Below are 72,089 nucleotides of genomic sequence, written 5' to 3'. Positions count from 1 at the left end.
TTTTCTACAATTATTACTGCACACACTAGGATATAATATTAATTGAGAATCTCAAACGAGACCAAGATGACATGCTCAAAGGTAATTAGAGCGAAATGCATGGGTTAAGGTTATGCAAGTTTTCGATCATACTTTGTGTGCTACCGAATTTATTTTTGTGCTACTGAATTTTTTTGCTTGCTAGCACCAGTGCTACCACCTAAAAAAATAAGCGTACAGCGTAGCAGCAAAATGAATTTAGAAGTCTACAGAAACATTCGGTCTGCCAATTTAAAGAAAGATGCAACCAAACTGATTGGAAGATCCTCCATCATGTAGCAAGATAATGATCCAAAAAAACTACAAAAACAACAAAGGAGTTCATCAGGGGCAAGAAATGGAAGTTTTAGACTGGCCAAGTCAATCTCCAGACTTAAACCCTATAGAGCATGCATGTTACCTGCTAAAGAGGAGAATGAAGAGATTAACCCCCCAAAACAAACAGCAACTGAATGAGGCTGCGGTGAAAGCCTGGAAAAGCATCACAAAAGAAGAATGCAAAAGTTTTGTGATGTCAATGGGTCACGGGCTTGATGCAGTTATTGCAAGCGAAGGATTTGTGACAAAATATTAAGTCTTATTAATTTTAATTTATTTAAAGTCTATCTGTTCCAATACTTTCGCTCACCTAAAAATGTGCTGTTCCTTTACAAATAATGCTATCTTATGTGTTGTGTATCAGATCCAGATATAAATACCTGGAAATGAAAGCTGAAATGTTGATCTATTGTCTCATATTCATATGTTGGTGTCAAACCCAAATGTTTCCAGTCTACAGCAAAAATAAAGGAATTGGCCTCACTGTTCCAATATTTTTGTAGGGGACTGTATCTACTGATGGCTTGTTGAGTGTCAACAGTGGACTATCAAATTAAAGTGTTACCCATTTTTCTTCTAACATTTCACTGCTACATAAGAACATGACATTTTTGTTTTATATACACTAGGTTGCAGATAGCTTGCAGATAGGTTGTGCATCGTATTGAATGCCAAGAACAATAGTTATTTTGGGGATGAGTGGATTGGATGAGATATATGTTTTAATTGTTTTGAAGTGGAATGGAATGTAACTTAATAAACCTTAAAATATTTCAAATTTTATTTACATAGCTTTTTCTTTGCACAGCTGATCCATGCAAAAGTGAAACTAGCGCAGTAATGATTTGCTGCACAGAAATGAGGCAAAGTTGACACTTAAATCACCATCATGCTCCATAATTTAACTCTGGAAGGCAAATGTCTTTGAGGTATTGTAGCATCTCAAGGACAGATTGACATTGCTGATAGTAGGTGGTTACAAAATAAAATCTCCAGTGGAGAATGCATAACCTTTCTATGGAGTGTGGGGCGAGAAAAAGTGATCTTCAGTCTTGATGAGCCATAAAAACAGGCTCACATTAAGTCTTAATGATTTGGAAAAGGTCACAACCTTTTGATACAGACACATAACAGGCTGTGAGAGGCTGAGTAAAAGGACAGAGTGGGTGGCAGCACAGTAGGGAAGGCAAGGCAAGGCAAGGCAAGTTTATTTATATAGCACAATTCAAACACAAGGCCATTCAAAGTGCTTTACAGGGGCAAGATTAAAATACATAAAACACATTAGAAGACATTTAAAAGCGAATGAAAAGAAGTAAAACATTTAAATAAAATAAGAAGTACAGGTTAAAATGGAAACAGAAAAGTCTTCAGACTCTTTAAAAGAACAAAGGCGCCTAGGGAAGGCGAAATTGTTGGCAAGACCACATGAATATAGATGATGCATTTGTGGGCTGGTGTGGCATTGACAGAAGCTGAATAGAAACGCAAGCAGTTCAGAAAAAGTATACAGCATGTTGGATTTAGGATGAATACTCACTCTTACAGAGAAGTCACGTCGGATAAGATTAAGAAGGAATAGACGAGAGAGAGAGAGGAGATGAGACATGGAGCACATATTGCTCTAATATGCAGTATATTTTCCGGCCTTTACTCAGAAAAACGGCGTTGGTAGTGGGTTGATGAAAGAAGATGCAGTTTGAGGCAGATGAGGAGGTCTTCAGGAACAATTCTTTTATTTTAACAACAAAACTCATCCTGCAGTCAAAACGAAGCCAATAAAAAGTTAAAGTATTTTAGCCAAATCAAGTAGAGGTACATGCACAAAACAAAAAGCTATGAAGAATTCCTGTATACTAAAAGACCTATGAAGAGTTCCTGTATACTAAAAGACCTGTCTCTTCCTGTATTGTGGTGGCTTTTAATCTGCAAATCTAAGTGAGCTGATTGGTTCTTAGGTCAGTAAGCTCCACTTTGCCTAACTCTTGATTGGTGGACCCTAACTAACTCTTTTTTTTATAACTTTCTTTTTATTTGTTTTTCAGGTTTAGTGACAACAGACAGACAGACAGACAGACAGACAGACAGACAGACAGACAGACAGACAGACAGACAGACAGACAGACAGACAAAGAACACATAGGGCAAGCATGGGCCATTATAAGTACAAATGCAACAGAGTGCAAGAATATTAATAAAAAAAAAAAAAATACAGTAAAATGTACAATTAGAGTGGGTTACATTCCTCACAATGGTCAGACCATTTTTTCCAGGCCTTGATATAGCGGTCAAACTGTAGCCTTAGGGAAAAGGTCAGTCTCTCCATACAGTTTATTTCGTTGACAATAGCGACCCATTCTTCTTTAGAGGGTGGCTCTTCCCTTAACCACTTCCGGGTGATGGCTTTCTTACATGCAACAAGTAGGATTTTGTAGAGGTATTTATCATGGGTCATAAGGTTGTCAGGCAGTTTACCCAGGTATAGTATAACAAAGGAGTTAACAACTTTTATTCCAAAAATTGAACTTATTTCTTTGGAAATCTCATCCCAAAATGGCTGGATAAAAGAGCAGTCCCAAAATATATGAAAATGATCAGCCATGGGTTTACCACACTGCCTCCAACATCCACTCGGGCCCTGAGATCCCTGCTGCATGTATTTAATTTTTGGAGTCACAAAAAAGCGTATTGTATTCTTCCAGCAAAATTCACGCCAAGATCTTGAATTGGTAGTTTTAACCTGGTTTTCCCAAATATCACTCCATTCTTCTTCAGTTATCTCCAGGCCCGATTCCTTCTCCCATTTTTGTCTGACCTGGTCGGTGGACTGGTCTTTAGAATTCTGCAGTTCCTTATATATCCGAGAGATTAAATGTTTGCTGCCTTTGGCCTTGTATGCCTCGGAAAATATATTTATCAATTTAGATTCACTATCCGCTAGTTGTTTAATTTCTCTATTGAAATAGTCCCTGACCTGGAGATACCTGAAGAAGTCACATTTTCCAAGCTCAAATACATTTGAAAGACGACTAAATGACTCCAGAATACAACCATTGGTTATAGAACAATAAGCAGTTATACCTTTGTGTACCCACTGTTTAAATTGCTTATCAAGGCTAGATGGTAAGAAGCCAGAGTCATAAGCCACCCATTTCAATATTCTTGAATGCCTCACCAGGTGGAGCTTTTTGCAAGTCTTGAACCACACCATAAGAGATTGTGTGGTCCACTGATTAAGTTTACACAGGTAGGTGCCTCGGTTTTGATAGTCACCCAATATAGACTGTGCCGGCGATTCAAAAAGCTTCAATTCTAAATCCTTCCATTTAGCTGAATACTCTGGATTGCACCAGCAGACAAGTGGTCTTAGTTGAGCGGCAGTGTAATAATCCTCAATGCATGGTAGGGCAAAACCACCCTTGTCTTTGGGAAGTTGTAGGGTTTTAAATTTAATCCGGGGTCTTTTGCTATTCCACACAAACCTTGAAATCATTCTATTCCAGTCATTAAAGGCAGTAGGGGGAATAGCAACAGGAAGAGACTGGAATAGGTACAAAAGCCTGGGGAGCACAACCATTTTAACTGTTTCAATTCTATTTGACATATCCAGAGGTAGTACAGTCCATCTATTAAGGTCTGCTTTAATTGACTTAGTAACAGGGCTATAGTTACTTTCATAGACTTTAGAGATGTCCCTTGGGATCCACACACCCAAATATTTAATAGCCGTAGCATTCCATTTAAAGTCGTATTTACTTTGCATCTCATCATTTGGATTGAAGTTGTAACAAAGTATTTGGGATTTATTCGTATTCAATTTATATCCTGAGTAAGTGCCAAACAATTCCAAAAGAGACATTAATTTGGGAATACTTTTCTCCGGGGCACTCATAGTCATCAGAACATCATCCGCGAATAAGCTTGTTTTGTATTCAGTACCCCCTATACAAATCCCCTTTATCTCTGGATCTTCCCTCATAGCTTGAGCCAAGGGCTCTATAAAGAACGCAAAAAGGGCAGGGCTAAGTGGGCAACCCTGGCGGCACCCTCTCTCTAATTTGATGGGGTGGGACAGGTGCCCATTGATTCTTATTCTGGCTGTAGGGGACAAGTATAAAGATTTAATACATTGAACTGACATTTTGTTGAAGCCAAATCGCTCTAATACCTGGTAAAGATAACCCCACCCAACTGAATCGAACGCCTTCTCTGCATCCAGGCTGATCAATGATGCGCTGATGTTTTCCTTAATCACATAGTCAACCACATGCAGGGTGCGCCGAATATTGTCCTGTGTTTGTCTTTCACTGACAAACCCTGTTTGATCTGGGTCTATCATTTCAGAAACAATATGTTCGACCCTTTTAGCCATAACTGATGCAAATAGCTTATAATCAGTATTTAGAATAGATATTGGCCTATATGAACTACATTCCCCTTTGTCTTTGCCCTCTTTATGAATTATTGTTATTACTGCCTCGCTCCACGATGTGGGTGTCTGTCCCTCTTTAAGAGTGTAGTTGAAACATTTAAGGATCAGTGGTGCCAACTCAGGTTTAAAGGCTTTATACCACTCACTGATGAAGCCATCAGACCCAGGCGCTTTATTAGCTTTCAGTCGAGAAATCGCTTTGTCTAGCTCAGCAATGGTTATATCTGAGGTCAAAATATTATTTTGCTGGTCACCTATAGAGGGAAGATCCAGAGATTTCAAAAATGTGTCTATCTTCAAAGCATCTGCCGTTTCAGGCTGGCTATATAAGTCCTTATAATAGTCCTCAAAGGATTGTTGTATATCCTCTAGCTTGTAACACATTGTGTTATTTCTCGTATTCCTTATTTTGTAAATAGTCCTCTCGGTTTGTTGTTTACGTAGTCTCCAAGAGAGAAGCTTCATAGCCTTGGGACCAATTTCATAGTATTTTTGTCTGCTAAATCTCATTTTTATCTCATTTTGTTCATTGTAGATCTTGTTTATTTCCTGCTTGATACATTTTAGTTGCGTCAATACTTGTGGGTTTTTGTGGGTGGAATGTTGAATTTCTAAATCTTTCATTTTAGTCTGTAATTCTAGTAGATGTTTTTGTTTACTCTTTTTCCTATAAGCAGAGAAGGCTATAAGTTTTCCTCTTATTACCGCTTTCCAAGCATCCCACAAAACATTTGGCGAAACTGTTCCATTGTCATTGATTAGCAAATACTCTTTCAATTCTTTCCTAATAAATTCCTTACATACTTTGTCGTTCATTAAACTTGGGTTGAGGCGCCATAGTGAATCCTTCTTTTTATTATCCAGATGAAGTGTGAGATACACCCCTGAGTGGTCTGAAACATCTCGAATACCTATTTTACAGGCACTTATCCTGTGTCTATCCACAGTGTACATAAAGAAATAATCTAACCTAGAATATTCTTTGTGGCAAGATGAGTAATAGGTAAATTGTTTTTCTGAGGGGTGTAAGTCTCTCCATACATCTATCATACCAGATTCCTTTAGAAGTTTTCGCATTATTAATGAATTCCCTTTTTTGCTTTTGTGTAAATTGGTAGAGTCGAGTTTAGACTGTAACTGAACATTCCAATCACCCCCACAGATTACTATTCCTGATGCCTCTTGAACTAGTAGATTGAATATTTTTTGATGGAGTGATCTATCTTGTCCTGGAGGCATGTACACATTTAGTAAGGTCACTTCTTTGTGGTCTATCTTACCTCTAACAAGTATAAAGCGACCTTCCTTATCTTTGATTTCAGCTGTTAATTGGAAATGTATCTTATTAGGAAGTAAAATGGCCACACCCCTCCTACGCCCTGATTTATGCGAGGAGTAAAATGTATTCATAAACCCCATCTTTTTTAGTTTTTCATGCTCTGTATCAGAGAGGTGTGTCTCTTGCCAAAAAATGACCTGTAAACTTTCCCTTTTCATTTTAGCAATAACTTTGCTTCTTTTCACAGGATTATGTAACCCATTCACATTAAGTGATATTACCTTGTAATCCTGGTACATTGACATGGTTTAGATCTCTTTCTGATGGCCCAATGTAAACTAGAACATATTGCCCTTGAACAAGAACATGTATAGTAACAAAAACAAATATATGAACTGAACAGAGTACAGTAAGTACAAAACAAGCGGACTTCCAAGGTAGGAGAACATGTTGTGTGCTCCTTAAAATTGAGGGGAAAACCTAGCTCAAGGTAAGGGCCCCTCTTTGGAGTAATCAATAAGATTGCTCCCAAAAGTGAAAAAAATAACATAGAATCTAAATAGCAGCTTCCAACAACTACTCTCCCGGTCTCAGTAAAACATATTCTCTTAGGCCAAGGGCAGTCATTGCAAGAGTAAGAAATAAAAAAATAAAAAAATAATTAAAATATTCAAGAGAGGTGAGGGTAAGAGTCAGCTGAAAAAATAGGGGTAAAGGAGAAGGTTACCAGTCCACTTATGGTCGTAGATGCTCAAACTCTCTCATTCCACACTGTTGGGTTCAGGTTGCATTAGGGCTGCGGCGGAAGGCACGCAGCTTGTGTCTTATCAGCTCCGAGTGGGATGCTTGCAGGGGGCGCTTTCCTCTTGTTCTCTCCCACTGCGCCTGGTGTGGTTTCACAGCTGGGCTGGGGTCTGTGTCCTGTGCGATGGGGAATCCCTCTCTCCGTAGGTCATCGGCGGCCTCTTTTGCGTCATTGTAGATCCTCGGCCCGCTGGCCAAAAACACCTTGAGCTTGGCAGGGGGGGGCGTCTGAAACCGCACTCCTTTCTCCTTCAATACTCTTCTTATTCCAGCATATTCCCTTCTCTTCCTCATTACTTCAGTCGGGTAGTCATTGTCAAAATAGACTCGTGTGTCCTTATAGAAGACTTCTTTCTTTTTCCACGCAGTAGAGATAACCTGGTCTTTGGTTTTATTCTCTAGAAAGTTTAACACAAACGATCTCGGCGGTGCGTCCCGGGGAGGTCGCGGACCCAAAGCTCTGTGGCAGCGCTGAATTTTCAGATCGATCTCCCCCAGGGCCAGCTCGGATCTCAATAAGTTAGCCACAAATTCCATTGGTTTATTTTCTTCCTCACCTTCAGCGATGCCGTAAATACGGATGTTGTTCCGCCGAGACCGTAGCTCCAAGTCGGCCACCTTTATTTGCATGGATTCCTGCGCTTGTTTCATTTGGAGGAGCTCGACTTCGAGCTCCGTGCTGAACTCCTCTATTTCAGCTACGCGCTGCTCCGCCTCATCCACCCGTGTTGTTGTAGTTTTCAAATCTTCCCTGATGTTTCCCAGTGTCTGGTTGATCTCCTCTCTGAACTCAGCCAAATCGTTCTTAACGTCCTCTCTTAGCTTATGACAATGTGCACTAAGCTTCTTTTTTACATCCGCACGCATCGCCCTGATCTCGGTGTGAATATTAGCCAGCAAGCTAGCTTCGGTAGTATCAAGCCTGCGCGGGCTAGGCGAGTTAGCAATGACACCGTCGTCACTCTCCATGGCTGATTTCTCATTTCTCTCCGTCCTTGTGGCCGTTCTGCCCCTGGCTCGCCTGTTCTTATCCCCTTCCATATGTTGGGGGTATTTTATTTCGTTGACGTACTTGATTCCGGGGAAATATATTTAGAAGGTGGGAGAGCGATTTGCTAGCCTGCCATTCTCTACCGCGTGCCAACCGGAAGTCAGTTCGACCCTAACTAACTCTGACCTACGGTTTCAGAGGACATCTGTGTTAATCAATCCCTGGAGGCGATATCTCGTGGGGCACTAAGAAGTCTGATTCAGTAACTTTAGGACAATCCCTTTAGCCAATACATTAGCTATTAGACCTTCACCCTTTCCCCGAGACATGTAAACCCAAGCCAGACTGTCCTAAATTGCCCCCACCAAGGACCTTCTCGGAGCCCTCTATTGTGTACAATTTGAATGATCTACAGATCAGCCTGCTGGCTTCCTCAACTTAAGCAATCCACGTTCCTATCCTGCACACACATATACCCACGAGAGCTGCTCCTGGCTCCCCATATAGTTAATTCTGTATGTAATTAAACAATCTCCTGATTATCAGTAATCTTAGAATGTGTCATAACGAAATACACTACAAACACCCTACAACTGACTGCAGCTGAACCATCCTGATGTGATGAATTGCTTCGGTAGCTACACACATTTTCTCTGAGAAGTTGTAAAGTTAAGTATTGATTTCCCCAGAGTTAAGATATTCACGAGATTCTTCACAAGTCTGTTCCAGGTTATGTGTGACGCATTGAGCTGCACTGGGTTCAATTAAAGAAGTGCATCTGGAGCAGCTCTCTGGGGCTGTCCTTGTTCTCTCCTCAGTGTTCCATGAGGTGCAAACGGCAAGGCTCATATTACGGTTCTTTAGTGTGTCTTAGACTCACTAAACCAGGCCAAATGGTGATCCCCTTTAGAAACGGACAATCTGGAAGGGGCAACATGAGAAAGAACACTTAATGTCACAAGCTACATTTACCAGTAGCTTTATTGTGAGCTTTATAAGGTGTTTAGAACCTGCCATAACAGAAAGTAACAACATATTCAACACATAACTACCATCATACAATTGCAAGGATAACTGCAACCGTGAGTCCATGCAATCAATGCATGGATGAGCAACTCGTTAATGTATGAAGATCAACATTAAACAGTATCTTGGCTAAATGATAGTGAACTTCACTTATGCAAAATTCACCAGCTGAGAGATTGTTGGGATGCCAATGGGAAATATATATGAAGTAATTCAATAGTGTGTCTTCCTCTCTCAGAAGCACTGGTGGCTAGTCCCAAGTCTCAGTCTCTCTCTTCTTTCTCTCTCTGTCTCTCTCGCTCTCTCAAATTCAAATTAAAAAAGCTTTATTCGCATGACTATTGTGCTAAACAAACAGTGTTGCCAAAGTGTTACAATAATACAAATAATACCAAAAGAGAACATTCAGAACAGTATGTACCAACATAACACTACATAAAGATGTCTCTATTAATATATACTGTATAATGACGTGGACAAGAATAATTACTTATTTACAGGTTATCGATTATCATGAAAATAAAACAAAATGAAACAGTGAGGCTTGGTGCAGAATATATCTCTTTCTTTCTTTCTTTCTCTCTCTCTCTCTCTCTCTCTCTCTCTCTCTCTCTCTCTCTCTCTCTCTCTCTCTCTCTCTCTCTCTCTCTCTCTCTCTCTCTCTCTCTCTCAACAGGCATAATTATAATATCTTGACACACTCCCACTTGGCGGGATGTTCTTTTTTAAAGTTTGGTTTTTGAACTTTTGTCATATTATACATTTCTCTCAGAGGATTCTTGCTTTCAAAGTGGTCAGGATGTCGGCCTTCAGCACATTCTGTGTGGAGGGATCCAGCTGACTCTTGGGTAGGCCAGGCTGAGTCTTGGGCTTTAAACATTCCCTATTGGTTCAGTTCCTGTGTCAAACTGAGCATCTTCAACCCAACCTCCTTTTCTTTTCATTGTTAACTAAGCATCTTCATTCCAATGAAAAAATATTCAAAACTGCATTGCAAAGTCCTTGATCAAATTGTTGATGAAGCCAGAGGGTTATACTGAACTAGATGAGTTTTTGCCATTATCTGTTTGTTGCAAGGCCTTTGCCCAAGACATAGGGGAGAACGGGGTAATGTGAGAAACTTTTTACAGTTGCTTCCCTTTAAGGGAGCTAACATGATTTATTAGTCAAATTTACACATTTCCCATTAATTCAGGATGTTTCCTAGAAAAGGGCATTAGAGGGGGCGCCTTTAGCTCAGTTGGTAAGGCGTCCCCCTCCCGGGCCGGGCCCAGCAGCAGACCTGGGTTCGATTCCCACCCGCTGTCGTTCTCTGCATGTCACTCCCCTCTCTGCCCCATTTCACCTCTGTCTCTCTGCACTATCAATAAAGCATAAAAATACCCAAAAAATATCTTAAAAAAAAAGGGCATTAGCAGAATTTATTCATGACAAAGGGCAGTGAAAATATGATTGTTTTAAAAAAAGTTGTCTTGTGAGACAGACCAGAGAAATCAAGGGGGTAAACTGATCCACTTACTTTTTTCACTCTGAAAGTACCATAACAACAAATGTTGTAACAGTTACAATCCTGACAGCTAGCTTGAAAACCAAATATACCAAAACTAATGTCGGACGAGTAACAGAATCATGGGGTTTGGTAAAATAAGAAAAACATTTTCTAAACACTTGAAAGTAACTCTGATCAAATACACAATATAATTCATATTCAATAATTAACATTCAAATGACAGATAGAACCAGTTAGATTAAAACTAGGGCTGTCAAATTAACGCGTTAATTTCGATTAATTAATCACAGAAAAATTAACGCGATTAAAAAAATTAACGCAGATTAATCACACTTCTATAATGCCCTTTGACCCGGTGCAAAAGTGGTGCGTAGCTGCACCGAGCTGCACCTGAAGCAGACACAGCCCGCGCGGGTGAAAGGGAGAAAAGTAAAGAGAGAAGCAGGGGGCCGAGGGCTCTATAGACGGTTTAATAAGCATGAAGGTAGGAAGACATCTTACTTTATTCTCCGCAGCCAGTGTCTGTGCATTATTGATTTAGTGGGTGCAACAATGTAGGCTAGGTTCAAAACAGTATCTCTCAATCTTTCTCCCCGTGTCTCAATTTTGTTTGCTAGCTGTCTCGTCGTCCGCGTAAACGTGTGTGTGTGTGTGTGTGTGTCTCTGAATATTTTTGCCTATGAGTACGACGATGGTGAATGAATCGGCATAAGCATCTGTGGCAGTGCAGCGCTGTTGTGGAGACAGAAGTTACGAGAGACGGAGAGAGAGAGAGTGTGAGAGAGAGCGAGAGAGAGAGTGAGAGAGAGAGAGACTAGCAGGCTATACAGCTGTTTATAAACAGGTATAAAAGTGTCATAAAAGTATGCGATTAATTTAGATTAATTAATCACAGAGCCTGTAATTAATTAGATTAATTTTTTTAATCGCTTGACAGCCCTAATTAAAACACAGTCTGGGGGTCAGAATACAGAGCCAGCTAGTGTCTTGGGGTCAGAGCAAAGAACAATCAGAACCAACTAGAACAGCCTGGGACTCAGAACACAGGACTAGACCCAGCTGTCATTTTCCATCTTTTGAGTCTTTGATTAATATTTTTCTGCATGTTTTATTGGGATCATTCATTGAATAAAGACCTATTACGTAGAGTCTATTGATGTTAAAGGTCACTCTCCTGTCCCCCACATACATACGTGCCAAACCATGCCCTTGCTGACCCCCCTTCAGCCATCAACCCTCACCTCCAGCCCACATTGTCTTTTGTCTCATTCAAACTAGTCTCCTTGCTACCTCAAATATAATGGCTTCATTAAAAGAGGGCACAGACACTGTCTCACTTCACCCCACAGCATTTGTCTCACTTTACCCCACTGCCACAATTTGAGAAAAAACTACCTCTCAGCTAATCAGGCTAATCTTCAGTTATCATCATCACATGGTTTCTTATGTTGGTAGTTCATCAACATGTATGATAGAAGTGTTTCTACTGGGGGCGCCCTTAGCTCAGTTGGTAGGGCGTCCCCCCCATGGGCCTCGGCCAGCAGCGGACCCGGGTTCAATTCCAGCCCGCGGTCGTTCTCTGCATGTCACTCCCCTCTCTGCCCCATTTCAACTCTGTCTCTACACTATCAATAAAGCATAAAAATGCAAAAAGAAAAAAAAGTGTTTCTTTCTACCTGAATCAATTTGCTTTGGCACAACAATCGATTAAGTTGACAGCAAGAAAATTTACTTTTACATGCAAAAAAGAAATTTTTGTGAAAAAAAACATGCTTACAACATCACCATGAGGTCCTCTCTTTCATGGCCAAGGGGAAATTGAATTTAATTGAAAATATTTTTATTTCGAACAAATAAATAATAATAATAAAAAAAGCAATAATAAACAATAAAATAAATGAAACAAGCGGACAGTTACAATAAAGTAATATTTACACACAATGAAAACCACAAATGAAAATAAACTGTCTTACACTTGCTTTACCTGTTCGAAAAGGGGTGAGAAGAAAACTTATTTAATCTCACCCCTTCTCCCTGATTTATTTATCTATAATGACTATTGGCTTCCTTATTAATGATATAATAATAACAGAGGTGGGTCGTAACCTTTATTATTATGTATTATTTGCATTCAGAGTAACTGACGGTCCATTGCGACTACAAGGGCAAGTGGGCAAGTGGGTTCCATTTAAATCCTCCGCTCCTCCCCCGCCCAGTCTCCCTCCGCTCTCCAAGTTCCCTCCGTGCAACGTATGCTGTTACGTCATGCCAAGGGCTGAGGGTAAATGAACAAGGGGAAGTGCAACTACTATTGGAATGCAGGGACAGACTCCCACACACTTGCAATTACAGAGACACTGTTCTTCTTTGACACATGTCCTGTTCTCCCTGTAGCCTACTCACTTTGCATGCCCCAGTCTGGCTGTGTGAGAGTCTGAGAGTGGTCTCTTTTTTCAGCCTCTTTGTAGTTTCATACATTAAGTGAGTGTCCCAGCAGGTTTTGATGTGTAACAAAGTTTAATTTTGTGTGTTTTATATTTTTTGGGCTAAACACAACCTAGATAATTTTCTCAGGGCCAGTGACATATTGTAGGAATTAGTTTTAAAATGTGTATGTGCAAAACAATTGCAACAGTGTTATAAGTGTATTGGTTTTAATTAATATAATTTTGGACAATTTATTATCATTTTATTTGAAGGGTGATGTATTTAATTTGGCAGATAATTAATTTATTATTGTTTGAGTTCAAGGGTTATTCATTTGATTTTTAAATACCTTATTTATTGTTTTATTTAAAATTATGTTATTTAACAAATCTTTATTTGAACATTGCTGTTGTATATTATGTTTGTGTCTATTCTGTACCGTTTGTGTTGCTCTGTATATTTAAAAAATAAATCCGGAGTAATTCAGTAAGCCTACTTGTACTCTTGAGTACTTGAGTAGTCTTTTCACTGCATACTTTTTTACTCTTACTCGAGTAATAATTTTTATGAGTACTTCTACTTCTACTTGAGTAATTATAATCTTAAAGTAACTTACTTTTACTTGAGTACATTTTTTGGCTACTCTGCCCACGTCTGAATAATAATTAAAAAAAAAATATATTAATATATATTAGTTTTCAATATGATACAATTTGTTACCAATTGCATATGTATCTAATAATATCGTCATATTTATCTAATAATATTGTCAAGTAATCTTATAATAATAATAATATCTAATAAAACATTGAATATTATATAAATACTGCCAAATATATACAAATATACAAAAATATACATACATGTAAACATATACACTATGTTAAACTTCATCCCTGTACCACGTGAAAATCAATTCTTTGTATTTTATTTTAAACTGGAAATGAGAGGGGCTTGAAAACATATGTTTTACATGACCAAAAATGTGTTCCATTGCCTAGATACAGGGGGTGTCTCACATTCCCCCGTTATCCCCTACGAAGCATTTTTTTGTCAAAATCAGCTAATGCCTAAAACTATGCCTTTAACGTTCCATTGTGTGATCCTTGAGTCCTGGTACTGTCTGTTTTACAACCAAGAGGTTTTGTGAACAACAAAGTCAGGAAAGATGTAGAATTGTTCATCATCATTATCATGCGATATTGCTTCAGTTGGAGTGTGTATGCCCAGGATAATAGTTTGCGTGAGTCCATTATTTGATTAGTGGATCATAAACAAAGGGCTCAAATTTCTTATTTAGTCGAGGTTCCAAAGGTTTGCAACATAATACCATGGATGGAGCTCTGTTTATTTGAGCTGCCATCCCTGATTGTGAGGTGGGTGGGTGACAGGGACGTGCGGTGAGGTTTGAGGCTGGTGAGGCACTGACCATAGTTCCTAATTTTATTTCATGTAGAAACCTGGCTGAGGGGAGGAGACAGAAGTTACATGAGAGAGAGAAACAACAATGGTAGGCTGTACTGCTGTTAATAAACAGGAATAAAAGTTTTATATAGGTATGCGATTAATTTAGATTAATTAATCACAGAGCCTGTAATTAATTAGATAAAAAAAATGTAATCGCTTGACAGCCCTAGTAATAATACTGTCTTCTCAGAGAAATCTACAGAGAGTTAAAGGGGTGAAATGAAAAACTTATAATTCCATAGATCGGTCAGAAATCAAGTCCAACATCCTGACTATGAAAATGTGAGATTCAAATAATAACTAAAGATCGCAAACAGTGACAGTAAGCAACATAATAAAACCATTTTACAGTAAAGTTAAAAATTGAAAAATGTCAAACAATCCTTTAACAGAGAGCATCAGCACTCATGTAAGAAAGTATATCAACCAGCCAAATCCAACCCACTCGGGAAAGGTTAACTTTTGTTTATTCAACTGCATCTACCGCTGTATTAAGGGCTTAAAGACATTGGCCCTCATTTATCAATCTTGCGTAGACCAGAAAAATGGGTGTACGTACATTTCCACGCAAATCTCGGCATTTATCAATATGGACGTGAGCGTAGGGTACGCTCAAATCCCACGCCAGCTCTCAGCTCGTGTACGCAAATTTGAAAACAGCTTGGACTCGCAGTGCAGGCTGTCCCGGGTAGCCGATGACTTTGTTGGACAATTATTAGAAGGTAATACAAATGCAGTGCAAATAAGACCGAAATAAAGATATTAATCACTTAAAAATGAGCAGCTTATGGTGTGCAACTGAGTAGGAGAGCTGATTCAATAGTGCGCACACGTAAGGGCAGTTGTCTCCGTTTTGGAGCAGCTGGGGGGACACTGAGGCACGGGGGCTGCATTCATTCAAAATGTTAGCCTAAGTATTAAATATGTAGTAGGCCTACACTGCTCTTTATGATACAAAAAAATACACGGCACAACATTCAGCTTAACATTTTATTTATTTGACGCACTTTGTAGATGTTAGTTCCTCTTTTAATGTGTCATTGATGCTAAAGCGAGCGATTTATTTCCACCTTAACCGGCACGTTGTTCCTATCTGCTGGTGGAGCAGGACGGTGGGCGCTCTCACAGCTGATCGCTGCCGGTTCGGCTTGTGCAGCTGACGGCCGGGCTGACCACTCGTGCCAAGCGCATGCTGTCATACAGTAAAACGCTAAATGTGTTATTTTTAGTTTTTAAAACCCTTTTGAGTAGTGCTATCTAAAAGGGCCAATACATTCTAATCATTCAAATCTCTGCAGACCTCTATTTATTTTATGGGGACCATTATCGGACAGTTGGTGCGTCTTTTTCTCCTCCACCACTTATATTATGCCCGCAGCCCCGCATTTCAGAACAGCAACACGCTTTTTTTAGTGGCGATTTTGAGTCAACACCAACGCTGTTGACCGCAGCAGTTATTTCCTTCCTAACTGCTGCCTTCTGTCGTTCTCTGATGCTGCTTGTAGGCTAATGCTCCGAAATGAAACTCTTTTTTTCTACTTTCGCTGCTATTCTGTCAATTTCTACTTCAGGGAAGTGCCGTATTGCGCATATCCATGTCGCAAAACCTCTGGGCGAGGCCTCTAAACTGAGAAAATATAGGGGCGTGGTACGATTGTTTTCAGCCGCTGCATTTATCAATAATGGCGTGGCGTACGCCGAGATTGGCGAGATACGACTGTTTGATAAATCCCACGCGATACCTGGCGTAGGGAGGTATTTGCGCCAGAATCTGCACCAGTTTCCACGCAAGTTTGATAAATGAGGGCCACTGAGTGCTTGTTGCTGTGTTGCTCTAATTATTTTCAGTGTAAACATGACAGCAGCCATGGCACAAAGGTCGACAGGAGCAGCCTCAGACAAAAAAAGGAATATTAGTTTGCTGAAAATGTTGGCCAAAGCACTCTGTACTGGTGTTTTTTTTTTGCAGATATTTACGTGTGATAAGAACTGGGCTTCTCGCAGCTCATCAGTCATGCACTCTTGTAAACCCTGTTAAGAACAATACAGAATCTGTCCACAAACAAACACTTCACCCTTACATGCATTTTCCATGGTTAGGAAAGCTATTATGTCCCCCTCACAGTCTACCAATTGGTTTTAAAGGTCACACAACAATTGCAGACAGGCCAATACTTGTCTCAATATTAATTTAATAGATGAGGCAGGATCGGTGTATCGGTTTAACTATGAGCCGGGCTGCCCGTCAGACTTAAAATATAAATCTTTATGTTTTAAATAAATGAGCTTCCTTTTCACCCCCTTGCTCTCATTAGGCTTGTTTGAGATGAGTTATGGCTTGTTTTCATTGCTAAAATGAATATGATATATAAGTTCAATTGTGTGTAATAAAGAAATAAGTGATTTCAAATGTCGGAATGTAACGTTGCCGATGAAGTGAATGCAATAAAAATCCCTTTATTATAATGAAATGAACAGCTCACTATAGACTAATGTGACTCTAGTGAAAACTCTACACAGTGGTGTTAAATCTAGAAGGCAGACCCAATTATTCGTTTTCCAAACAATGTTGAGGATGGGGGACAAATAAAATACATACAATAATATTTTTTTATCTCAGAAATGTTCTCAATGAGTACATGTGCTAACATTGTGGAATAATGATGGTAATGTTAGTATCGTCATTTATTTGTGAGTGGTGATGTCAGACCTTTGAGGAGCCAATTGGAGATTTTTTATCACCAGGAACACAACTCACCACTAACCATCATGACAGGGACCTCAGGAAGACAGGGATCAAACATGGCTTATATAGTTTCTGTGGTGATAGAAACATTGTGCAGCAGGATAGCTGCTATCACTGACACAAGATGAATCTAAGCTAAATAAATTTAGCCAATCAGCGTCCTCAAATCTGATGTCTAAAGGTCCATTTTTATGAACCAGTGTGAACTAGAAACTTTAAGAAACGATTTAGTTTGACATTTAAAAAAATAAACCTTAACACCTACCCCTTTGGTGAAGTTAATAGTCAGATACATGTTCATGTCATCAAATGCTTAAATTGCCCATGGAAACACAAGGGACTGAAACATGTCTCAAAATGGGCTCCATGATAATGGCATGTGTGATACAACTGTGAGGTGTTGTTTAACAGTAGAAGAAGAGCATCAGGGGTTTCATTCATTTTTGAATTGTCATTCCAGTTAGTTCTTGCTCTACAGCTTCTTGCTTTTTTTTACTAGTTTAGACATGTGTAGAGTGGTAGCCGCCAGGTGTTGTTGCAGTGACAGAGGTACGGTTTCCCCTCTGTTCGCTGCCTAACTTTCTGTAATTATGTCTTGAGGGTATAACGTTTTTGCAGCAGATTTGCAGGGTTGTCTAACCTTCCCTGCTGCTCGTCGACACAGCATCACAAAGTCACACCGACTCTGCACCGTTGACAGTCAACAAAACAAAAACAAAACTGCAAAAGAGCTGAAAACACACTTTCAGAACAATGTGGCTTTGGGATAGTTTGCTTTGACAGTTCTGTCAATCAAACTGAAATGAATAATTGATGAGCGAAAACAGCTTTTGTGTGTAGTTCTCGTATGAACCCATCTCTTGTTCAGGCATTATGACTTCAGATTATCATATTTTTTAACAGTTTTCTGCGGAATTGTCTTTCAAAATTCTCTAAAAGTGGGTTTATCCTATTGTTGACAAACACGTATAGAAATAAGTCCCCTCAACAGTATGGACTGGTTATTAGTGTGTTACAGTAGGTTGAAGTAGAACATGAGCAGGGTTAGGGGACAACTACTTGGCAGCATTTTTCACTCCACCACTTCTCCAAACCAGTGCTATTGACTCTAATGGGAAATCCATCAGGGTCTGATGAAGAAGAATTACTTATATTATCCCCATGGCGAAATCCAATTTGTTCACTCCATTGTTATATTTCTCTCACTCACACACACACACACACACGCACACACACACACACACACACACACGGATATATTTGTTGGAAATATTCATAAAACCTTGTCTTCCAACAGTGGTGTATAAATATTCTCGGGGTATCCCAGATGAAACACAATATGGTAACATAAAATCACTGATCCATTACCAGTCAGGGGCCGGTTTCCCGATAACGTCATCTCTTAGCGCGCTACGAAGACTCCTACGTTATGACTTACCAAAGTTGTTTACCTCTGTAGTCGTGGTTCCCGAACGGTCTCTTAGGAGTCTTCTTAAGAAACAGTCCCTACGTGGCTCGTACACGGCGCTGTCCAGTGCTGAAATCGATGGCTCAGAGTTCGATTTTCCATTTCCTGCTTATTTCATGCGAAGCTGCATGACAAGTCTTTGCGAATAAAAGATTACTAGAAATCCTTCTAAGCCGAAACATTTATTTAACACCTCTTGCTTTATAATCTAAGTATCTTTAAGAACAATAATCACGTTTCGTGGTGGGTCAGTAAGGAAACTGAAAGTAGAATATCGCCAATGGCCTATATCAATAAAAACAGACGGCCCAAACAGCGTCCAAATGAGCTAAAATCCTAAATACAATAAACAGTAACATGGCACACTTATTTTAAGGTAAGCTTTAATTGATTATTCATTAATTTTTTCACACGTTTACATGTTTTGAGGCGGAGAATCCGACGCACACTGCGGAGTGTGTGGAACACAATGCGATGGTTCTAGTGTTAACCTTGGTCGAACGTATTACCACAGCCTATAGGCTTACTGATTTAAAAAAGGTAGCCTAGGCTATAGAAAAATATAGAAACAGCGGAGGAGATTAAGATTGTTTCCAGCAATTATTTTCTTCATGAATGACTTATGGCAGTTCCATGCGCAACAGGGATGTCACTCGTGTCCGTTTTACGCATGGTGCTTACGGAAGGAAATGTGGGGGTCTGTAGTAGCCAAGCCTATCTCTGGCGATGCCACAGCGATCGCAGGGACTTCACTTGTCATTAAACTTATAAATCTGACTGTATTTCATATCAAAGGGACACAGCGATGACTGTATTAAATATCAAACTGATAAAAACGATCCGACTGTAGGCTGTAGAGTATCACGTATAAAGTAGCCTATTTTCATATTGACGGACATCGCATCCAATCAGTTAATGCTGATTGTCAAGTCAGTTAGATGACTATGTAGGCTACTTATAGTTTGAACACTTTGTGAATCAGAGTGAATGGTATTCTGCTAACATATATAGCTTACTTTAAATGTGATATGTACGCTATATACAGTTATCGTTTTTAACAGTTTGTTATTTAATACAGTCATCGCTGTGTCCGTTTGATATGAAATACAGTCAGATTTATTAGTTAAATGACACAAATGAGAGCTGAAACATCCCTACGGTAGAGCTAAGAAGGCTCTGCGGGCGCTCCAGACCAACCTTACCAACGTAGGACGTACGAAAGAGATTCGTAGCAAAGAACGTTTCGGGAAACAGGCGAAATGTTAAGTAGGAACTCTACGTAGGGGTTACGAATGACGTAGCGTTAAGAAGGCTCTACGAAGGCTTTGGGAAACCGGCCCCAGAGCACTAACTTTTTTATTAAAGTAAGATTCCATTTAACACCACACTGTGCCTTGAGCCTAAAACATTATACAGACTCCTACAGTGTGCTGCTGCTAACATTCCCTGTAGTGAAGGCAGATCCAATGCAGTGGTGGATGATTAAATTAAAGACAAAAAGTGTCTCTGTCTCTCACAGCTGGGATCAGCATCTATTTTTATTACAGACAGTGGATTTACAATCTGAACCAGAATCAGTACATTGATTAAGGATGGGGAAAAATCATCGATTGCCTGAACAATGCGATTCTAGTTATTGACTAAAAATGTAACCATTTTTTGTCTGTTCTGTGTTGTTTTTATGTGTTTGCAGTGTGCTTTACTAGCCTAAATAATTTTGCTGGTATTGATTTAGTCAAACTGATACCTTATACCGTCTACATAGCCTATTGTGTGTGTGTTTGTTTGTGTGTGTGTTCGTTTGTGTGTGTGTGGGGGCTTGCGCGTGCTGACCTCTGCTCTCTGTCCATGGTGCTGAAACGCCGTTTCTCTACAATATGCATTGTGAACGTGAGTTGAAGGCCAATAGGTTGTATTTTGGTGCTCAGTGTGAGAGAGGAGAGAAAGAGAGTGAGAGAAGAGAGAGAGAGAGAGTTAGAAACTCCAGGGATTGTGTATATAGTCGGAATATAGGACCGTCAGTCTAATGCTCCTCCTTTTTGAATAATCGGACAAACGGCACTTCGGACCAATGCGTTCCGTTTTCGTAACATTGAACCGTCGGCATAGTGGCATGTCGATCTAATGGGAAATATTTCGGACCATTGAGACGTCAGAACAATGAGGCGTCGGAATTACGGTATGGCACCGTAATCATGATTAACCACAGACATTGGTATTTAAAGAAAGATTCTATGTGGAAAAGTGTCACTGGATGGTTCCACCACAAGGTAAATGTCAGAAGATCAGAAAATAACACATATTTACTATTAAACGATTGGCACCAAATATATTTCACAATGTATTAGCTTACCTATAGTTGTGAATATACTGTAGTCTATATGGTTGGCATGCAGTTAAGTTAAGTTACTTTATTTGTCAATGGTTGGTTACATTGTAATTTGTCTTTTCGCATATCCCGTCTCGTTACCACACTCCAGAGGGGGTCAGAGCGCAGGGTCAGCCGTAGTACAGTGCCCCTGGAGCAGTTTGGGGTTAAGTGTCTTGCTCAAGGACACAATGAAAGAGATGGTGGGCACCATAGACATAATACCAGCCTCTGCTAGTTTTACAACTAACACCCTCCTATCCGGTGCTGGGGATGGAACCAGCAACCTCATGGATACTGGTTGGCCACCTTGCCATCCTACCATCCATGCAGTTAAGATGTAGGTTGAGAATTACCCATTAAGTAGCCTTATAGCTTCCATGTTTTGGCTAAATTGCAAAGTTGGGAGGTTTGTCCTTGTGTGTGGCCAGCGGAAAAGGGAATATATATTAGACGATCGGAAAAAGTTGTTTTGTACAAAGTTACAAAGAAATATGAATTGAAACTGTATATTTCCTTGGATAAAATCATGTTATATATTTCTTTGCATGAGCACATTCTGAGTTTTGTGCTTATGCATGTTTGGGGTGGATTGTATGCAGTTTTATAAATGAGGCCCCAGGAAATTGTATTATATGTCCTCTGTAGGTTTGTGCAGTGACGTCTGCATCTGAGCAGGTGCTATGGGCTACTGAAGGACAGAAGCAGTGCACAAGGGAATCTGTTATAAACATTGCTGCTCCTCTTATCACTATTGTGTTTTAAATGTTTGATTTGTGACCTTTCTTCTTCAAGCCTAAAGCTCAACCTTATTGCTAGAAATAAAAATTAAAACGGCTGTATTCTATTGTTTTTACAGTTACGAAGGATTGTTGCCATCTACACCAATTGTTTGAATTTGTTAATAATTGTGAGGTGATAATCTGTATTAACCCGCATGGAATCCAGTCATTGGACTTGGTTTGGCATTATTAGGGCATTATGATTTTTTAAAATATATCTGGCATAGTGGAAAGCTAGCCACCTCAGCAGTCAGTATTAATGTGTTTACATGCTAGCAGTGTTTGTATAACATGTCATCTGCCCATCAGTATAGCTGTGACATCAACTACAGGACCTCTCTCTATCTATCTATCTCTCTCCATCCATCCATCCATCCATATGGCACTGATTTGGTGTACAGGCCGAGACCTCTAAACCTTTCTAAATCTCAATGGGCAAACAAAAACAACTCTGTAACTCGTAATGGCCACAAGAGATGCATTTTTAGCATCATGTCACTCACTGATCATTCTGGAGACTCAAGGGAACGCAGCCACACTCTACACAACTTCCAACGTCTTAGGATTGCTGTACAGTTCAAACTACAACATTTCCTGACTTGTAACTGCACATCTTGCATCGCTGTAGTTTGCACACTACATGACTGATCGGAGTCAGCGGGTCCCACATTACAAGATCTTTGATCAGGACACGTCTCTGACAAGTCTGACTGTTCTCTAGACTGTGTTATGTTATAAAAACACTCAACAGATGACACAGGAATAGAGAAATACCATGCAAATGTTTTTTTACCATTTTTTTTAAAATAATGAACGCAATGAATAAGTAATTTTGCGCTGATTTCCAGCGAAAAAAACAAAAATAAAGAAAAAGATTTGTAAACGCAGACAGCAAGGATTGTCTGTTCTGCAGGGTTTAATGTTAATTTATATTGAACAAGTTTGTGCTTTGTATTCGTTATAAATCCTGAACAGTTTTCTTTGTATGCCAGTTTTTTTTTATAGAAACTATTATAGTGTATTAGCATGTCCCCTCATCCCCTGCCCTGCACTCTCATTGGCTGAAGCTAGTCGCTGCTCTTATGGCCAGTCACAAGCCTTTTCATACAACATGTTTTGGACTTGCAGACAGATCCAGATATTTAGCTGTCTAGATATCTGTCAGGCGTATGCAACGCATCATGATCATATCGTGTCTTTGAACAGTTCACTCATAGCCATGCAAAATTGCATGAAATTCCAAATTAAAATAGTTAATTTAGGGACAACTCTTTTTCTAAAATGATAACGCTTCAATGTTCATAATTGATTTAACTGAAAAATGTTGGAAAACATAAAAATGTGAAATGAAAATCATTTAAATTGCTATACAATAGTAAGGATGTGTCCTATTGGCATGTGCTTAATGTCAATCAAAATCAAAATATTTACCAAAATAACATCCACATTCTTGAGCCCACATACATTAAATATCTCGATTAGTTTGTGCCTCCAACAATCAATAACCACAATACCAGACCGATTTAAATAACTTAAAAATCTGAAACATAGAGTAATTCAAGGTCTGTAATTAGACATGATATTCTCTTGATATTCATTGATTCATGACACTATGACCGTGCACATTTCTGTTTTCATCAGCATGAAAAAGAATCTGCATTATATGCAAATAGTCATTATAAATGTTGTCAATCCTATTTACATACACACGGGGAACTAAATATTAGAACAATGAGACATAGGAGTCAGCACTTAACTACAAAATGTTAACAGAGTTGAATAAATACCTCACTGATGAACATTATAAAATGTATAAATGTACAGTAGGATTATTTCAGTGCTGTTCTGTTGAGTTGCAGTACATGTGTAGTATAGTAATGTTTACTGGGCTATATGGAGGACAAATCAATGTTTCCAGTTCCATGGGGTTCCGTAAAGGATAAGGCTGGTGACATGCTGTATCTTGCTTTTTGTCGACAAATCCCATGTACGGTTGGACAATAATTTGATCCGATGAAGTATTGTGTGTGAGCCTGATATATCTTATTTATCTGTATCATAGAGCTCTATTGTCGTCCAAAAACTAATCTGTGAGCCACACCATGAAGACATACCCTTTTTTATTTTATTTTTTTTCCTAATCCCACTGCTGCTGTCAATATTCAATAGAGAATCAAATGTATCACTATGCCACGGAAAACAGTCCCCAAAAGATGCACAATGTGAATTTGCCTAAACTACAGTGGCCAGCTGTTTCAGGAGAACCTTTTTTCAAAAGTAAAACCTATAAAAAATATATATACACTCACCGGACACTTCATTAGGTAATGCCTTGATGCATTGAGTTGCTGCCATTGGATTGGCTGATGAGTTAAATTGAACCGTTGTACCTAATAAAGTGGCCGATGAGTGTATATCTGTAATATCAGTGAATAAAGATTACCAACTTTTAAAACAGAACGTGTAAAGAGAATCACCAATGCATTGATTACATTTGTTGACAAAAATAAATAAAACACAAAATATAGATATATAAAATATATAATTATACCAGCCTTATGTTACTCAGGGTTACTTTTTTATATTGAGCTAAACCAAGGGTTGTCAGGCTGTGAAATGGGCATGGTAATGGGTGGGCTAGTTGGGCTACAGAGGTGTACTTTAAGGCATTTAAGGGGACTGCAGCAGTGACAGTGATGGACAAAGCTGTTGAGAAGGATGATATTATGCTTAGTTTGTGATTGTGTGCAAAAGTGCTGAGCCCATGCGATCGTTCCCAGGTGAGCCTCACTAGTCTACTCTGATGCCCAATGCCAAAGTATTCACTGAGCAAACACTAGAAGAGAAAGGTTTAATGAAGAAGGGCTGTGGTTATGTGCTGGCTGGGTTACAGAAAGAGGGGAGGGCATATACATTCAAATCACTTCTCAAGTCATTACTTTACTAGCAGGTAGGCTGATATTATCAATACATTCAGTTTAGTTGTTTAATCATACTGTGTCTTCAGTCTAAGTACAAGTATACATCTATTTCAACTTTAGAAACTTCGATATACTTCTAGTTAGAAAAATGTGTGGCACAAATGTATTCACTTAAAATGCTCGCTGTAATTGAATAAAGATAATAAAATAAAGATAGATTCTTACATTCACCGGAATAATTCATCAAAAAATAACTATCAAATTACACTGTACAGTAATTATAAGAAAAATAAAAAATAGCATACGCTGGCTATAATAACAAATCCAATTTATCATCTGCAGCAGTTTTCAAGACAGGCAATTAAATGAACGAGCTTCCAACTGTCCTGCACAGTTTATAACAATACAATCAAGTACGACTGTTAAAACCAATAGATATACTTTATGTTATGCACTTGCTGAATTATTTTCTATAGTACAATAGCTGACCTGCCAAGAAAAGACCAACGAGAAGTAATACCGCATTGCTAAACAGAAAAAACCTTCAAGATACAGTAGCCACATCCCCAACACATTCATTTATGTCTATAAATCTATGTTGCACCCTTATATTACCCAGTCCACAAATAGTAAATCTTCCACTAGGCAGGGGGCTACTTCATCAGGGCTCGTACTCTCATGTTTTCATGGTGCAAATTGGAACAACGATGACCAGGATGACGGTGCAGGTAGCGGCTGCGATCAGCGCTCCGATCTTACACACCTTAGCCCTCCTGAACTCTGCCTCTTTCCTCTTGAGCAGCGAGTCGTAGCCCGGCGTGTACACGTCCTCCATCCAGTACTCCAGGTTGTTGGGGTTTAGGGACTCCTGGGTCTGATCAAAACAAAACAAAGAAGCAATAAGTAAGGCAAGGCAATGTAAGGCAAGTTTATATATATAGCACAATTCAGACACAAGGCCATTCAAAGTGCTTTACAGGGGCAAGATTAAAAAACAAAATACACATTAGAAAAGCGAATGAATAGAAATAAAACATTTAAAAAGCTAATGAATAGAAATAGAACATTTAAATTAAATAAAAATTGCAGGTTAAAATGGAAACAGAAAAGTCTTCAGACTTCATAAAAAAAAAAAAAAAAAAAAAAAAAGGATAAGTAAGTAAGTAAGAGGATGCACAGGTCTGAGAAAGATGTAACCTGGAAATCCAGACTCGCCGCTAGCACTGCAGCTTACTCTGGGTCACGAACCGTTAATTCCGAGTCACCCAATCAAATCTTACTATCTGATATCGGCTGGGCGTAACTGGATGACGACGGTGCTGCGCAGTCGAAGTCGTGATAGTAAATAACAAAGATGGCGGCGGATACGTTGTTTGAAACGGCTTTGGCCTCGACACTTAACCATTTGGACTTGTAACTTTTTCTTTAAAACTTAATAGAAGACGTCAAGATTAGCAAGAAAGATGTGTTTGCTGTTTTGCCGACCGTAAACGTCAAAAGTTTAATTAACCAGTTAGCCCCGCTGGTCGCTAAATATACGTGAAATACGTCTCTTGTTTCTTTGCTCTGATTGGTCGTAGTCGGTCGCAGTGGCGGAGCCAGGGGGGGGGGGGGGGGGGGCACGGCCACCCCCCGCAGAATCTCGGCCACCCCATTGGCCACCCCAAGCGCCATATCACAGCCGTCAATAGTTTTGACGGCTGTGGAAAAATGCGGAACCTTTCTTACACCGCTAGTACACTGTCGGACCTTTTAGCCGCACGCACACATCATGTAACAGCCTATGGTAACAGCTCAAGCCTGAATGCCTGTTACTACCATGGTAACTACAGACCTGACGCTTCGACTGGCAAGTAAGCGAACCCTTCCATCTCTACTAGTGCGCTCTGCCCCGCCCCCGCCTGACCTATTTCGCTTTCAGCGATTGCAGTGCAATGGTTATTCAGCATAAAGTTAAAACACTTGCTCGCCCAAGACTGATGTTAAACCGAAACACAAAAGCCTTGCGCGAGCAAAGCAGTGATTCACCCAGTGAAACATGGGGTGAGACTGTGACTGTGGGTAACGGTGTCATCACCTTGCCGGTGAGAAAAGCTCTGTGGCTTAACGGCTAAAATGATAACCGGCCGCCGGGGATCTCATGTCCGCTAACGTTGTTCAGGGGAGGCTTCCGCGATCGGATTGCATTTCACGAGCATGAAAACACAGCCATGTAGGCATTGCAAACTGACAGCGCAACAAGAGGATATACAGTCAGTGAGTCGCTTCCCTCCGTTAGTTTCAGTACAGCCGAAAAAAATACAATCACCACCTTAACATGGACATAGTTTAAATAAAGCATCTTGTTTTTATGATCATTAGGGCTTTGTTGCAAATTCTGAAGTCTGAACATTTCGGTGGCAGCTGTGGTGCAGTTTTTTTCAGCAACTCAGACACATGCTTGCCCATAGGCGTAGATTTGGGGAGGTGGGGCGGGGGGAGGGGGCACAGGGGATGTCCCCCCCCCCACCCCAATAATCAGAAGAGATACATTTTTACCCCTCAAAAAGTAAGAAAGACAACCCTATTCCCCCAAAAGAGGTAAAAATAACAGTTTAGGATGTTAAAACATTGATATATCTCCTAATTGTTAATACATATTCCCCTATGATTTCAAAATTTAAAGTGTCATAATAGTTCACACTGCTGCTGTGTCATGAGTAGTGTCCTAAAAATTTGTTTTTGAACAATACAGTAGAGTAAATATTTGAAAGCAATACAGATGCCTGAGAGCCTTGCTGCTTTTTATAACATTATATTTACGTCACTGGGATCCTGTTGTCTTTTCCTTAACAGAAATGTAGACATGTCCACCATAATAATTAAATAGGCTACAGAAGGCATAAATAAGTACATTAAAATTCACCAGAATGCACAAAATGGTATGTTTGAAGTAAATTTTTTTCTGGGGGAGTACCCCAGACCCACACTTATGTTGAAGCAAAACCGAAGCCCTTGTGCTTGCCACCCAAAAATTATCACTGGCCCCATCCTGGCCACCCCAATGAAAATTTCCTGGCTCCGCCACTGGTCGGTCGTAGTGCTATCTAATTGCGTGCAGTAGTATTTTGAGATGCATGCGTTGGTTCCGCCCCCTTGAATTGGGAAGGTCTATAGCTCATGGCCAGACCCTACATCATTCTTGATGTGGGTCTGGATTTCCAGGTTTAGGAAGATTGACATTTTATAACAAATGTCAGTCAGTGGACTATGAAGAAATTAAAAATGTATGATGCTGTCCAGGAACACAGCAATGTGTTCTTGTGTTGTGTACCGAAAGCAGAACAATTTCACGACTTTAGAAATTGAAAACACTAGTGTTTGAGGGGGATGCCAGGAAAGGCATTAAGTGTTTCCTCAAGAGTCATAATGGATTCAAAAAAAGGAAGGCTTGGGCTGCAATAACTGAGACGGTGAATGTTGGGTCACACTGTGGCTCAGGTTAATAAGAAATGTAGTTTGACATTATTAAAATTGTTGCGAAAAAAGAGCAAAAGAAAAGTTTGTGATCAGGTAAAAATATTACCTGATCTGTCATCTCAAGAAAGTCACAACATATAGCAAGGACCTTCATCCAGAGGTAATTTAATATTATGAGAATAATTCCATGCACACACCCCCGCCCCCACACACACACCTGTGCCTTTGATATTGGGGTCAAGCAATGGTTACGAAAACAAAACACATAAACAGATCGTTTCGTGCAGACTTTGCACCATTTAAAATTTTAGTCTGAGAAAGACAGGCGGCATGATCAGTAGGCAGCAGGCTTTACCTTAGAGGCTTGTGAGCTCATTTTGAACCACGTTCAGCCAAAATGCAATGCGTGCATCTGCTAAGATCACTCCATAACTACCTGTCTTGCATGCAACTGAGGGACACATCCAAAGTGACTTAATTCTAAAAAGTTCATTTTGAAAAGTTAAAACTGTTCTGTTCTGATGTTGTGTTATAATTAGGGCTGTCAAATTAACGCGTTAATTTCGATTAATTAATCACAGAAAAATTTACGCAGATTAATCGCCCTTGCAAAAGTGGTGCGCAGCTGCACCTGTAGCTTGCAGACACGGCCCGCACGGGTAAAAAGGGAGAAAAGTAAAGAGAGAAGCAGGGGAAAGGGGCTGAGGGCTCTATGGACGGTTTATGGGATGCTTCGGGCAAATAAGCATGAAGGTAGGAAGACATCTTACTTTATTCTCCGCAGTGTCTGTGCATTATTGATTTAGTGGGTGCAACAATGTAGGTTCAAAACAGTATCTCTCAATCTTCCTCCGTGTGTCTCAATTTTGTTTGCTAGCTGGATCGTCTCCCGCATGAACGGACACCCGCCCCGTGTGTGTGTGTGCCAATATTTTTGCCTATGAGTACGACGATGGTGAATTAATCGGCATAGGCTATGCGCATCTGTGGCAGTGCAGCGCTGCCTGTTGTGGGGGATGGAAACTCGTCATTTAGTCTGCTTGTTGTAGTAATTTCTCACATGGGGACAACCTTTATTTCTGGTTACAAGTCATTCAGATTAATTTTGCTATTAGAAATGATCTGAAGATTAATAATACTTTAATAATTTATTAAAGTTCAAATTCGGGGCACCAGCTCTCCACTTAAAATAGCAAAAATGTCTCGTTTTATCAATGGTTTAAAATTAATGTTGATTAAGTCTAGTGATCAGTTAAAATAAATCAATATTAATAAAACCTAGTTTAATTATCACTCTATAAAATCTAATAATAAATCAATTATTATTGAGTTTACAAATCTGATAATACGTGTATCCACAGTACTGAAGGTTAAATTAATTCTTGACGTATTAGAGGCTGACATCTCACAAAATATTCACACAAATGACTGACAGACACTTCTAATTACAATAAAAGGGCAGGTTTATTTGAACAACAATGAACTTAAGGTAACATCATCCAAATATACCAGCAGAGAAACAAGTATCACAAGTAATAAAAAGAAGAAATGTCTAGAAAATTGTATCTCTGTATACGAATGTCTGTAATGGTCAGTGTGTGTGTGTATGCGTGTGTGTGTGCGTGCGGGAGTGCGTGTAACAATGAGAACCAAATGGTGGACTACAAGACGGGAGTTTTAGAAAACTACCAAAATGGCGGACAATCTTGTGAGACAATAGCTGCATTCTAATAGTAGTTGCACTTCCCCTCGTTCATTTACCCTCAGCCCTTGGTATGACGTAACAGCATACGTTGCACGGAGGGAACTTGGAGAGCGGAGGGAGACTGGGCGGGGGAGGAGCGGAGGATTTAAATGGAACCCACTTTCCCACTTGCCCTTGTAGTCGCAATGGACCGTCAGTTACATAGGTAAATCTGAATGCAAATAATACAGAATTATAACATTCTGCTAAGGTAGCCTATGTTGCAGAAAGCCATTTCTGAGACTGAATAACGCTGTAAATGGCTTATTTATACGTCTCAAAAAAAGTTAAGCCACAGGGTAGGAGGCGGGGTCCAGTGACCTCTCTGGCCAGTCAGGTGGCACCTGGGGTTTTTGTCACCAGATTCAAAACGGCAAGGGAGGGGTGACTTACATCCAGTTTAGGCCTGAGCTGTGCTCCTTGCTGTTCACCATGCGGTCAAGCATGCTAAGCTACTGTTATGGCCCTTTGAGCTAAACAGCTAAGTTGCTCCTGCTACATTGGTTTTTTGAGAAAATTTGGCGCTAGTTCCTAATTTTATTTCATGTAGAAACCTTGCTGAGGGGAGGAGACAGAAGTTACGAGAGACGGAGAGAGAGAGAGAAACAAACTCTAGTAGGCTATACAGCTGTTTATAAACAGGCATAAAAGTGTCATAAAAGTATGCGATTAATTTAGATTAATTAATCACAGAGCCTGTAATTAACTTTTTTAATCGCTTGACAACCCTAGTTGTAATGTTTATTATGTCAGTTAATGAGTTAGAATGAAGTTGACAAAAAGCTGAGACACAGAGGTTAATGATCATTTATACTTTATGCTTTAGAAACAGTCAAAACAGGCGGGAATTGACCCCGCCTGGTATACTTTTTTATAAACAAGGTCTGTTGGCCTAAATTCCAAAACTAAGGGACAAAGGGTGTATGGCAGTGGGGAGGACATGACGAGGGTTGAAATGATTGATGAATTTTGAGTTTTTCGACACCAAACAAAGAGCAGATTGTGAGCTCTCACTGTGTCCCACTGAGAGCAGCAGGCACAGGGACGAGATGAGTCATTTTTTTCTAATCTACTCACACTCTCTGTGCACTCTACATGCACACTTGACCTCACTTTGCACTTTACATCTTGACTACAAACTGCAGTGACTGTCCACATTACGACCATATTTTGTTGTAAAGGCGTTTTTGCCTTAACGAGACAGGGACAGTAGAGAGCTGACATGAAATGATGAGAAAGTAGTGGGCCGACCACAAAGGTCCCCTAAAGGAACTGACTCTGCACATTGCCATAACATCGTCAGCACTTACAGTCCCTAGGTCCACACTAAAAGTTAGGCTGTCTGAGGTATAGAGTGCCAGTCAGGTATACTATCTTCAAACTAATGAAGTGTAGCTCCAATTTTCCCTTTAGATTGGAGAATCATTCTCTGGAGCTAGGATGTGATGAGAACACAGTTACCGCAAATGTCTAGACCCACAAAACCCCTGGCTCTGCAACAGAGGGATTGCTTTGATATTTATCCAATCTGCTTTGTAACTGCTTTGCTGAATATACTGCTGCAGAGACATTCTTCACTGTATAGATTCCAATTTACAGAATATTGATATTTTGACTGATCCTTGTATTTGCTGTTAAAGAGAGAGCGGTAGGCAGAGGGACAAACCAAAAGCATCATGATACCAGTGGTAACAGTTTGTAGGTTGTGTTTATGGCAAGACACTTCGGGCATTATTCTGAAGGTTGTTGTTGATTGTCTGATTTATGACATGTGTGTTCTTTAAAAAAAATGCATTTTTAAGACAAAAATATGTTTAGCAAATACTTTGGACTCCAATATGTATAAAAAAAAGTAAATATTTGAACATCAAGATATTTGGGTTTTAGAGAGATGCAAATGAACACATAATTAGTTAGATATTGCCAAATTTGTTCAAACAAAGTTGACAAACGAAGCCCCGTTTGTGTTTAGTCACGTGACTGCCTCGTGACGTGATCCGATTTGTTTAAAAAGCTGCGGGAAATAGAGGAAATGTTCTGCGGATCTGAGGTAAATTTGGTGTTGGTGATCGTTATCTGTAGAATTGACAAGTGAGATTATGGAACCACCAAGTAAGAGAAGGACATCTTCAGTTTGGCAGCATTTTGACCTGATTTCTCCCAATAAGGTAAAGTATGAGATTAATGATAGAAGGTAGATAAAATAGATGAGGTAACATAAATAAGATCCATAATATATATGTCTTACATGGATACAGCGATAATATTCACAAGACATACGTATGCTGGAACATACAATATGAAATGTTCTTTAAAAATTCTCCTAACAATGTTATTTTAAGGTGAAGTGTCGGCTGTGCCAGAGAGAACTCTCATACAGCAACAACACCACCTGTATGTGGAGGCATTACTGTGCATTACATGACAATGAACAGTCACAAACCAGGCCAGGTATATATTATACCTCATCTCTTACATGCAATACCCCTTAATACTCCTGTACTATGCTGACATATTTTTGCTTCTGTGTAGGTACCAGGAAGCATGATGTGGATGAAGCCCTGGTTAATATGGTCACCAAAGATTCCCAACCATTCTCAGTGGTAGAGGATGAGGGATTTAGGAATCTTATCCGTGTCCTTGATCCAAATTACACTCTTCCATCAATACAGGTATGTATGAGTTACAAATCGATGATGCTAGTGGAATTACTATTACAAAGATTTCAGCAGTAATATTATATCTATCACGCACCTTTGTTTTCTTTTACAGGCTTTAAAGGCTATGGTGGAAGAGAAATTTACATTGGCAAAGGAGAAAGCAAAGGAAGAGGTCCAGAAGGCTGCAGCTGTAAGTCTGACAGCAGATATGTGGTCGTCCATGAACATGGAGGCATATCTGGGTGTCACGTGCCATTACATCACAAAGGAACACACTCTTAATACGGCAATGCTAGGAGTGGAATATTTTCCTTTGCGTCACACAGCTGACAACTTAGCCCTGGCACAGGCTAAGATTCTGGATGACTGGGGGATCAGGGGTAAGGTGAGCTGCTTGGTCACAGATGCTGCAGCAAACATGAAGGCCTCTGCAAGGATACTGCAAGTCAGGCACAGCATCTGTGTCGCTCATGCCCTCAATTTAATTGTGCACAAGTCCTTTGACCAGGTTCCCATGCTTGCAGACTTACGTGAAAAGTCCAGGAAAATTGTGACCTACTTCCGGACCAGCACTACAGCTAAAGAGCAAAAACTTCAGACAACACCCCCTCTATTGTCTCTCATGCTTAATCTTTATACAGCTAATATAGTCTGATCTAACTTTCTCACTACAGGTGTTAGGCCCATTTCAGCGAGCCACAGTGGAACTTTCTGAGGAGAAACGTGCCTCTGGTTCCAAGGTTATACCTCTGATGAAGATGCTCCACCACACAATTCAGTGTGAGACAGCAAATTTAAAAACTGACCCTGCAAAACACCTAGCTGACAACCTCATCCATCGCCTGATAGATCACATGGCAAATTTGGAGTCTGTCAGTGTCATGACACTGGCAACATTGCTGGACTCCAGGTTTAAAGACCTGGGGTTTCACAGCCCACTGAAAGCAAATGAGGGGGTCAAACGACTGAAAATAGAATGTGCACGTGAAATGCAAGTCATTGCTCCACAGACGCCTCCAACTGCCACCTGTGATGCTGCTGCACCAGTGGCTTCAACATCATCCACATCCAGCTCAGGTACAGGAAGTGTTCCTGTGATGACATCTATATTATAAATGTTTAATGACATACTGGTGTGTATTCTTTTTGTAGGTGGTAGTAACCTGTGGCAGCTGCTGGACACGACAGTGACTCAGAAGCGTGGAGTGTCCAATGCAGAGGCCGAGGCTATGGTGGAGGTTCAGCGGTACCTGGGAGAACATAACGTCCCACGACATGAGGATCCACTGCTGTACTGGCACACTCACAAGCACCTTTATCCTCACTTGTACAAGCTGGCACTTCAGTTTTTGTGTATCCCTGCCTCTTCAGTCCCCTGTGAACGGGTATTTTCAAAGGCTGGGGAAGTTGTATCAAAAAGAAGGAATCGCCTGAGCCCCAACACTGTGGAAAAGATCTTGTTCCTAAATAAAAATCAATGAAAACACCTCCCCATCCCCCAGCCAACTTCCCCAATCCCAATTATAACCCAGTCACACAAGCACTTCATATGGTTATTTATCCATAAAAAACACCACTCATCCAACAACGTATTAAACACCACTCATCCAACACTCTATATATGTATTATGTTATAATATTATATTATAATAATATTATTATATTATATGTGTCAATATATCACAACTGACCAATTTATATTTTTATATACGATCAATATTACTTTATCAACATACCAGGATCAGGATAGATTAGGTTTTTCATCTGGCTTTAAAATACCTCTGATGGAGATTTTGACAAACTGGAAAAATACGAGAGCCACTAATGTAACATACCAGCAGATGTCAGTATTCCTAAATGAGCTGTTAAATGGGGCTTTGTTGATCAGGCTTTTTGGTGAAGCATTTGGTCAGAAAGATTCGACACATTCACGGGGCCTCATCACACCATCACTAGTGTAAAGCAGCACTAACTAAACCTAACTAACCAAAACCAACCAAACCAAACCAAACCATACGTCAAGGGAGGGGAGACCAAGTGGCTGACTCCTGCAGCTTTTATAGCTCAGGAGAGCAGCCAGCATGGGTGTTGACGATCAGCAATCAGGAGGTGCCAGGAGCTGTCACAATTTCTAGTCATAATTGTGTGTGTTGTATAGGAGAATATACTGACGCAAACAGACAAGAACCTGCTCCCTTCAGATGGCTGTAAAGCCGGTCAGCAGATGATAAGAAATGCCTTCAGAATAGCTTACTAGCTGTTGTGAGACCTGGGTTCACACTGTGTGTGTGTCTCTATGCGATCCTTTTGTTTTGGCTTGTGCGTGTGCAGCTGTGCAGTGTGCAGAAGGGCTGGATGAGGTGGAACATAAATCACAGGTTGTGCTGACTTAATAAATACACTCACAGTAAGACCCACTAATGCCCCTTGGTTCCCAGACACCTCGGCCAATCACAGTGAGGCATGATAACAATAGCTGTACACATGAAGAATGGGCTACTCAAGGTAATCATGCTGCTATGTGGATGCTTCAGAGCAGCATGATGTGAACACACAGCAACACAAAGCTGCTGGCAGATGGTGAGTTTAAAAAAAAAAAAAAAAAAAACGGTTAATCAGTACAGTTAATCACAACTATGAGAATAACAAGTAATAAAAAAATTGCTTAGTGAAACTGTTCATCACATCAACCCAACACATCACATACATTTTCAAGATTTCAGTCCCAATATTCTACTATATTCTACATTGTAAATGGTTACATCATATCTTATGTCAATCTAATGTTATTCCACAAAATAAACACCAAACACGTTCTTATTTTTTAATTACAGAGAAGACACGGGATTAATGTGTAGCAGTAATGTGGCTTCTCCCTCGTAAACAGCCAAATGTCGAGTTCGAATGGACTTGTCTCATGTGTGTAGAGCTTTATGGGGTCATTTTTTGAAAGCAGCCCTAGTTTAATTTCCACATGATTTAAGATAAACACAGTGGAGTCGACAGCCAGGCAAAATATCACTGAGCACTGTGCCAGCACTTCTCAAATCAGAGGCTGCAGATCTATCAACATATCTGTCCTGCTAAACTGCACTTAAGAATTCAATGTACATTTATTTTCTGTATTTTTTGACTGGGGAATGTTCAATTGAAATAGTTGATTTTTTACTTGTGTTGTTGCTGTGCTTTTGATCCAACTATTTGCACTTGTAGACACAATCTACAGAACAACTCCTTCTACTATGCCTTTCATGGTGCTTAACACGCTTGTTGTTGCATGGGTCGCTGCTACCTCCATGTGATGGAGGAGTGGGTGTGTCTTTATGTAATTCACCGGCTTAAGGGCCCTACAACAACATTTTGATATAAAGGACCAGGCCACAATAAAAGATAAAAAAAAGCTGTCTCAAAGCAGTTTCCAACTTTGTCAGTTGATGCAGTCAGTTACGGCCTTCCTGAGGCCATTAATGGAACCTGTAAGGACATTTGAAGGAGCAGTCAGATGCATCTAAGGGTGTGTTCACACCAGCTTTGTTTAGTGTGGTTGAAACGAACCCTGGAGCGTTTAAGCCCTGTTTAAGGTGTGGTTCATTTGGGTTGGTGTGAACACAGTTCCAGACTCTGGTGTGAACTAAACAACCGGACTCTGCTCTGCTTGAAGAGGTGGTCTGGGTCCGCTTGGGAGTGAACTCTGGAGCGGATCATCTCTGGTGTGAACCCCATCCACACTAATCACAGGTAGCGAAGTATTTACGCATCACTTCGCTGTCTTTTGCGTAATGTCTTTCATTAATGCACGTGTAATTATGTTATTTAGCGCACGTTGTCAGAGCATACGCCCATATGCTCCGCCCGCTACAGTCTGCTGCTATTGTAACGTGGGCTGACAGGGGAAAGTAGCTCTACATTGAATAGATTATGGCAGTTACAATATGCGCTTCATGAAAACAACCGGCCGATGCTCTGTGATGTAGGCGATGGTAGAAATTGTGAGCGATTTTTACTCTCCGAACTGTCTGACAGCATTTCCGTGCACGTGACTTTTGTTTACAATGTATAATCGGTTTGAGTTTTGCCTTGTGAACGCAAACCGAAACATCTTAAAAACAAAACAATGTATCGGCTCTCAACTGGTGTGCACCAAGGAAGTGAACACGACCTTAGCTACACCCAGAGCTGGGCAGGGAGAGTCATTGATTTCTGGATCTCCTGTAACTCTGAAGGCCATACAGTGACCATCAATACTTCTTTGTGTACAGGCTAAACAGGGTCCCTGCATTAGCACAGAAACCACAATGACACGTGTGTCAAGACAGAAGCCCTGTGAGGCCCTGAGGGTCATACACGAATGGGTTTACGTTGTGTGTGTGTGTGTGTGTGGGGGGGGGGGGGGGGGGGGGGGGTAATTGTATAATCCATACAGTAGTAAATAAAATATGGGACACTTGCCATCTCAATTGATGAAGCCAAACAGATGTGAGTGTAACTCAGTTATCTCCAGAAAGTGGGGGGTGGTAGGATGGCCTAGAGCAGGGGTGTCAAACTCTGGCCCGCGGGCCAAATCTGGCCTGTTTCAATATTTAATCTGGCTCGCGAACCAATTCGGCAATTCCATTCAATTTGGCCCGCGAAAAAAAAAAAAAAATTATCATGATTTTTTTTTTTTTTTTTCTCATGTGGAGCCTGTGCCATGTTGGCACGTCGCACACGCTCCCAACCGTTAGGACACTCGCATAGTTTACCACTAGGAATGTCTGCTGAAAGTTCCACAGCTCAGGATTTTAAGCCATGAATTGATGAACTTGCATTGAAGAAAAGATGTCAGTTTTCTAATGGCTGTAAATAGGCCAATCTATGGGGCTAAATAGCATGCTAATATGATGATTGATTGTGTCAACTGTCTAAGGATGAATGCTAACATTATCTGGTTTCTAACTTTTGCCTGAAGTTACAATATAGCTCACTAACTAACGTTAGATAGCCGCTGATAGCCCACCCCTTTTGTTTCCAATGGTGGCTTTGCATTTCATTACCAATGTAAAGTGTTATAAATAGTTAACACTGGTGCTGGGTCATGATTCCTATAAAAAAATAAAATAAAAAAACGTGATATGTTTTGAATGTGCAGAAAGTTTTGAAAAATCCAAGAGAAAACATATTGTGGCTCAATCCAGGATGCCTGAGAGCCTTACTGCATTATAGTCCTTTATAATTGTTTCACCAGGAACCTGAATGTTGTCTTTTCCTTTACAAAAATAAAGACATTTCCACAATAAATTGACGCAGAAAAGGCACAGAAAACCAAAACAGAAAAATCCACCAGAATACAGGAAATTAAGTGTTTGACGCACAAAAATTTCTGGGGGAGCACCCCCATACCCCCCACATATAATTTGTCCCCCAAAATATGTAAACAAAATCTAGCCTATGCCTCGTATGTACGCAGGTTATATACCTAGATATGTTGTTTGAGTTTTGGATTAAAAAGAAGGCATGTCAGTAAGCGACATGTCTGGCCCTTCGTGTGATTATCATGTCGTAATTCGGCCCTTTGTGAAAATGAGTTTGACACCCCTGGCCTAGAGGAAAGATGGACCCACCAGTAACCATGAGGTCGGTGGTTCGATCCCCGGCACTAGACAAGAGGGTGTTAGTTGTAAAACTATTGGTGGTTGGTATTACATCTATGGTGCCCACCATCTCTACCATTGTGTCCTTGAGCAAGGCACTTGACCCCAAACTGCTCCAGGGGCGCTGTACTATGGCTGACCCTGCACTCTGACCCCCTCTGAAGTGTGGTAACTTGAGAGGGGATATGCGAAAAGACAAATTTCAATTTCAATGTTTTTGCAACTTGTTTCCCTTTTCTACACATGGTAAACCTAGAGGGAGGACGTTGTCATCACTTATCAGACACGCTGAAGACTAAAAGGTCATGCCTAGTTGCCGTTGGTCAGTTTCTAGAAATGTGGCATCTGACTTTACTTTAATTTAGCAAGGCATTCAGAAGTGTACCAAGAACACCTCTTCAACAAGGTCTCAGTCCGCTTGGTTGGTCCTGCTTTTGGTGCGCAAACGAATGTCATTGCTGTTTTCTCACCTGCACAAACGAACTGCAGCATGTTAAAAAACAAACACAAGTTTGTTTCAATCAAACCAGACAAGGCGAGTGCGAAAGCACCCTTAGTTTCATTACAGGGTCCATCTGAATGCTCAGAGAAGCCCTGAAATAATCAGCCCTATTAAAAGGACACAGTGTTAAGAGTTAGCCATAGCGGGCGCTCCGGTGGCGTATTGGATAGAGCGCGTACCATATTGGCTCCAGCCTTTGTTGCAGTGGTCGCGGGTTCTAATCCGACCCGTGGACCTTTACTGCAGGTCTCTCTCTGTCTCCCCATTTCAACTCTGTACTATCAAATAAAGCTTGAAAATGCAAAAAAAAAAAAAAGTTAGCCATAGCAGCTATGCTTAGTTCGAATCCCTACGGCCCTCCTGTGATGGTGCCGGGAGTCTTTACAATACAATAATAATAATGAATGATAATGATGGATAGGATTTATATAGCGCTTTTCAAGGCACTCATAGCGCTTTACAGGGTTCCAGGTTCCATTCATTCACACACAGTCATACTGGTGGTGGTAAACTACGATAGTAGCCACAGCTGCCCTGGGGCAGACTGATGGAAGCGTGGCTGCCATTCAGGGCCTACGGCCCCTCCGACCACCACCTCAAACATACAGCAGTCATACACATTAACACCAGGCGAGGTGGGTGAAGTGTCTTTCCCAAGGACACAACAACCATGACACAGGTGTCAGAGCAGGGATCGAACCGCCAACCCTTGGATCATTGGCCAACCCGCTCTACCACCTGAGCCACGGTCGCCACAATGAGTACAATACCTGCAGATCCAGAGCTGTGAGCTGCTTTCCTTTGTCTCCTGAGTTGCGTTTATGATCCTCGATGGTCCAGGAGGGCAGGCCACGCTTGCCCTCTGACAGACTGGTGAGCCTCAGGTCTGTGTACAGGGGGCTGCCCTTCACATGGGCCTTCACAGAGGGGTTGAAGGGGTGAGGAGAGAACACCTGCTCCGTCAGGTAGGACTCCTTCTGGGGCTTGGAGGGGCGGTGGGCCTGGGGGAGCTCGTATTGACGCTCTCTCTCTGCCTGAAAAATGGACAGAGAATTACAGAACACAGAGGTCAGCAGTTTCCACCAGGGCATCATCTTTCTTCAACCTTATAAGCCTCTGCAAAGAACATCAAGGGAGTCACTCATTCTCTATATCAACCAGGACCTTTGTCTTAGCACTTCAGATACTTGTCATATTTCATCACTCTCAGCCAATATAACCGGTAAACTGTAAGACAAGGAGTGTCTCAGTTTAACACATGCACCCTGGCTGTCTGTCAGCTGCTGTCAATCAAACACTGACACGCCCCGACCAGAGATGAGAAGAAGGATTTCTAAGATTTTCCTCGGAAATGGTTACGTTTGTTCTCTTTTTTTATTCACCCTTAAGTATATATTTGATATTCATTTTTAAAATAGGGTAAATTAAACTCCAATGAATAAGGATATTTCATTTTTATGGCTGTGTTGTTTGAAACCAAGAGATAACCTTGAAATGAAATGTGTGTTAAACCTTTTTGGTAAACAACATAATAATAAGGCTTGTCGCTGGGAAGAGTTTGCCGATTCCAGCAGAATGTGTATGACCTCCATTTGGAAGAAATTTTGAACAACAGAAAGTTTTATATTCTTTAAGTATTTTAACCTTTATTTGACAGTTGAAGAGTATAGAGCAGAAGGGGGCATATTTTGGACTTGCAATTGGCCAATTAGAGGATAAGGGTTAAGGCTTATTATATTATAAATTGGAAGTTTTACTAAATCTGACAATCCTGATAAATGTATTTTGACTATTAAACTCAAATGATTGAATGTTTTAAAAAAAATCTTATCTCAATTTCACTTGTTCTGTCTGTGTCACGTCTTGCAATCTTGAGGCCATTCCGATGGCAGCCTGGCCTGACCATCTGGAACATTCTATGGTTCTGTGTCTTGCACCTCAACATGTGGACAAGGAGAGGTGAAGATCAAACTGCCAACTCTGATCAGTAAACAACCCACTCTCTTTTTACTGAACCACAGCTGCCCCATAAAGCATTTACCAAGATAGAGTATGGATTGCATTGACCACCACAGCACTTACAAGCAGCAGCCATAAATAGCAACCACCATTAGAAGAATGTCTCTAGGGTCAATTAAGCTCACATAAATGCAAGTGTCTTTTATTAACAGTAAGAAAAAACTGCTGTTTGTTTTTGCTTTAAATTTGTTTTAGTTGGCCTACATTTGAACCAATTTAATTATGAATGCAGGGAAAAGAGGGGAGTGAATCCTATTGACTCAGAACAAATAGAACACAACAGACTGAGGATTTGAGATTTCCCCTAAATAGCATGTCCGTCCTGGAGTTACAGCTGGTAGGGGCTTGTTACTGTCAGTGGAGCTGAATGTGGCAGCCAACCATTGCTATGTAAGCTTTTAACTTTTTACTTCCTTTATTTTATCCACACTGCACATGCCATGGGAAGGGATTGTAAACAAGAGAGAGATTTTATTAATGTTGTTGTCTCTCTTGTGCGCGGGTAATCCTATGTTTTGTTGAATACCAACGTTCTTGTCAGACTGGAGTCCAGTATGTGTATGTTGCCCTCTCACTGATTGCAGCCACACTCCTGCACACACACTGAGACAGAACAGATATGTTCCATTCCTTCTGAAGAATTCTCTCCAGATGGCAGCAAGAAATACATTTGTTATTTACCAGCAGAACATGTGGAAATGTTTAAAAATGTAACTTAGATTAATCATTGATCTGTGGTTGATTCATTTTAGTATGGACAGTGTTTCACAAGGAAGGATTTCACATGGCGTTGCAAAGTTAAAAACACAATGACCTGTATCATCTGTTGTCAGTGTAGTAGTACAAAAAATGCTGGCAATACAATATCAGTAGGCCTTACAGTGGCTTGCAAAAGTATTCATAACCCTTGAAATTTTCCACATTTTGTCACATTACAACCACATACGTATATTTATTTTATTGGGATTTTATGTGATACACCAACACAAAGTGGCGCAAAATTGTGAAGTGGAATGAAAATGAAACGTGGTTTTATTTATTTTTTATAAATAAAAAACTGAAAAGTGTGGCGTGCAAAAGTATTCATCCCCCTGAGTTAATGCTTTGTAGAACCACCTATCGCTGCAATTACAGCTGGAGTATTTCTCTACCAGCTTTGCACATCTACAGACTGATATATTTTGTCCATTCTTCTTTGCAAAATAGCTCAAGGTTCAGATTCAGCATCAGATTAGATGGAGAGCGTCTGTCAACAGCAATTTTCAAGTCTTTCTCAATATTCTCAATTGATTTTTGTTCTGGACATTGACTGGGCCATTCTAACACATGACTATGCTTTGATTTAAACCATTTCATAGTAGATCTGGTTGTATGTTTAGCAGGGGCGGCTGGCCAATAGGGCGCGCCCTCCTTGAGTCAAAAAAAAAATAAAAAGATAATATGCCTAATATTTTTTTTAATAATACATAATATGTATATATTTTTTAGTGTTAATGATGATAACTAATACATTTTGTAAAAAATTAAGATAGCCTGTTTTCCTCTGAGCAGTTGTGTTCCATACCGACCGAGCGCCGGGCTGAAATCGCCCCCAGCGCTCTCGTTGACTTTCATGTAAAAGCTTTCTTTTTCAAACTGCAAGCTCTGCAATGCATTCTCTATGGCAGTGGTTCTCAACCGGTGGGGCGCGCCCCCCCGGGGGGGCGCGGACACTCTACCGGGGGGGCGCGAGGGGGATGGGAAAAAAAAAAAAAAATCTTAATCTTAATTTTTTTTTTTTTTTTTTTTGTAATTTAAATTTTTTTCCTGATATGTAGCCTAGTTCAGAGATGATATGTATTTTTTTCTTAACTTTTTTTGATAGGTAGTTGCCAAGTTCATCACACAAACACTCCAATCCACTGATATGAGATCAGTTTGCAATTTTCAAGTACTGAATTAATGGTAGAACTGTGGCCACTAGAACTGGTCTCTGGTCAGCAAAGGTCTTGAAAACAGCATAAGTGTGCTTGTGACATGCGTGCCACCCATGCATGTGTATGGGCACGTGTCCCAGCAGATTTTTGAAATCTGAATAAAAAAATTTAAGTTTGTAGTTAGCAAGTGTAACATGTTCTTAGGGCAGAATTTCATAAATAAAGGTTTATTTTTTTAGCAAGATATTTGGTCAAAAGCTAGTGGTCATCCGTCCCTCTGTCCAGTTGTTAGGCATCTGGCTGCTAGCAAGTTGGCTCACATAACATCGTTTGTTTGCAGGAGTAGGTACTCCTGAGAGGAGGAATATGTAGAATAAAAGTTCTATGGGAGAGAAGGGGTGATATGGAAAGCAGATAAGCATGTCATGTTTGTGTAGACGAAGTTGTGAAACCGTGGGTAGGATGATGGGCCTATTCTGGGAGAATAGCCAGAAAACAGTCAAACTGTCCCGGGCAGAAGGCCACATAGCTGATAAGAACGACAGCTGCACGGTATCAGAGGCATAAGCCTTAAGTTAGTGTTTCCCTGTTAGGGGGGCTTTTTACCCCCGCACGGCTTGGAGGAAACGTCTCCTCTTCTTGACTGCATGCTACCCATCCTGCTAGGCTGATGTGAGTAAACGCTGTTTGTATAATGATTTAATAAAGTGACCATCAAAGACCCACGTATGTGTTATGAGAATTATTTAACCCACTACATTGTCTTGCTAATTTTACTATTCATCTGAACTGAAATAAATATTGACTTTTTCCTTTATTATCTTCGCCAGAATGCACCAGAATGCTTAGATTACATGTTAAAAACACAAAAAAATCTTCTGGGGGGGATGCCCCCAGACCCCCCTTCAGGGGTTTAGTTTTCTGACAAACATTACAATGGATACTAACATGATTTGGGCATTTGGGATTATAAATCATCTTTGAATTGGTTGTACAGCATATCACATGCTATTTATTCAGGGGTGCGATGGCCACCCCACTCTAGCTCTGTGGCCCACCTTGGCCACCCCCAGTCAAAATTTCCATTCCGCCATTGAGACACACACAACTCCGCGTTCAGGCTGCACAGCACATTAATCGCAGGTAGCATTTTGAGCTAAATCTGGCCACTTTCCAAATCCAAGACTCAATAGTTGAAACATTCTCTGAACTGGGTTGTCAGACAGCAGTGTTTCCCATTGATCATAGACTTTGTTTTGTGAAGCTTTTTCATAACAGGTATACCTATTATAGAATTTATTCTGTGTATGTTCTATTTAGGCTACTATGTTCTTCTCTTCTAAGGAGATTTAAAAAAAAAAAAAACATTTCCTCAGTGTCTCATTGATACAATCTCATAATTAGCTTTTAAAGTGCACCAGAATTTAACGTTAAAATATAAGAAATTTACGGACCCCAACCCTAAACCCAATGTTCAACTCAAAGGTGCGCCACAGGCCTAGCCCTTGTGATAATAACAATAATAGATTATCTATCTATCTATCTGTGTAGGGTGGTGTGTGTGTGTGTGTGTGTGTGTGTGTGTGTGTGTGCGCGCGTGCGTGCGGGGGGGGGGGGGGGGGGGGTTGTCAGGGTCGGTGGGGGGGCCCAACTGCAATGACCCAGCTTTGGGGGGGCCCAGCTTGCAGAAGGTTGAGAACCCCTGCTCTATGGGTTCCGGGAGTGGTCGCCCTAAAGTAATTCCGTCATATCTTACGTTAACTACAGTGAACTATTGCAGTCTGTCACGTGGTGCTTTTATGGCTTTTAATAGGTTCATCACGTTACGTGCCTGCGCCGCAGTCACATTCAAGATCGTCATGGCGAATGTTACAGCTCAGAGCAACTCAATCATTTCATTTAGAGAATTACCATTTAGTCGTTGAAGCAATCAGGAAAAATTGGCTGTGAAACAATTAGGACCACCCCGACAAAATTTAAACATTAAACAAATATCAAAGAAAGGAGGCAAGTCGTACACCAGGGGATTTTCGCGGTGCTGGTACGAGAGGAAAAACTGGCTAGCAGGATGCGAGGTAGCTAACGGACTCTTTTGCTACCCCTGCGTCCTCATCCACCTGATGGCTGCACGGAAACACCTTGGACTACAACAGGTTTCACAGATCTGCATCTGTCAGAAAAAATGAAAAAGCATGAAACATCGAGGATGCACATGGACAGCTGCTTGAAACTGTCGGCGTTTGGGAGCGTCAACATTGCTACGCAGTTGGACGAGAGCTACGGGCTAGCAGTGCGTCGTGACAATGACGAGGTGAGCAAAAACCGCCACATTCTGGGCCGCCTGATCGACTGTGTTAAGTTCTGCCGTGCATTTGAGTTGGCCTTGCGAGGCCGAGACGAAAGCGAGGGATCCAGCAACCCCGGAATTTTTCGTGGATTGGTTGAGTTAATTGTATCCCTAGACAAAGTTTTTGAGGAGCATTTAAAAACGGCCACCGTCTTTAAAGGCACGTCCAAGACGGTCCAAAATGAGCTGCTTGACTGCATGGCAGCTGTCATTAGGGCACGCATTACGGAGGAGGTGAAGTCGGCCAGCTTCGTTGCGATCCAAGCTGACGAAACAACGGACGTCTGGACTCAGATGGTCATGGTATTGCGATACATTGACGGGAGCCATGCTGTTCAAGAGCGTTGCTTTGAGTTTGTCCCCGTCTCGTCTCCAACGGCTGACTCGATTGCCACTGCTATCATGGAGAGACTGAACCATCTATTCGCCGAGGAAGACGAGGGTAAACTCATCGCGCAAGCATGTGACGGGGCCAGCGTGATGAGAGGAGAGAAGGCTGGTGTGCAGCAAAAAGTGTGAGAGCATTACAAAAATGCACATTATTTGCATTGCTATGCACACCAGCTGAATTTGATCATGCAGCAAGCCACTTCTCATGTCCCAGCAGTGAGGGTTTTTTTCTCGGATCTGAATGGCATTTCTAGCTTTTTTAGTTGGTCACCCAAACGCACCACAATCCTCGATCAGGTTATTGCACGGAGGCTGCCAAGAGCATCGCCCACAAGATGGAACTTCAACAGCAGGGTCGTGAACACAGTCTATGGGAACCTAGATGACCTCATAGAGTGTCATTTGACAGCACCACAGTGAGGGAGGCATCTGGCTTCCTGAGGATGCTGCAGGACGATTACTTTTTTTCCTGCATCTATTTAATCAAATCATGCCTCACGTTGACATGATGTACCAACAGCTGCAGAAGAAGGACATTGATGCAGTCTTCATCAAACATGCTCTGCAGAGCTTCACAAGCAGTGTTCAGACCATAAGGTAAGATAAGTTACACTTTATTGTCACCATGGGGAAATTTGTCTTGGGCACATTGAATGATTGCTTCATTAAAAACTATTAACTATAACTATTGCACAAGAACTTGTGAATAAGGTGCAGGTGCTAAAGTATGAGTGCTAAAGTTAAGTACTTACCTATTTATTGCACATTATTCTATTGCACGTTGTTCATCAGCTTAATGGAGGCCAGAACAAATGATCATTTTAATCTTAATACACATTATTTTGCCTGATGGCAGCGTTTCATATTCAGGGAAACTATATTATTTGCCTTTTTCTTAACTGCCTGTTAATATAGGCTCTGTAATGGCTCGTATAGGATAAAATAATTTTGCACACCTTAACTTGTAATAATCAAATGTAGTATGAATGCAGCGATGTAAGCCTATATGCTATAAATGCTTAGACACTCAAAAGTAGGAAACTAGTTCAGTCATTGTATATTTCATAAATTGTCATTACTCTTTGTGTAACAAAGTTAAGCACATCCAGATTTTTTTTTATATTTTCCCAGTTTATCGTAAACAAGACAAAACTTACTATTATTACTGGTATTCTAAGACAGGAACTGTAATTGCATTGACATACTGTATACGTTCATATACTAGCACACACTCTCCTTGTCTGTCTGTTTCAGGGACCAGAGCTCATCTCCAGAGCAGCAGCAAGTAGCAGAAGGAACCACAGGAAAAAGGAGGGCCTTGGGAGAGCAAGAATGCAGAGGCTGTCTAAGGAGGTAGATGATTTTGTAGTTTTGTTTGTTTATTTTCTTCTTTTTGTTCTATTTTTCTCTCACTTTCACTTCATTGTATACCTTATTTATTGTATTCTAATGTCATGCAGGCCTCTGGAACCTAGTGTTAGAAAATCACCCCTTCTGTATTTACAGTTACATTCAAGGATGGATGGTGGCAGTCTTTTTTACTCATAGTGTACTTCCAATTTGTGATATACAGTCATATGAAAAAGTTTGGGAACCCCTCTCAGCCGGCATTATAATTGACTCTGCTTTCACAAAAAAAAGATAAAAGTGGTATGTCTTTAATTTACCAGGAACAGCTAAGTACTGGGATGTTTTCCAAACAAAGATTTTTTGAAAAGCAGTATTTGGTTGTATGAAATAAAATAAAATGTGAAAAACTGGCTGTGCAAAAATATGGGTACCCTTGTGGTTTTGTTGATTTTAATGCCTGTAACAGCATGTAAAACTGATGACTTTAAACACAAAGTTGGTTGGATTATGTTGTTAAGCCTTGAACCTCATAGAAATGTCTGTTTAATCATGAGAAAATGTATTTTAGGTGCCTAAATGCAAGTTGCACTTCTTTTTGACTCTCTGCTGAAGTGAGACAGAATGGGATCATCAAAACTGCTCCCAAAAGATCTTAAAAACAAAGATTATTCATTATCATGGTTTAGGGGAAGGCTACAAGAAGCTTTCCCAAAGGTTTCAATTGTCAATTTCTACTGTAAGGAACGTTGTCAGGGAATGGAAGGACACAGGCACAGTTGCAGTTAAACCCAGGTCTAGCAGACCAAGAAAAGTACAAGAGCGGCATATGCGGCGGATTGTGAGAATGGTTGCACACAACCCAAAGATCACCTCCAAAGACCTGCAAGAACATCTGGCAGCAGATTGTGTATCTGTACATGGTTCAACAAATCAGTGCAATGTTGCCGGCTGAGAGGGGTTCCCAAACTTTTTCATATGACTGTACTCTATTTATTTTGACAGGTCTGTGACACCATCTAGGGCCATGCAAACGAGAGGTTCTCTTTCACAAGCCACCTTGTGAGTGCAACGCTGCTACAAGGAGACCTGTTTGAGCAGTACTGCCATATGTTCCCTGATGAGGCTCTGAACACCACTGTCAAGGCATACCCCATGCTGAATAAGGCGAAGCTCAAGACTGAACTGTCCCTTATCTACGAGAGTCCATATTTCAAGGGCTGCAGTGGTGCATTGGCACTCTACCAGGTTCTACAGAGGAACAACCTCCATGAGACCCTATCAGAGACTGTGGCTCTGTTGAACATCCTCATCACCACTCCCATGACAACTGCTGAAGCTGAGAGGTGTTTCTCGACCTTAAAGAGAATCAAGACATTCCTGCGAAACTCAATGGGACAGGATCGTCTCAATGCTGTGGCCATGCTTTCCATGGAGAGGGAACTAGTCAGGAACATGCCTGATTTTAATGAGCGGGTCATTGATCACTTTGTTGCTTTGAAAGAGAGACGAGCAAAATTTCAATACAAGTGAGTAATGTAGTTTTAATGTTGTTGTGTTGTTGCACTACTCAAATGTTGAATTGGAAATAGCTGTATTCATTGCATATCATTAGCCATTTTTTATTTTTTTGCTTTGTACATGTGTCTTATGGGTAAATTCTTGTTAAATAGCACCCAATGTTTTGATTATCACCTTGGATCGTTCTTATTTTAGGAATACTGTAAATATTGCAATGAGTAGGCTATGCCACTAGTTTTTATGTATGCTGTCATCAAGTTGTAAACGTGATGAGAACTGTAAATATTGTAATTACTAGGCTATGCTAACATCCATTTTTTTGTTTAATCAGAACACAACTGCTGCACTTAAGCTAAATGTTATCAGATGGAGAAAGAGTATTGTGATGTATTGTAAAGCAGTCTCTTTTAACATTCAGAGGTATTTAAGGAGGCAAAATGGTAGATGAAAATTTACCTTTTGATGACCACAGTGGGATAGTTCATTCATCAGCCAAAATCATGTTAACATTAACTATGAACTTGATTTAGCTGTATCAAAAAAATTATATAGTACATGCAGTCAATGTCTGATGTTGCCATTTAGCTGTTCGATGATGTGAGCAGAAAAAAATCTTTTACCTTGTACCGTGGATCTTAGCCATCATCGCAACAATTTCCCCCCCTGAGAAATTTGTCAGGAGCCGCCACTGATGTTAAGGGTAGTTTTCCTTCTGGAAGGTGAACCTCTGCCCCAGTCTCAAGTCTTTTGCAGACTGTAACAGGTTTTCTGCCCTGTATTTGGCTCCATCTATCTTCCCATCAACTCTAACCAGCTTCCCTGTACCTGCTGAAGAAAATAATCCCCATAGCATGATGCTGCCACCACCATGTTTCACTGTGGTGATGGTGTGTGTAGGGTGGTTTGTAGTGTTAGTTTCCGCCACACATTGCATTTTGCATTCAGGCCAAAAACTTCACGTTTGGTCTCATCTGACTATGCATGGCTTTTGGCAAGGGTTGGAGGAAGGTGCTCTGTTCAGATGAGATCAAAATTGAAGTTGTTGGCCTTAATGCAAAATGCAATGTGTGGTGGAAAACTACCACTGCACATCACCCTACCATGAAACATGGTGGTGACAGCATCATGCTATGGGGATGCTTTTCTTCAGCAGGTACAGGGAAGCTTGTTAGAGTTGATGGCAAGATGGATGGAGCCAAATACAGGGCATAAAACCTGTTAGAGTATGCAAAAGACTTGAGACTGGGTGTAGGTGCACCTTCCAGAAGGACAACTACCCTAAACATACAGCCAGATTTACAATGGAATGGTTTAAATCAAAGCATAGGCATGTGTTAGAATGGCCCAGTCAAAGTCCAGACCTAAATACAATTGAGAATATTGAGAAAGGCTTGAAAATTGCTGTTGACAGACGCTCTCCATCCAATCTGATGCTGAATCTGTAGTTCGAGCTATTTTGCAAAGAAGAATGGGCAATAAATATCAGTCTGTAGATGTACAAAGCTGGTAGAGACATACCCCAATAGATTTGCAGCTGTAATTGCAGCGATAGGTGGTTCTACAAAGCATTGACTCAGGGGGCTGAATACTTTAGGACGCCACACTTTTCATTTTTTTATTCATACATTTTTTTTAAAAGCACGTTTCATTTTCATTCCACTTCACAATGATGCGCCACTTTGTGTTGGTGTATCACATAAAATCCCAATAAAATAAATTTACGTATGTGGTTGTAACGTGACAAAATGTAGAAAATTTCAAGGGGTATGAATACTTTTGCAAGCCACTGTATATACACTCAACAAAAATATAAACGCAACACTTTTGTTTTTGCTCCCATTTTTCATGAGATGGACTTAAAGATCTAAAATTCATTCCAGATACACAATTGTACCATTTCTCTCAAACATTGTTCACAAATCTGTCTAAATGTGTGATAGTGAGCACTTCTGCTTTGCTGAGATAATCCATCCCACCTCACAGGTGTGCCACATCAAGATGCTGATCTGACATCATGATTAGTGCACAGGTGTGCCTTAGACTGTCCACAATAAAAGGCCACCCTGAAATGTGCAGTTTTGTCTCACAGCAAAATGCCACAGATGCCACAAGCATTGAGGGAGCATGCAATTGGCATGCTGACAGCAGGAATGTCAACCAGATCTGTTGCTCGTGCATTGCATGTTCATTTCTCCACCATAAGCCGTCTCCAGCAACTTCGCACAGCCATTGAAGAGGAGTGGACCAACATTCCACAGGCCACAATTGACAGGCCACAATTGAGAATCTGATAAACTCTATGCGAAGAAGATGTGTTGCACTGCATGATGCAAATGGTGGTCACACCAGATACTGACTGGTTCTGAGTCCCCAGACTCCCAATAAAGCAAAAAAATGCACATTTCAGAGTGGCCTTTTATTGTGGACAGTCTAAGGCACACCTGTGCACTAATCATGATGTCAGATCAGCATCTTGATGTGGCACACCTGTGAGGTGGGATGGATTATCTCAGCAAAGCAGAAGTGCTCACTATCACACATTTAGACAGATTTGTGAACAATGTTTGAGAGAAATGGTACAATTGTAGCCTGGAATTCCCAGACCTGCCACTAGGCGCTGGCAAATTAAATTTGCTGCGCGTGTTGGTCTGGAGACGCTCCGTTGAAGCTTATCAAGACTACCAGAAATCTGGTATAACGTTTCAATTGGTTCTATCTAATATGGGCGCGCCAGAGCCCTTTATATGGTGCTCTGGGGAGGACGTAACCGGATGACGACAGTGACGTGCATGCGACGTCGAAGCTGTGATAGTAAACATCAAAGATGGCTGCGGATATGTTGTGTGAGTTTGAGACTGCTTTGGCCTCGACCCTTAACGAATTGGAAGACGGGACTCATAGCTTTCACTAGCAAGTAAGTGGAATGTTCTGTTTTGCCGACCGACAACGGCAAACGTTTAATTGAACAGTTTAACAGCTGTTCGCTAAACGAACGGGGCTTACGTCACTTGTGCATCGCTCTGATTGGTTGTAGTGCTATCCAACTGCGTGCAGTGGCATTTGAAATGCACGAGTAGGAGCCGCCCCTAGAGTTGGAAATTACTATTGATCGTCGCCAGACCCTCTATCGTTCAAGATATCAGGGTCAGGATTTCCAGGCTAGTACAATTGCGTATCTGGAATGAATTTTAGATCTTTAAGTCCATCTCATGAAAAATGGGAGCAAAAACAAAAGTGTTGCGTTTATATTTTTGTTGAGTGTAGTTAAAATTGGGATGAATGTGAATAGATGCGTTGCAGGTCCATTTAAGGTGTGCCCTAAATTTTCTGCTTGCGCCCCTAACACATTTGAGTTAGGGGTGCCAGTGCTCCTAGTAAAAAAGGTTAGTCTGGAGCCCTGCTCTAATAGCTTCTATCTTGGCTCAAACTATGTCCGGTTGTTGGTGCATTGAAAAGAAGCATTGGTCACCTAATGTAATCCAAACAGCAATTAGTTTGTCAATGCAGATTAGTTACATGTAACGCACAGGGGGACATGGGGCTGTACAGAGGCCAAAGCAAGCACAAGCCAAATCCCCCGAGCACAAACTGGGACATGGGCGTGACCGGTACATTTAATCAGTCGGTGACTGTAAGCATTGGCACAAAGCAGACACAGTGGGGCTGAATACAATAGCGGTAGGAGGAATACAGATCAGCAGGAGGAGTCGGCTGAGCTGAATTAATGACCAACCATACGAGCTCATCTAACCCCATTAAAAAACAGCAATAGAACCAGAAAGAAGAAGCTGAGGTCTCCGAGAGGGACAAATACCCTCCTCTAGTCTACAGGTCCTTCTCATATAATTAGCATATTGTGATAAAGTTGATTATTTTCCATAATGTAATGATAATAATTGAACTTTCATATATTTTAGATTCAATGCACACCAACTGAAATATTTCAGGTCTTTTGTTGTTTTAATACTGATGATTTTGGCATACAGCTCATGAAAACCCCAAATTCCTATCTCAAAAAATTTGCATATTTCATCCGACCAATAAAAGAAAAGTGTTTTTAATACAAAAAAGTCAACCTTCAAATAATTATGTTCAGTTATGCACTCAATACTTGGTCGGGAATCCTTTCGCAGAAATGACTGCTTCAATGCGGCGTGGCATGGAGGCAATCAGCCTGTGGCACTGCTGAGGTGTTATGGAGGCCCAGGATGCTTCGATAGCGGCCTTAAGCTCATCCACAGTGTTGGGTCTGGTGTCTCTCAACTTCCTCTTCACAATATCCCACAGATTCTCTATGGGGTTCAGGTCAGGAGAGTTGGCAGGCCAATTGAGCACAGTAAAACCATGGTCAGTAAACCATTTACCAGTGGTTTTGGCACTGTGAGCAGGTGCCAGGTCTTGTTGAAAAATGAAATCTTCATCTCCATAAAGCTTTTCAGCAGATGGAAGCATGAAGTGCTCCAAAATCTCCTGATAGCTAGCTGCATTGACCCTGCCTTTGATAAAACACAGTGGACCAACACCAGCAGCTGACATGGCACCCCAGACCATCACTGACTGTGGGTACTTGACACTGGACTTCAGGCATTTTGGCATTTCCTTCTCCCCAGTCTTCCTCCAGACTCCGAATGACATGCAAAATTTGCTTTCATCCGAAAGCTTTGGACCACTGAGCAACAGTCCAGTGCTGCTTCTCTGTAGCCCAGGTCAGGCGCTTCTGCCGCTGTTTCTGGTTCAAAAGTGGCTTGACCTGGGGAATGCGGCACCTGTAGCCCATTTCCTGCACACGCCTGTGCACGGTGGCTCTGGATGTTTCTACTCCAGACTCAGTCCACTGCTTCCGCAGGTCCCCCAAGGTCTGGAATCGGCCCTTCTCCACAATCCTCCTCAGGGTCCGGTCACCTCTTCTGGTTGTGCAGCGTTTTCTGCCACACTTTTTCCTTCCCACAGACTTCCCACTGAGGTGCCTTGATACAGCACTCTGGGAACAGCCTATTCGCTCAGAAATTTCTTTCTGTGTCTTACCCTCTTGCTTGAGGGTGTCAATGATGGCCTTCTGGACAGCAGTCAGGTCGGCAGTCTTACCCATGATTGCGGTTTTGAGTAATGAACCAGGCTGGGAGTTTTTAAAAGCCTCAGGAATCTTTTGCAGGTGTTTAGAGTTAATTAGTTGATTCAGATGATTAGGTTAAGAGCTCGTTTAGAGTACCTTTTCATGATATGCTAATTTTTTGAGATAGGAATTTGGGGTTTTCATGAGCTGTATGCCAAAATCATCAGTATTAAAACAACAAAAGACCTGAAATATTTCAGTTGGTGTGCAATGAATCTAACATATATGAAAGTTCAATTATTATCATTACATTATGGAAAATAATCAACTTTATCACAATATGCTAATTATATGAGAAGGACCTGTAGACTATAGAGGAAACACCTATTTTGCCTGCTGCTGTGTGATGACTGCAGGTATTTGCATAGAAAATATAGAACATTCTAGTTGTTGAAGGAGATACACTCATCAATAAGAAAGTGAATATGTATGTGAGGCATGGTCAAATGGCACCTTGAGTGAAAACGTGCACCCTGTGTTGTCAATAGCTGAAGACAGAGACACTCTTTTCACCTGTTCCTCTCATAATAAGTACATTATATTGTGTCATCTGGTATTAAGTTACCAACTCTCATTTACACTGGACAATCTGATATGTAAGTTTCCTCAACAGCTAATGCAAACTAAAACCATGAAAATTGTGTCTGCATTTGTGAAAAAAGGTGATCAGAGCAGGTTTTGACGCAAATAAAAATGACATGCTAATATAAGCACCAAAATATCACTGCATTACCTAATCAGCATAAACAAAGGCCCAGCTCTCTTTCCACCTAAGCACGCAGTTGTTTAGAGCCAGGAAGTGCCTGAGGAAAACTGCATAAAAACTATGTTTTTGACTATCAACAAAGACATTTTGAGAAAGTATAATCATAATGCAATATACAGTATACTGTAGTATATTCTTATCAAAACTTCTACCCTTTTCATTCTTTTACTGGGCCATGTCCCAATGTTGAAAATGAATTATTGACTGTAAAGTCTAGGCCAACTATTAGAGAAGAAATCTGCTAGTCTGATTACTCTGAATTCCCATTTAACATACAGATGGTCAGTAATCACATTCCTCTCCCAGTTTTATAGGACATGTTTTGCACAGAATGAGATATCCCTCTGGGAACTCATTATGCTGGCCACACACAGCTATTCTGGCACAGTTTTTTGAAAGTTAAAAAAAAATGTATTTCAATGCTTCAAACTTCGGAGTTTTGGACAGAACCAAGCTGCACGTTTTAGTTTTTGCTAAGAAACTGTTTCTTTTGAGTAAAACAAACAGCATCCTTTTGGATCAGTCCATTTTGTGCGGAAAAGTTAAATAATCTGGAATATATATTAAAAAAAGAGAGGGGTGAGTGTAACGTGACTGTTGAAATGTATACTGAATTTACCATGTGTGCTTTTGTGGCATTCCACAACTTTCACAACAGCTTTGTTGGGTAGGATGGTAATATTAATTCAATTCAGAAAACGAACATATTTAACAAAACTGACATGTCTTACAGTGCGATGGCACACGAGCATATTCATACTTAGGCCTGTCACGCTAACACATTTTGCTGGGCGATTAATTGCCCCAAAAATGATTGCGATTAGCGATAGTATTGCCGTTTTGAGACCATTTTCAACTAATATAATGATACTGGCATAATAATGCAAGTACACCTTTGAAAGATCAATACCAGGGCACCAGACAAACTCGTTTTACTAGTTGCAATGGCACCCTTAATTCAAAATGTTAAGGGGCACAAGCAGAACATTTAGGGGCACATATTAAATGGACCTTGAACGCATCCATTTTCCCAATTTTAAATATAGGCCTACTGATATTGTATTGCCAGCATGCTTTGGACTAGCCTGGCTGCGCCCGCCTACCTACTTCCGGCCAAATTTCATTTTCCCTTCAGTAGTCAGTCTGGTGACGGGGCGTATTAGTGGGATTCTGCTCGAACAAATTTCTGTGTCCAATCAGCGAAGAGAGCGAGCGAGTGGCTGAGAACGATGACGTCGAAGTCGCGCTCCAGTTTCAGTTGCCAGAAGCCGGCTCATGACACACGTGACGACCAAACGTTATGCGATTGGTTGGCTAATCCAGAGTGGCACTGGGCAGATCCAATAGTTTTAAACTTTAACAGACACCCGCCTCCAAGTGAGTGAACGTTTGCCAATTACAGCACTGCCAGACCTTCTGTACAAATGAAATGAAGTACGATGGTCTGGTAGCACCAGGCTAGCTTTGGACCACACTGACAACAGATTTTACAGATCATACAGTTCTTTGTGTTTTTGATTTTGCATCACCATGTGAAATCCTTCAGACATCACACAACCCCTTCACATCGGAGCCCTCAGATCTTTCCTCCTCTGTCTCTGCTGACTCCTCTGTAAGGAAAATTGTTATTGGCCCAAAAGTAACTAGTAGTAGCTAGATGACATAATCAACTAATTTGCATAATATGCTATTCTGAAAGTAATTCAAGTAAAATAATAAAAAAATGCTGACCAGATAGTTAAATTAACTAAAATTGACTAGGCCTATTCACATATTTACAAGCTCACTTTACACATGTTCTTTGTTGCCATACTATAGCTTTATTATAGATATGCAGTGGCCTATTGAATGTGGACCTATAAAACTATTTGCGTGTACAAACGTCAACTGGCAGCTCTTGTCGGCACGGTGCTGTCTGCCTGCTGGCTGCTGCAGGTTGCTTGGGGCTGCCCGATTGAGTGAGGGCTGCCTGCCAGCAGTGAGGAGAATACGCCAGCCGTTGCTACTTTGCTCACGTGAGCGCGGTTAAGAAAAAGTCGCTAGATGTGTCGCTGGTCTTTAACAGCCTTATCGCTATGGCAAAACGTCGGCAAATATAGCGACAAAGTCGCCAACATGTTAAAGACGTGACTACAGCGAGACACTGCGACGAAAGTAGCCTAGCTGACGTTATTTGCGCAGTTGATCATTTGACTAATCACTCGCGGACTCTCCCTTCTCTCTCTCTCCTCTGTCTCGCTCTCTTTCTCACACACAAAGTGAGAGGGCCGATACACCGGAGTGAACACTCTTGTCATCCAGTGTCTTTGATAGAGAGAGACACGAGGAAAACAAACAAGCTGCAAATGTAATTTATTGCGTCCGGCAAAATCATTTTAATTTATTGTGCAATTAATTGATTTATTGCTTATCGCGACAGGCGTATTCATACTAGAAACATTGGAGTGGCATCAAAGGTAGCCTACCTATAAAAGGTCATCCGTAACCCTATATATAACCACTGATGTTTGTGTCAGGTGTAAGCCTGCCTGAGCTTCAAAGACTGTTCTTCTACAAAGCTGACCTTAACCCGCTCTGCATTTTATCATTAAACTGAACCACAGACATTTTGATGATGAGTAGTAGGCTATATGTTGATTTGATGACCGGACATTTTAAAGACAGGTGTAAGTAATTTATCTCCTATTTGGGGAGTTGATGGCTGAGATTACCTATCACTAAAGTCGCTGATGAAAATGACTAAGGTGTCCAGAGGGGTATACTACGAGCCGATATTAAGGGCTGAGCGAGGTCTGTTGAGTCTAAAACCAGAGTTTTCAGTATCACGAAAGGTGGCTCTCTTTTTACCTGGCTAGATCACCGTGGTAATAGAGGCTGCAGGGCTAACCTGCTCAGACCAGTTTTTGTTCCAGAGTTTGAGCTTAAATTCGGCTCTTAGAGCGCTGCCCTTTAAGGAAACTACACATTTTGAAATCCCGCGGACCTGACTGTATTGTCTGAGCGATACTTCTTACTGAGTAAACTAGTGAAATCAGTAAACTTATTGATCAGTAAGTTAATGAACGAAACGAAGCTGTGACATAAGGCTTACAGCAGAGTGAACTGTAACATCGCGCTGTGGCTTTTTGCCACATGCATACAGTTATTGATGCAGAAAATGTTAAATAGCCTAGACCTACTGTATGCAGCGCTACTCTATGCTCTCACCTCAAATGGTTTTACCTGGCGATCTACACACACTGGCTCTTAATAAAGCGTTCTATAAAATCACAGTTTGCAACATTATTTCACTGTAGGCTTCTTTCTTTTCATCAGTAGCGATTACAGTTGGGACGTGACAGCTGACAGCTGTCACAGTTCGGACATCGCTGCAGACTCGTAGGTTAAGCTTCTCACAGTAGATTCATATTTGTCCGGAAAATACAGACTACATGTTTTTTAATGTAGGCCTATTGGTATTTGTAAGATTCAAATAAAAGGCTAATAGTCTAAATCATTATGATGTGGACCAAAAGTAAAGTGATTTTCCATAGGCTATTCATTTGGGGACAGTGTCAGACTTAAATTACATTCTTAAGTGTGGGACTATAGGCGTAGTGCTATAAATATAGCAAAGTAGCCTATATATATTAGGCTAAATGTTATAGTGTTTAAATCCGAGTTCAACGTTTCATTGTTTTATAATGTCACGTTACGCACTGCGAGAACGATCGGCAAGATAAATAAATAATTTCCATGCTGGCAGCATTCCACTCTCCTTAGCCTATTTGCAGTAAGAGTTTTTTTCGGCTCTCTGATTTCTGCTGTAATAATTCAGACTGACAAACTCTTCCTCTTGAATGAAGTTGGCGACACACTTTTGTTTTACTCAGCTGCTCACAATCAGTCCGTTTGTGTAAAGTTAGCGGCACAAGATCAGTCCATTTTGTGCGGATACAGAGTCAAATGACGGTCAAACGCCCCCTTTCATGGGGACGCGCACAGAGCCTGAAGCCGAAACCCTCGTTCAACATAAGAGGTTGACAACTTCCTTCGTGATACCGCTTAGCTCTGAGCGAGGGTATGTGTTATGTTGAACCAGATCAAAAAAAGAGAGCCGGGCTCTGTTGAGTTTGTTTCGTAGTATACCCCTCTGGTATGGGAGGAAGTAAATAAAGACAGATTCCACATCAATAGTACTGTGCTTTAAGATACTGTCTGATCATTATATCAGCCACTGTGAGTGTAAACAAACAAAAGGCCTTCACCTTTTGCTTTCCCTGAAAGCCGGGGGGGGCCTATGTGCTGACGCTAGTCACGCAACACATGAATTGTGTTTAGTAACAATATATATACAGTCATACAGTCTCATTCATACGGCCAGTCTGATAGCAGCCACCTCCAGCAGCCAGCACGGTGTCCGCTCTGAGAATGAGCTGCCAGGTGACGTTTGTAAACACGTAGGCTAAATTGCTTTATAGGTCCACATTCAATAGGCCATTGCATATCTATACAAAAACTAACCTTATAGTTATATGGCAACAAAAACAGTCTGTAAAGTTAGTTTGTAAACATTTGTAAACTATCCGGTCAGCATTTTCTATTCATTTTGCCTCTTTCAGAATAGCATATTATGCAAATTAGTAGATAATGTCATCTGGCTACTACGAGTTACTTTTGGGCCAAAAACTATTTTCCTTACAGGAGTCAGCAGAGATAGAGGAGGAAAAAATTAGAGGGCTCAGATGTAGAAGGGGTTGTGGTGAAAATGGGTTAAAAAAAAATCCTTTTCCTAAAGGAATGTCTGAAGGATTTCACATGGTGATGCAAAATCAAAAACACAATGAAGTGTATCATCTGTTGTCACTGTGGTCCAAAACATGCTGGCAATATACAATATCAGTAGGCTTCATTAGTTAAAATTGGGAAACACTTGTATAGATGCGTTGCAGGTCTATTTAAGGTATGCCCCTAAATGTTCTGCTTGTGCTCCTAAAAATCCCTTGTTAGGGGCGCCAGCGCTCCCGTTAAAAAAGGTTAGTCTGGAGCCCTGCAGCAGAGTTGTTGCTAGGGCTATTTCTGAAGGTTGGTTGAAGCCAGGTTAGCTGCTACACTCCTGCTTTTTATTTTCATCCTATTTATAATTAAACTCATAGTTTAACGACATTTTGCAGTAGCTTGCTAGTATTTCAACTACACTCATATTTGCATAGTAATTCAAGTAGGTAAATACATTTCTTTTACTTTTTGGGCAGTTAACTACTGAAACTACAAACTCAAATTATAGGCAACAAAGGGAAAGGAATTGATTTTTAATTTTTCCATTGGTTTCTGTAATTGAACCCATACTGATGAGCCCCGTCCCCTTTTTCTTTCATCACTGTGAATGCATGCCCAGGCAACAGTTGCTTTAGCCCAAACTAGATTCCTCCCTAGGGAAGCTTTGCTGTGGTTCTGCTTCTTCCAGTGTGAAGCAATTGGTAGTTTGCAAAGCTATGCTGAAAAAGTAGCTTACCCAAACCTGCCTGCAACCTGCACATAACACATATGCTACTGATTTGGAACAGAACACGCCAGTAATCGAAAGAAGCAAATTTATATATTTCTCCAAAATGTACATCATAGACTATTGTCCAATTAGTATTTACATTTTTGGAACAAATAGCTCTATTCTCAGCACAGAAAGCACCAGAACATTTTGTTTGGATTTTTCATCTCCTTGTCGATTAATTTTAATGAGCAGTCATATTTTCCAGAGTATACTCGGATGGAGGATGTCTCTGCCTCCAGTTATTACTGGTTGACAGGTAACAAATGGAGCAGCAGCCCGAGCACCCGAGTTTTTTACAGCACCTGGAGGCCTCCTGTTCACTTAGCCATTTATAATCTCCCCTTGTTTGACAGGATTAATTCATCTTCTAATTGGATGGTTGTGAATACATATCTTTGCCATGAGAGATGCAATGTGGTCCCATTGTCCTGACTCACATGGCGATAACAGAGCTTCTTTTACATCTCAACTCAGATTTAACACGGGGATCTGCTGGTATCTCATGACGCAGCAGCTGTGTTAGTTTAAAATGGGTGTGCTTTCTAATTCCATATGATTTATCTAGTGGGCTCCCACAGTTTACTATTATATTATATTAACAATGAACTAAGTCTCAAAAAATCTGAACTGATTAATTAAATAATCAATCTGCAGAGAATGATTACCAACTGTGCAGTCACCCCCAGCACCACAGAGCCATTTAGCATCTTTCAGCTCACTGTTTTGGTTTTATGGTCACAAAGTTAGCAAAGACTAGAGATGTTAAAGGTGGATATTTTTCTCTGGAGTTTGGTGGAGACAAAAACAGATCTTAAAGAGTAAAGATATTAATTACATTTACCATATGGACACACACAACTCAAACATTGCTAATGCTTTTCTGTGTCTGCTGGATGGGTTTTACGCAACAAATAATATGTTATAATATGTATGTAATATAATATGTATATAATTATAATGTGTCAATGTTGTGTTTACAGCAAGTTTAACTGCCCACAATTGGCAGAAAAATTGTGCTTACCACAGAGGCTTAGTCCTTGTCCTAGCAGATCCGTGGCCGTTTGCTGCATGTCCAACACCCCCCCTCCCCGCCCCCCCTTCTCCCCATTTCAACTCTGTACTGCAGACGTGTGAAAACACCTAAAGAATATCTTTAAAAAAATAAAAGTGTACCTCTTTGGCTTTGCGGTGTCTGTCCTTGCCGTCTCGTTCCCTCTCTCTGTCCTTGTCTTTGTCCCCGGGCTGGCAGGAGTAGGACACAGTGATCCAGTCCCGTGGAGAGTTGGTGATGCTGGCCACCTTTGACTCTGTGGCGCTGTTCTCCTCATCCAGCGAGCGCGACGACCTCCTGGTGAACATGTTCTTCTTCATGGCTTTCACCCTGAGGCTGTTGCTGTTGCTGCCATCGGAGCAGCACCACTCCCTTAAGGAGCCGCTGGCGTCCATCTTGACATTGTGGCTGATGGTGTGGCACTGGAAGACGCGCGGTGTGTTGTGGGCAGTGTCTGGATGTGGATAGGGCCGGGGCTTGTTGTCTGGGGTGGCACCAGAACCATTTGCCACAGACGGCGTCTCCAGGTGCCTTACGTTGGTGGCCTCTGCGGGCTCCTGGATCTTCTCGTCCAGCTTGTTGAGCTTGGAGAGCACCTGGGAGATTTCGCCGCGGACCCCCGACAGAGACTCCAGCTTCTTCTCGATCTCGCCGATCCTCATCACCAGCTTGCACACGCTGGATTTCAGCTCGTCGTCAGTGTTCTCCAGCGAGTGGAAGAGGCGGTCCACCTTGGACTTGGCTAGTTTGATGGTGTTGCGTTCGGGGGAGCTGTCGCCTTCAGACTTGAGCGTGACCTGAGAAAGAGAGCCATTGCTGTTGTAACACGACGGCTGGACCACGCCCAGAGAGTCGCACACGCTCATGTCGTCCAGGAAACGAAAGATGTCACTGATGTCGTCGCTGACAATCTCAGAGTCCTCGTCGGACAGTTTGAAGGCGTATCTTTCTCTCTCGCTGTACTTTGCCGGGTATTCCTTCAGCTTCTTCTGCTCAGCCTGCTCCGTTTGAGTTCCAACACTGGAGGAGCCGTCCCCTCCCTGAAAGGATGGACTGTTCATATTTTTGTCCCTGAACCTTTTAGCGGCATCTCTTTTGTCCAAACCGGCAGGCCCACTCGACATTAGTGCTGCGTCCTTGTTGTTTTTTATTCCGTTAGTTTTCTTTGCAAAGCCAGATGGAGAAGCTATGACTTTTTCCTTTGGGCTCTGAAAATGCTGCTCATTGTCAGTGCTGATGACGCTAATATTGCAATGGTGATTGTCCTTGAGTGGTTTGCTTGGTTGCAGAAATGACCGCTGAAAGTCTGGAGTTGGCCCCTCTTCTGTGTTGAGGCTGAAGCTCTTGACTGGCCACGCCGGCTGCTTCCCTGCTTTGTTGCCGTGCTTCCTGCTGCTAACGCATTGAGACACTGTGGTGGGGCCGAAGTACGTGGACGCCTGTAGGTCATCCAGGCTCTCGTGCCTCACCTTGCGTCGGTCCTGAAGCGGGGAGTTGAGTGTGGGCTCAAAGTAGGGGTTACTGTAGGGCAGCTCGAAGCTGTGGTTGAAGAAGGTGGCAGGCTTGTGAAGAAGCTCCCTCCTGTGGTGGTAGTTGTCAGCAGCTTTACTGCCCTGTTTGCACTCGGTAGTGATGACCTACAACAGTAACCCAGAAAAGGAATGAGTTTGCTTTTTTTTTTTGAACACTGACACAGCAAATACAGCAGAGATAGTGTGATGATAGGAACCATGGAGTCATCCAGGTGAGACACTGCAGGTGAATAGGGTAACATTTTTAACTTATTGCTATCATCATGAAACTTTGCCAGCTGATTACCAGGCATTTTTTATGACGGTATCCATGGTAATTAAAGGAATACCGTTGCTATTTTTTAATACCCCTATATACGGTAATACCTTAATACCTACCTTAACCCTCGAATAGACACAAACAGACAAGGTCTAGTCAAATAAACACCTAAATGTACATTTTGGAGCTTTTATAAATACTAGTATGAAAGAGGACATGTTATGGAAGCTAAACAGAAAAACATCTCAAAATGTACCAGTGATAGCAGTGTCTCGCCTTAAAATGTAGAATGACAAAACATTTTTTTTTAAAAGGAGCCCTTCATAAACAAAAAACACTCAAGTCAAGTTGTGTTGATGGGTAAAATAAAACTAACACGATGGAATATTATACATGATGAATATTATGTATTTTTCAAAATTCTTCTGCATTGTATCACGTATGATAATACATTTACTCAAGTGCTGTACTTGTTCTACGTTTTTCATGAGTTTTCCAGTTATCCATTTATGTTACTTTGTACGCTATGCTCCTGTTTGTTTGATAGCTGTTCAGTAGATTAAGTTGAAAAACTGAATTTTACTTAGGCTAATAAACACATGATGAATCAAAATGTGATTTATTGTTATAGATGGACCTACCCAATACATACACATACAGGATTAGCTCAACGTTGATCAGCCACAATAGTAATATACTGTACATCAATACTGATACTACAATGTAATATATTATATAGTAGTATAACTGAACTTTAATTGTATGCTTTACATACATGTGTATCACATAAAACTGCCTTTTTACACATTGATGATTAAGTGCTTGTATTCGGAATGCCAGAATATCATCGGAACTGTACTGTATAACAACTTGATTAAATGTTTTTATTTTTACATAATTGATCAACTCAATTAATGTTTAGGGTTATTTAATATTTTAAATACACCTTGTCTATGATCACTCGTGGTTTGAAATACAAAATCAGTTCATAAAACGTGTTTAGTTAAATCAAGTGAATCACAGCATCAGAGGTACACTGACATTTGGTATCTGGTAACATTAAATACATGAAAATATAACTTGTAAGCTCTTATAAGAAACTGAATCCATTTATCTTATCTTATAATATTTAGTGTCTTCTTTAGGACAAGATATGCTATTGTTACTTTTCAATAGAGCGCTAATGAACATCATTCTTTACTCATCTTTTTCAGAACAGCACAGGTATGTTAAAAGTGAGTAACAGTAACCCTGCGTCTCTCACACCCTTCAACAGCACACAAACACAAACCTGTGGTGAGAAGGCCACACAATTGTGGAAGTCCCCCTTAAAGATGTTCCTCTTCTGGATACAGGGATGACCACCAAAGGGCTCTGCTTGATGGTCCATGTGCTGCAGGGACTCCTGGTCGGTGGTGGACTCGCTGTCCATGTCCATAGGGAAGTAGGTGCTCTGCATTTCACAGGCTGGAGACGGCGGACTGCAGCTACCACTAGAGTACTGGGGCAGATGCTGCAGTTTATCCAGAGAGGCTGCTCTGCATTTCAGATCCTTACTGACACCCAGGAGAAAGTTAGGGTCCATGGAGGGAGTAAATTGTGGGCATTTTTTACACTCAGATGATGATTTTGGACAGGGCTGGGGGGCGCTCTGAGCCACGGGGTGCTGCTGCTGAGGCCGGTGGTGGAGATGATGGTGGTGATCCCTGGGGCTAGAGTGATCCACGTGCTCATAAGCAACACCCCTGCTGCTGTCACAGTCCTGAAACTTATAGGCATTGTTGTCCGACCTGCCCAGCTCCAGCGACTGGTTCTTACGGAGCTTATTGGCTCTGTGCACCGCGGGCAGCTTCTCTTTGGCGACGCCTCCGTTCATCTGGATCAGGTTAAACATGGTGACGATGTCGGCCGCCACCATGAGCTTCTTGGACTGCGGGTCCTCCATGGAGCAGCGCATCTTGTCCTTGAAGAGCGTGGCTGGGAAGGCGGGGTCCAGGCAGGCCGTGTAGAAGAGCAGGCTGCGGAGCTTGGCCAGGTGCACCAGGTCGAAGCGGGCGCACAGGGACTTGCACAGGTCCTGGTAGGACATGGTGTCATGCTTGGTGTCCAGCTCCTCCAGGATCCGGGCCAGGAACAGAGAGTACTCCGGAAGAGGATCCATAGCTCTGATTCAGGATGAGCCCTCACCTGGTGACAAGCTTGGCACCTGGAAAACACTATTTAAATGTTAATTCAATGTTCATGTTTTTGTTTGTTTTGTTTTCTGCCCTGCCATGAGACAACATAAGCATCACACAAAGTATGGTCACTTATTAGCCTACAAGAGAAAAGGCGGGTCTGTATGTAAAAAGGAATTCAAAATGACACACACTGTGCTGACTTTAAATAGAGGACTGGCCTATAAACGACGGATAACGTGCCTGTAGGCGAATTCATCCGGCACTCAATCAGTAGCAGCAGCCATAGATCCTCTGGCAGAGCAGGGCGCGCGCACAGGGAGATTTCATTCTTATTTTCTCTTTCATGTGTAGACGGTCACTCACCGTGGCTAGTCGGGAACAGAGCGGTTGTCTCCTCTGGGCGGCCCGGTGCAGCACAGCGTGTCTGTCATTAGAGAGCCAACCGATGGAAAAATAAACTCACTCTAATGTAAAGCATCACCTCTGAATGCACAGCGCGCGGCCACAAGCCTCCACAACTTTGATATGTTCAATTATCCGTCTCATACAAAATAAATAATTAAAGCAAACCAAACGCACCGCGGCATACCTACATCCTCGCGTACACGCGCACAGGTAATTGGTGATTAGAAAGGGGAAAAAAACATTAGCTGGTGTTAAACACGGCTCCATGCTCCCGGTTAGTCCCGCTGCTGGGTTGGACTGTCTCCATTTCTCCCCTCGACTTCTATCACACAGCTGTGCTGCTGAGGTAAGGAGCTGTCCGGGAATTGCTTTGCTGAAAACCAATGAGTATCACGTTGAAAGAATTCACATTAACACCACCGGGTTCCGCTTTCAAAATAAGAGCCATTGAGGAACTAGTGGAGTCTGATGCATTAGCCTACATCCTATAAAAATCAAGTATTTTGTAAGAGCAATCTGTGAAGTCACTACAGTAGCAATAGCATCACTACAGTAGAGTTACTGCAGTAGCATAGCCTAGTTGCAATCATGTAGGGTAAGTAAAATAATACCTAGGCTACATATTCTAGCCTGTACAACTGAAATACTCCAGCACAATTTATACAAAATGGAAGAAGTAAAGTAGCATACCCTTATAGCACCACCAGAGACCAGTATTTCAAAATTAATGTATTCTAGTACTATTACTTCTCCTTTACTTACCACCATGAGGAAATGCCTATATAAAAAATACTTTAAGAACACATAAGTATTCCGATGAAAACAACTTTGGGTTTTACACAATATTTATTTCTGTTGATTTATTAGAAGTGGCCTGGAATTCTATAGCCTATAGGCCTACTATATTTCATCATAATGTTAAGACTAGTTGAGATATGTTCTCATTTTGAAGGGAGACCTTAGCTACATAATTTCAAGTTTGTTATGTAGTGTTGATAAAGTTGGCTGAAAGAGTGGTGATATAGGCTACATCCAGTATGAAATTAACCTGGAATTCCACAATGATGGTACAGTCATTTCTGATAGATTTCAGGTTTGAGCTTTTAATGTGAAGGCAATGTGCCTTACTTCCGGTCAAAGCCTAGCTCTTTCTGTAAGATTGATGCAGTTCTTTGTCCCCACTTAGAATGACGTAACTACCGCTGGACAATGTAGAAATATCAATTATCACCTCTGCCACTTTTACAACTCTATGATTTAACTTGACGTTAACTACAATATCTCACAAAAGTGAGTACACCCCTAGCATTTCTTCAAATATTTAACTATATCTTTCCATGGGACAACACTGAATAAATGACACTTTGATACAATGTAAAGTAGTCAGTGTACAGCTTACATAAGAGTGTAAAGTTACTGTTCTCTCAAAATAACTTGACACACAGCTAGGGCTGGGCGATATGACGATATCATATCGTGGACGATATGAAAGTGTCTACCGGGAGAGATTTGGCCATACCGTTTATATCGCAGAGAAAAAAAGTTCATGTGGCGGGAGCATAGATGGAGCAGCTGTCCCTCCGAGTCCCTATAGTTACCCTGCAGTTACACCGCCGCGCCACACGGGGGCTCTGCAGCATAGTTCTGGGCTGCAATACAGCTTCTCTACCCGCAACAGAAGAAGCCTCATCTGTTGCTCTAGCTGTCTAGCTCCATAGCTCCGGTGCGCCGTCACTTTACAGTTAACAAACCAACTCCGTGTCACAGTGGCAGAGCAGCTGGTTTTAACGGTCAAAAATGTCATCGGGCAAAGGAAACTTGCTTGCTGCTTCAGCGTGCTGTTGCCGTGACGCAGAGTTGGCTTGTTTTAAGCAGCAAACTACATGGGTTAGCTCTCGTGAGCTAGCTGGCTAATAATGACATCTTTAGCCTACTCGGGGCTTCACCCCCGTGCTGTTATTGTTGGAGACAGTTTTATGTAACTTTAAAACATGTCAAACTTGAAAATATTATTTGTGTTGAAGCTGGAGTTAAAGTATTACCAGACATATGCTCATTAGTTAATTTTGACAGCTTTTTTAAATGAAGATGAGCAAATACTGCAGGAAAATTCAAGTCTTTCATTATTTTAATATAGGCTACTACTATCAATTGGAAAATGTAGGCTCTTTGGTTGATGCTGTCATTTTTATTTTGCGCTGACTGACTAAAGCCAGACTGGTGTGGTATGTTGTATGGAAATTTAAGTTCCAAGCAAAAGATGAAAATAATCTAATGTGATTAAAGTTCAGTACAGTTATTGTAATCCATTGAATTTTAAGGGAAAATACTATATCGTGATATATATCCATATCGTGATATAAAATTACCTATATCGTGATATAAGATTTGGTCCATATCGCCCAGCCCTACACACAGCCATTAATGTCCAAACTGCTGGCAACAAAAGTGAGTACACCTCTGAGTGAAAATGTCCAAATTGGGCACAAAGTGTCAATATTTTGTGTGGCCACCATTATTTTCCAGCACTGCCTTAACGGTCTTGGGCATGGAGATCACCGGAGCTTCACAGGTTGCCACTGGTGACAAAATGGTGAGAAAATCCGAGAGAGGGAGGACCGCAGCAGACACAATGCATCGATGTCAAGGTTGGGTACAAACCAAACTGCTGTCAAATGACATTGAAAATGAGCTGATTGGATATTTAAAAAAGGCAGCTGACATATACTATGGGCTGTCTCGAATTGAGGTCCGCAAACTGGCTTATAATTTTTCCATAGCAAACAATTCCATAGTCCCCCTCAAATGGTCTGAACTCCAGCAAGCCAACTTGTTGCCTTGCTCAGGCAACAAGTTTTAACCCGGAAAATGTTGGTTTATTTTCTTTAAACCTCGACACTGTAATGCAGAGGCATAACTTTCCACCAAGTGACATTTGGATTATGGACGAGACAGGAGTGACCACTGTCCAAAGGCCGAACAGAGTTGTTGCCAGACGGGGCTTCAAACAGATTGGGTCCCTCACCTCTGCAGAGCGAGGGACACTGGTGACACTTGCATGCGCTGTGTCCGCAACAGGGAACAGCATTCCCCTTTTTTTTCCCGAGGTTGAACTTTAGGGATCACTTCATTGCAAAGGGCCCTGTTGGATGTAAGGGGGGGCCAACCCATCTGGCTGGATGAAGGAAGAAAACTTCCAGCAATTGTTGACGCACTTTGTGGCTACCACCTTTAGTCCACAGTGAAGTCTGAATAAGCTGTGGTGCACCTTTAGTCCACAGTGAAGTCTGAATAAGCTGTGGTGAGACTACTACTCCCTAAACATTCACAACAACCTATTTAATTTAGCCTAAGTTGTTAAAATACTTAAAGGCTACTAGATATGAAAGGTAATTTGTTCTAAAGTAGCCTATTATTTTCAATAAGAAAAAGAAAAGTTCCAAGAATGTTTCTTTGCCTATTGTAGAGATGGACTAGACTAGACTTTATTATAGGCTATGCTGTGTAAAATGGATGGAGGCATGTATAGGCTACACATATTGTGTAATAAATCAATAGCTTATTATACTTGACGTGATGCCCACATCTTTAAAAACAGAGCTGATCAGTTATGATGAAAACATCCCAAGAATGGAACTTGCAACATTTCTCTTTTTTACCTATAACAAAGTAAAACAAAAACCAACATTATATCACCACACAGCATAGGTTTACCAGGCAAACATTAGGCAACAATTCAATATCAAACTAAAAGCATGCCAATAATATGCATATGCCAATAATATACAATATAAAATAATTTAATGCATTGGCCGCAAGCCCAAATAAGTGACTACGCTTTATAAACAAGCCTGACATGGCAACACTGGCAGGCAGGGTGTGGGATGGATTTGAATACTGGGTTTTCTGGGTGTGCCAAAGTTGATGCACTTTTTGAATTTCAGGGAGGAGGCAGTCAGCAAAACTAGGGGAAAGTTTTGCTGACTTTAATTACTAATCACAGCGCGTAAAAGTGTGCCGTCTATACCAAGCCCCAACCACAGCGAGTTCTACCAGCATCCAATGCGGAAGTGACAAAAACTGCAGTTCAACGAGTCGCCACTAAGGGCAGGTATCAAAACAGAGCAATTTCACATTGACTCCCATGTGAAATAGGCCATTTTCACAGCATTATTAAACCTATTTAGGGCCTGGTACTACAAACATTCTAGGCTGTATGTTTTTAATCTATTGGAGGTTAAAATGTATGAATAATTCAACCCAGTATCACGGCAAAGCGTATAATAGAGCCACCGGTCCACAAGACAAGGCGTCTCACTCTCACGATTTGCCTTGCCAGGGCGTGTGGGGTACACGCGGCCTCCCGCCCATCTAAATGAACGGAGGAATAGCACCAACAGGGGGCGAGATGTTCTCCCAGCATTTAGTGAAATGGTTTCGTAGCCATTTTTAATATCTATTATCCGAATGGGAAAGGCAGTATTTTAGGATGGATTCACCTTTAAACGTGTTTCTAATTACATTTCTAGCGAGAAATATACCTTTTACTTGCATAATCTTCAGTCAGTGAATGTGTCTGATCTTTAGTTTTAATAGTTATTAGGAAGATGTTATGGTCTCGCTTGCCACACGTTTCAATGACGTCAGGTTGCTAGGGAACATTGGCTAGGGACACTGCTATCGCTAAACAAGCAGCTCACATGTTTTCCGCTGTTGTGTTAATAAACTGTTACTTTATGTAACTTTTAATGATATCATCTTATTAGAAACACATATATGAGTGCAAGGGTGACGTGTTGTTTAGATTTCTGACAGGTTAGCCTGCTGCATCCACATCCTTCTGTACAGTTGTTAGCATTAGCCTAGCCCGGCCATGCAGGAAATGGTAACAGCGAGGAAGGAAGAGGAAGCCTGCTCGCCTCCGAGCATGGACCTCACGCCTGTCTGCATGGCTGGACGACCACCAACCTGCTACCAACAGGGGGTGACCATGGGGGTGACCATTGATGTCAATGTCAATATTACAGCAAGAACAAGCAAAGAAAAAGATTAGCATCTTCCGATCTGGTAAGTTGAGCATGCGTCAGATGCTGTTTTAATTTAAAACTCTTTGTTTGAAAGGGGTTTTATAAGATTGTCCATTGATGTTGTCATGCTATGTATATTTATGTTGCGGTAAAATAGAAAGCAACTAATGATAGACGTAGTTAAAACTTAGGATAACGTCAACAAGTTCAACTATAGCCTTTTGCTTGATTGCTAACGTTAGCTGAAAGGCTATATATATATATTTTTTTTTAATTTTATTGAAACATTGTTGTGTACAAAGTCAGTTAGACATACATATACTGACGGTTAATAAAACATAAACAGCATCTTCGTAAATGATCATTAGTTGTTTCTAAAAACAATTGTATATATTTTCAGAGGACGATAAAAAAGCATAATATATAACAATATGAAAGTATGAGCCTTAGGACAGCACCGTTTAAATTATCTAAAAGGCTATTCTATTAAAAACACACACACACACACACACACACACACACACACACATATATATATATATATACACACACACAAACACATATATATATATCCATATGAAAATGTAATTATAGTAACATAGGGAAATAATTAAAATCGAAGCAGCATTACATAATTTTTACAGGTTAATTTTCATCGAGCACTTCTTTTAATACACCTACTGTATGAGCACATTTCTATCTCGGATGGAGAGGTGAGAATTGGAGAATTTTGTTTATTGAATATGATATTTCTCAAATAGAATCAATAAATTAGGTGTCCGTATCAGCCTAGATAGCTGAAACTCTTTGAGGCTAACTAGGGTCACACCAGATGCGTTAGTGTTGCACAGCTTTGTTTATGTGGTTGGACACACCAGGCGCAAATAGGAGTGAACCAGCTTGCAGATCACAAGCTGGTATATCTGATGGGTTAGTAACAACGACAGCAGATTGCAATGCAATAACTGCTGTGTGTTTATCTACTTTTGATGTGCTTTCTCTTTCGGTTCCCTACAGGTCCAAATCCGTGCCCGGTGTTGCCTTAGCCGTTGAAGCGCAGTCAGGGCCAGGTGATGTGACGAATAATGTGTGTTTGCAGAGAAATGCATGCACCTCGCGGGAGCGCGCACACCTCCGGTGAAAACAAACAGACGTTTTTTCTTAGGCAGCTTATGTTTTTGGCTGTTCTCATTCAAAACTTAGAATGTCAAACATATTGCACTCTCCTAGTCTGAAATAAGGGTGCAGGCATTATTCAGTCCATAATCGCTGACCAGGAGAGGAGATATGTCTGAAATGATCAGTGTTGACTCAGAGCAGTCTCAAATATAAGCTGTATAAGCTGTTTAGAGTAGACCTTTAAAAACATCCCGCGAGGTGCATGTAATTCTCGGCAAGCACGCGTAATTCACGACTTCACCGTCAGCGATGATCTCGCCGTCTAGTCTATTATCTGAACGAGCCGCGCGCGAATTGGACGGAAACCACATTTGAAAAAAACTTCAAAACATAATAAATATAGATGTCAGTGAGGTTTTAATGTGTTCATTTGAGCAGATAAAGAGCAAATGGTCGCTTCCTCTACTTAAATTCATGCTGGTTAAAAAGAAGAAATAAAATACTTAATTAAATCTAATCAAAAGTAGTTGCCTGAGGTGAGGGCTTGCGATCTGCCAGCCAGTGTTTTCCTGATGTGTGCAACCACATCCGGTGTGGCCCTAACGTTGCAGGACCCTTTTATTCTCATCCATCTTTATTCAGTAAAAGTCTTCATTATTTTATTGTATGATCTATTCGGAAAAGGTCCATTTTAAAAGGTAACATATTATGCACTTTGCTGTCAATTTTATATGGTCTAAGTAGTCCCTAATACTTATTTTTTTAGATGTTTGCTGAAAAACCCGTTCAGATCATTTATTGTTCAAAGTTTGATTTCTAAAAACGAGTCATTTTCAGACTGCTGTGGGGAGTATAAACAGCGTGTTATGAGCAAAACTTGGTGCTACAACAGAAGCTACATGGGCGCTAACGCTAAAAATAAGACTCAGACGATAAAATAAACTAAAAGTACCACACAAATCAGTGAAAAAAAACATTTTCAAAATTGACTTCC

The 72,089-nt window shown here is 41.0% G+C and overlaps 1 protein-coding gene across 1 annotated transcript; it reads right to left on the bottom strand.

Annotated features, from left to right (window-relative positions):
* Positions 1 to 25,254: 25,254 nt before the first annotated feature.
* minar1 (membrane integral NOTCH2 associated receptor 1) lies at positions 25,255 to 64,525 on the bottom strand (the record flags this gene model as incomplete). Its single annotated transcript, XM_080031169.1, has 4 exons — positions 25,255 to 25,452; positions 39,344 to 39,607; positions 60,696 to 62,210; positions 63,656 to 64,525. 4 exons carry the CDS (start codon positions 64,523 to 64,525, stop codon positions 25,255 to 25,257), a joined length of 2,847 nt encoding a protein of 948 aa, XP_079887295.1.
* Between the last annotated feature and the right edge of the window lie 7,564 nt (positions 64,526 to 72,089).

Source organism: Ammodytes marinus (genome assembly GCF_949987685.1).
Source record: "Ammodytes marinus genome assembly, chromosome: 1".
Taxonomy (NCBI): domain Eukaryota; kingdom Metazoa; phylum Chordata; class Actinopteri; order Uranoscopiformes; family Ammodytidae; genus Ammodytes; species Ammodytes marinus.
The sequence above is the reverse complement of the archived record's forward strand: the minus strand, read 5'-3'. Positions and strand labels throughout refer to the sequence as shown.